The sequence below is a fragment of the Theobroma cacao genome, chromosome 10, assembly GCF_053813885.1.
Source record: "Theobroma cacao isolate CCN51 chromosome 10, ASM5381388v1, whole genome shotgun sequence".
Classification (NCBI taxonomy): Eukaryota; Viridiplantae; Streptophyta; class Magnoliopsida; order Malvales; family Malvaceae; genus Theobroma; species Theobroma cacao.
The window spans coordinates 28,086,725-28,157,661 of NC_142648.1; the positions used below are offsets into that span (position 1 = coordinate 28,086,725).

At 34.4% G+C, this 70,937-nt stretch overlaps 6 protein-coding genes, 1 long non-coding RNA gene and 1 pseudogene across 18 annotated transcripts in view; 4 read left to right on the forward strand and 4 right to left on the reverse strand.

The window, feature by feature from the left end:
- The first annotated feature begins 19,994 nt into the window (after positions 1–19,994).
- Positions 19,995–27,481, forward strand: LOC18587423 (uncharacterized; annotated as a pseudogene). The gene is made up of 5 exons (XR_016028798.1): positions 19,995–20,815; positions 20,892–21,050; positions 21,186–21,239; positions 25,236–25,694; positions 25,824–27,481. The product of XR_016028798.1 is annotated as an uncharacterized LOC18587423 (transcript).
- A 492-nt stretch (positions 27,482–27,973) lies between these two features.
- Positions 27,974–30,897, reverse strand: LOC18587425 (uncharacterized). 6 transcript variants are annotated; one of them, XR_016023099.1, is made up of 3 exons: positions 30,437–30,897; positions 29,977–30,063; positions 27,974–29,718 (listed from the first exon to the last, which is right to left on the reverse strand). It is a non-coding gene; the product is annotated as an uncharacterized LOC18587425 (long non-coding RNA). The 6 variants fall into 6 exon arrangements; XR_001929900.2 differs by having other exon boundaries at positions 29,977–30,289; XR_016023098.1 differs by having other exon boundaries at positions 29,977–30,303.
- Positions 30,898–31,952: 1,055 nt separating this feature from the next.
- LOC18587426 (uncharacterized) lies at positions 31,953–36,386 on the forward strand. The gene is made up of 9 exons (XM_007011190.3): positions 31,953–32,163; positions 32,387–32,517; positions 32,611–32,668; positions 32,786–32,920; positions 32,992–33,594; positions 33,671–33,814; positions 33,883–34,011; positions 35,153–35,194; positions 35,701–36,386. The coding sequence occupies exons 1-9, from the start codon at positions 32,110–32,112 to the stop codon at positions 36,322–36,324; spliced, it is 1,920 nt and encodes a 639-aa protein (XP_007011252.3). The 5' UTR covers positions 31,953–32,109; the 3' UTR covers positions 36,325–36,386.
- Positions 36,387–36,839: 453 nt separating this feature from the next.
- On the forward strand, positions 36,840–40,145 carry LSF2 (dual specificity protein phosphatase (DsPTP1) family protein). Of its 2 annotated transcripts, XM_007011191.3 has the most exons (5): positions 36,840–37,209; positions 38,464–38,669; positions 38,942–39,112; positions 39,213–39,424; positions 39,863–40,145. In XM_007011191.3, the coding sequence occupies exons 1-4, from the start codon at positions 36,927–36,929 to the stop codon at positions 39,414–39,416; spliced, it is 864 nt and encodes a 287-aa protein (XP_007011253.3). In that variant the 5' UTR covers positions 36,840–36,926; the 3' UTR covers positions 39,417–39,424; positions 39,863–40,145. The 2 variants fall into 2 exon arrangements, with proteins under 2 accessions (XP_007011253.3, XP_007011254.3); XM_007011192.3 differs by lacking the exon at positions 39,863–40,145 and having other exon boundaries at positions 36,841–37,209; positions 39,213–39,752.
- Positions 40,146–40,361: 216 nt separating this feature from the next.
- Positions 40,362–46,749, reverse strand: LOC18587428 (TLC ATP/ADP transporter). Of its 5 annotated transcripts, XM_007011193.3 has the most exons (13): positions 46,532–46,748; positions 46,274–46,438; positions 45,017–45,115; positions 44,779–44,901; positions 44,616–44,684; positions 44,445–44,541; positions 44,246–44,348; positions 43,450–43,663; positions 42,661–42,774; positions 42,350–42,481; positions 42,031–42,111; positions 41,509–41,625; positions 40,362–41,066 (listed from the first exon to the last, which is right to left on the reverse strand). In XM_007011193.3, the coding sequence occupies exons 1-13, from the start codon at positions 46,646–46,648 to the stop codon at positions 40,980–40,982; spliced, it is 1,518 nt and encodes a 505-aa protein (XP_007011255.2). In that variant the 5' UTR covers positions 46,649–46,748; the 3' UTR covers positions 40,362–40,979. The 5 variants fall into 5 exon arrangements, with proteins under 5 accessions (XP_007011255.2, XP_017984842.1, XP_088658585.1 ...); XM_018129353.2 differs by lacking the exon at positions 42,661–42,774 and having other exon boundaries at positions 46,532–46,749; XM_088802459.1 differs by lacking the exon at positions 46,532–46,748 and having other exon boundaries at positions 44,779–44,894; positions 46,274–46,413.
- Positions 46,750–58,854: 12,105 nt separating this feature from the next.
- Positions 58,855–63,333, forward strand: LOC18587430 (uncharacterized). Its single transcript, XM_007011195.3, has 5 exons — positions 58,855–59,261; positions 60,369–61,302; positions 61,758–61,853; positions 62,114–62,250; positions 63,124–63,333. Exons 1-5 carry the CDS (start codon positions 58,975–58,977, stop codon positions 63,299–63,301), a joined length of 1,632 nt encoding a protein of 543 aa, XP_007011257.2. The 5' UTR covers positions 58,855–58,974; the 3' UTR covers positions 63,302–63,333.
- A 468-nt stretch (positions 63,334–63,801) lies between these two features.
- On the reverse strand, positions 63,802–66,531 carry LOC18587432 (Tetratricopeptide repeat (TPR)-like superfamily protein). Its single transcript, XM_088802696.1, has 2 exons — positions 66,104–66,531; positions 63,802–65,947 (listed from the first exon to the last, which is right to left on the reverse strand). Exons 1-2 carry the CDS (start codon positions 66,391–66,393, stop codon positions 63,844–63,846), a joined length of 2,394 nt encoding a protein of 797 aa, XP_088658822.1. The 5' UTR covers positions 66,394–66,531; the 3' UTR covers positions 63,802–63,843.
- Positions 66,532–67,020: 489 nt separating this feature from the next.
- The window catches only part of LOC18587431 (P-loop containing nucleoside triphosphate hydrolases superfamily protein), a 5,885-nt gene continuing 1,968 nt past the window's right edge, over positions 67,021–70,937 (reverse strand). Inside the window, exons 5-10 of the mRNA XM_007011197.3 lie at positions 70,900–70,937; positions 70,464–70,807; positions 70,308–70,381; positions 69,362–69,666; positions 68,618–68,864; positions 67,021–67,531 (exon numbers count right to left, since the gene is read on the reverse strand). The exon at positions 70,900–70,937 is cut by the window's right edge and continues 71 nt beyond it. Of these exons, the coding sequence (XP_007011259.3) occupies positions 67,277–67,531; positions 68,618–68,864; positions 69,362–69,666; positions 70,308–70,381; positions 70,464–70,807; positions 70,900–70,937 (1,263 nt within the window). The 3' untranslated portion in view covers positions 67,021–67,276. The remainder of the gene's footprint in view (positions 67,532–68,617; positions 68,865–69,361; positions 69,667–70,307; positions 70,382–70,463; positions 70,808–70,899) is intronic.

Consider the following 70,937-nt stretch of genomic DNA (forward strand, 5'->3'; position numbering starts at 1 on the left):
AAAGAGCACGGCAGAGCAGAAAAAAAAATAGAAAAAAAAGGAAAGAGGGAGCACGACGACAAGAGAGAAAAAAGAGAGGGAAGAAATAAAAGAAAGAAAAAGAAAAAGAATGAGAGAGGGAGCATGGCGACAAGGGAGAAGAAAGAAGAGAAAGAAAAATAAGGAGAATGAGAGAAAGAGCATGACGACAAGGGGGAAGAAAGAAGAAAAAGAAAAAGAAGAAAAAAAAGAAAAAAAAAGAAAAAAAGGAGCAGCGGCACAAAAGAAAAAAGAAGAAGAAGAAGAAAAACGAAAAAGAAGAGAGAATAGCTAAGTACACGCGCAAAATAATAGCGAAGTAGCGTCCCACTATTGTGAGGTAAGTGGGTGCTAGATTTTAAAATTATTTCCTTATAATATATTATATAGGTGACATTTGATAGTTGACGAAATTGTGGATAGCATAAGTTGGTAGAATGCCTTAGGTTATTTGTGCTTGTGATAAGGATTTTATATCTATTTTTTTAAAATATATAAATATATATATCTACATGTTTTTAAATATGGAGAAAAAACCTTTGACTGGCTTTCACTTCAAAAATCGTACCTTGCAAATTTGTGTGATGTTTGGGCCAATGGCCTTTGTGTTAGTTCATAAAACTTGATAAATTATTTATTTCATGTGACAAGCTGATTTGGTAAATATACCATGCATGCTTTGAGATAAAATAAGCACAACATTGATTTATGATTATATTGTTTACAAACTATTATGATTTACAAATGCTTCAAATTGCAATGATTTTTTATATTTGATTTTAAAAGGGGACCTGAAGCCCCGATTCATATGGTGGCGTGGGCAGTTCCCACGAGTAGGCAAAGGGGGACCCGAAGGCCCGATTTATATTTGGTGACGTGGGTAGTTTCCACGAGTAGGCAAAGGGGGACTTGAAGCCCTGGTTTATATTTGGTGACGTGGGTAGTTCCCATGAGTAGGTAAAGGGGGACTTGAAGCCCCGATTTATATGGTGGCGTGGACAGTTCCCATGAGTAGGTGATGATGTTTGAGATAGTAAGCCTAAGGGATATATTAAACCTACCCGAGTATGATGGTCATTTGTAGATTTTTTATTTCACTATGCATGGCATTAATACTTGAAATTTTTTATTTATTTAATGGCAAGCAAATTTACCTATTCATTGGTGATCAATTAATTCGCCTTTTTATATTTGAGAATTTTCATTTCTCACTTGTCATTGATTTTAATGATGATTGGATGTCGATGTTGAAAGATTTTTTTTGTATCCTACATACAACTGTTTTCATACATATTTATTTGGGGATTATTATTTTTAAGAATTGCAAGGTATAAAACAAAATCTCTCATTTTTATGGAATGTATTTTCTACTCTTACTCTTGAGTTTATAAACATTCCACCTTTATGTTGTTTCCCCTCTTCGCCTACTCACGGGGTCGATGATTATCACTGAGTCTATGAGACTTACACCCCTCTTATTTTCCTTTTTTGCAGATAGAGATCAGTCCAATGTGTAACCATCAATGCATACGGACCACCGCAGAGTAGGTGAAGGCATCTCTTAGCCTCGCTCTTAGTCGCTTCGCTATTTAGTGTTATGTTAAAACGAAATTTACTAGGTGTTGAAAAATGTTGTCAACTCATAAACGTGAATTATTATTATTTTGAATGGAGTAGATAGTAGTTTAATTTTTATATATTCACTTACACACGTGATTATATGTATTTAATGAATCTAGCGAAAGTTTTAAATGAGGCTTGTTCGGGACTTAGCGAAAATTCTTTGAAAGTCTCGGACGCCGATAGCGACCAAGGAGGGGGTCGTTACAGACAAGGCATGCAAGTTTAGTGTACGTGCAACGAAGTTACCTGAAGGAAGAGAATATTGGCAAGTTCGGATGTTCCACAAAGTACACACATGTACTGTCTATGGTTTGCAAGGGCGATTTGTAACCGCGAGTGCGAAGATAATTGGTGAACTTATGTCACACAAGCTTCAAGCTAATGGAGTAGCATTGAGATCTAAAGACATAATTGATGAGATAAGGGTTCAGTGGGGATTGGAATGCCTATATGGTAAGGCTTGGCAAGCGAAAAAGTATGCGGAGAGGCTTGTTTTCGGTCCCTCGGAGGAGTCATTTCAACTACTACCCTCATATTTTTATATGTTGGAACAAAAAAATCTTGACACAGTCACTATAATGGCTACTGGTGAGGTAAAAAGATTCAAATATTGTTTCTAGGCATACGGGGCTTGTATTCAGGGGTTTAGAGATGTAATGTGTCCTACGGTTGCAATTGATGCAACACATCTAAAAGGCAAGTTCAAAAGTGTTCTGTTTGTCGCTGTATGCAAAGATGCGAATGAGTGCATATATCCAGTTGCATTTGGAATCGGCCATGTTGAGGAAGAAGACTCAAGGACGTGGTTTCTTAGGAAGCTGCATGATGCGGTTGGTTGTCCTGAAAACACTATGTTCATTTCTGATCAGCATCTCGACATTAAGAAAATAATTCAAAATGTATACCCAGAAGCACACCACAGTTTATGTGGGTACCACTAAAAGAAAAACTTTAAAAACAAGTTCAAGCGCGACGATGTTTCTATGATTTTCACCCTCGCTCGAGATTACTATAAGGCTTTCCATTTCAACAAACATATGAACCAGCTCAAGTAGATTCACACGGAAGCCCACGCTGACCTCATGAGAATAGGCCCTAAGAGATAGGCATGTGTCTGTTCACCGGTAAGGCGATACCAAATGATGACATCCAACATTGCGGAATGTGTTAACTCATGCTTAAAGCATGCAAGACAAATGCCAATCATTGTTTTGATTGAGTTCATCAGAGACATGTTCCAACGTTGGTTCCATGACCAGTACGAGGAGGCCGTCAAGGTGACCACGCCCCTCAGCCTTTGAGTTGCCAGGCAGTTGAGCAAATGGTTCAATGATGGACATCGCTTTGTGGTTAAACCTATCAATTGAGTGGAGTTTGAAGTTAAAGATGGGAAGATGGACGAACTTGTAAATCTGTTCACGAAGACGTGTTCATGTTATGAGTTCTAAACAAATTTACTGCCATGCAGCCATGCCATTGCAGCAATAAGGTCAGAATATCTTTATTTCTTATTTGAACCCTAATTGACATAGTATTTACATTGTGCTTGAACATTGAGTTCATTGTATTTTTCAGTAAATGCAAACGTGAAGCCATTGAATTCTGCGCTGACTACTACAAGACAACCATTTTAGTGGAGGGTTATACGGGGTCCATTCATCTGGTAAGGCATCCTAGCTAGTGGGACATCCCCCTTCATGTGAAACAAATTGTCGTCTTGCCATCACCTTGGCTAGCCCAAGTGGGAAGACCTAGGAGGAAAAGGATTCCATCGGCCGGTGAAGGCAGTCGAGCACGAAGATGTTCGCAATGCAAGAGGTACGGCCATAACAGACAGAATTGCCCATCACCATTTGCAGTTCCATCCACAAATCTGGCACCATCTCTAAGTCAATCAGCGCCTCCACAAGTGCGCCGACCAAAAGCATGTTCAAGTTACAGACAAACCGGTCACACCCGCAACAACTGTCCAATACGAAGGACAATGTCTGAAAGCATAGGGCATCTTATGGATGAAGATAGCTTGTCGGCCTAACTAAATGTGTAACCCATGTGCAATACCTTTGTCACAATTTGCTCTTGCAGTATCTTACATTCATTCATATTTGGATTTTGTGTTTGTTAGTTTCCTCTCGTAAATGAGTCTTTATTTTTTTTTATTAATTTTGTATATATATTATTTGATTATTCATTTCATTTTGTCCATAGTTTTGAACACTGAATAGATTTGCGAAGTCCCTATACTGTTACCCCATTTCTTACATTTTATTATGACTTGTATTAAACAATTAATAATTTAATTTAATTACTTTCTATTTCATTTGATTTAACTTTTTATGTTCTTACAATCAAATCTCTTAAGAGATATAAAATTAATTCATCTAACTTTAGTAGCTTTCTAAATCCTCATATTCAATTTGTTTTTGTAATTTTTTAATTACAACGTTTATTTTATCTTATTAATACCTCCATATAAAACTTTAAGCCAATCACTTAACAAAATAATAATAATAATAATAATAATAATATTGTACCAAGGAGTTTACTTCAAAGTATGCAAGTCTAGAAAGAGAAAATTTTGAACTAATTAAAAACATATGATATGAAATTTAAGATTACAACACAAAACTTGACCAAACAAATTTAAAAAATTTATGGATCATCTAATCAAATTTCATCTATGATTCATCATAATTAATTTTTATTAAATTAAAACATTTTAAAAATAAAATTAAAATATGAGGAAAATTCTTGAAAAATATATTATGCTAAGCTGACACGCTGAGTGCATGCAAATTTCTGTGGTGACACGTTGACTTCTTGCATTATTGTGGGGTGACACGGCACACCCCATCTTGTGGTGACACGCTAAATGGAAACAGATAGTTGGCGTGACACATTGACTTCTTACTGATTTCTGTGATAACAGGCTGACTTCTTGCAGTATTGTGGGGTGACACGGCACGCCCCATCTTATGGTGAAACGCTGAGTGGAAGTAGATAGTTGGCGTGACACGTTGAGTGCATGCAGATTTCTATGGTGACACGCTGACTTCTTGCTGTATTGTGGGGTGACATGGCATGCCCCAATTGTGGTGACAAGCTGAGTGGAAGCAGATAGTTGGCGTGACACGCTGATTTCTTGCTAATTTCTGTGATGACAGGCTGACTTCTTGCAGTATTGTGGGGTGACACGGCACGCCCCATCTTATGGTAACACACTGAGTGCATGTAGATTTCTGTGGTGACATGTTGACTTCTTGCTGTATTATGGGGTGACACGGCACGCCCCAATTATGGTGACACGCTGAGTGAAAGTAAATAGTTGACGTGACACGTTGACTTTTTACTAATTTCTGTGATGACACGCTGAGTTCTTGCAGTATTGTGGGGTGACACAGCACTCCCCATTTTGTGGTGACATGCTAAGTGGAAGCAGATAGTTGGCGTGACATGCTAAGTGCATGCAGATTTCTGTGGTGACACACTGACTTCTTGTTGTATTGTGGGGTGACACGACACACTCCAATTGTGGTGACACGTTGAGTGGAACCAGATACTTGGCATGACACGCTGACTTGTTCCAGTTTTCAATGGTGACACGCCATGCCCCAATTGTGTGCACGCCAAGTGGTTGCAATATTAATTTAAAGGCACTGTGTTTGAATTGAGAAAGAAAAAGTAATGTATAAAATGTACAAATATTAAAATTAATCAAATTAATTGTATATACAAAAAATGTACAGACAAGGGTCGATATGTTCAGGGTTCGCTCTCACAACTATTGAAAAAAATTTCTAGAGAGTATTGGCGATGCATATTTGCAATTCTGCTTAACTCTGATCGATTTCGATTGTAAAATATCGTCAATATACCCTATCATGAACATACCACAACTGACACTATCATCCTGCCGATGCACCTTAGCTTTTGTCAAATGAAATTTCAATGGCATCGACGTCAAATCCCGTGTTTTTCGTCGTGTTTTGTTGAAATAACCGACTTGGTGGTAGATGATTGGCATAATTATCGTAAGGGGTGTCATTTAAGCCACTCGCACTCCGTTATCCTTAGCATCCGAAGTTCTTGCGAGGTCCACCACCTTGATCATCCACCTCACCAAGTCGATCTTCGCTGCCACCTAATGCCCACCCACATTGCAAGGCACAAGGATGAAATCAACATCTTCCCATTTTTTCCCGTATGTCGACTTTTCACCCTCCACGTACGCCCGTAACTCATCTGAAATTTCCATAGTCGATCGGGCATCTTCAGTTGGAAATGAGGTGTGTAGCATATGGATGGTGTCCTGTGAAGCATGTATACATTAGCTTACACTTAATGCAATCAAAAACTTAGTATTTTCAGAATTGAAAAATTTTCAAATAAACTTACGAAGAATGTCGTGTCAACCACGCATGCACGGGTAGTGTACAACTTCGACTTTGGCCTTGTCATCTGCTTACAAAGTACGTTGAGGCATGCGTCTATATGTTCACTAGTCATTTCTTCTTTGAGATCCTCTAATGTTATGAAAAAGTCATCCCATTGATCCCCTAAGATCCCGACATTACGCCTGCATATGTAATAGAATGAGTTTAAAAAGCCTTGGTGGATTAATGTTTCATTAAAAAACAATATTTGCAATGTTATTTCTAAGCTTACCTCGAGTATTTTTCTTTCTTGAAAGCTTCGTACGCTTCAACCGTTGTGCTCTTTACATCCCAACGGCTCACTAAGGGGTTGACGTATGGGCTTACCTTGTATTTGCTAATCATTTTCACCCGTGTCCACTCAGTTAGGTTTGAAATTTTTACTGCACGATGATGGACATCAGATGACTCTAGTGATGACAACCGTGAGTCGCTGGCTTCAGGAGTGCTATGAGGAAAATGGTCCCCTCCTACTGTTGCCTCCACTAATGCAGCGGCCTAAGGAAGATTTTCTCCTTCAGCCATGACTGAGTGAAGGTCTCTTTCCCCTCCCTCAGATGCATCGATAATCGAATCGACCTCAGGAACAGGGTCTCCCTCAACACTAGCAACGTCATCGTGAATGTGCACTCCAGGTTCATCATGGTGCCCATCATCAGCATCATCGTGCTCCTCAACAGCATCGTGAGATGAAGGATCGCCCTATAGAATAAGATAAATGGGAAAATCCATTAGCTCATATAATACCACAAACCATAAACCAAGAACAAAAAATAGAACTACACCTATTAAACATAAACGACCAATATATGAGCGAAGATAGAATAACGTACCTGTGATTTCAGGCCATCTAAAATTCGAGCAACAACACGGTCTTTAAACGTTAGCATTGCCAGAGTTAATGACTGAATTGAAGCCTTCAGCTCTGACATGTCTTTTTTATACCGGTGCATGATCTGTCGCAACTGATGCTTCGTGACTACTCCGTCATTGACCCTTGTCAAATGGGTCAACTACAATAACATATATTACTCTGTTATTCAATAATCATATATGGAATTGTTGAACATTACCCATTAGAACTTTAATATCCTTACCGGTGGCTCGTTACCACTTTGCGATTGAGCAAGACTGATTGGTGGTTAAGGAGTTGTGGTCGCCTCCCTCAACTACAATAATAGAAATTAATGTGTTACTCGATAAACATATGTGAAAATATTGAACACACACTGTTAGAACTGATCTTACCGACTGGTCATTAGCACTAATCGTATGAGAAGGACCTCTTAGTGGTTGAGGAGCTATCGTCGCATGGTCCAACTGTAAACAAAAATATGTTATTCGATAATCACATATGGAATTGTTGAACACAAACCGTTATAATCGTCCTTACCGGCTCCTCGTTAGCATTGTGAGTCTAAGGAGGACCTATCTGCGGTTGTGGAGCTATCGTCGCATAGTCCAACCGCAAATATAGATATGTTATTCGATAATCACATATGGAATTGTTGAACACAAACCTTTATAACCGTCTTTACAGGCTCTTCAATGGCATTGCCATGGTTGTCACCTTCCTCCATCAACTCAGGGACCGACAACTCATCGACAATAGTAGCAACTGAGCGCCTCTGCTTCATGAAACCAGTGGCTCTTTGTACTTCAAGTTTCCCTTCTTTTCCCTTGCACCTAAACCCTAGTTCGCCTGATCCTCCATGTGCCCTATTGGCACATATTGGTGGCCCTTAAATAATGGGACATCAATGTCCACAAAATAATCTCGGTTAGCCTCATCCGAGGTGGGCTCCAAGGTCTCCACTGCCCATAACTGCAAAATAGGGATTGTGATTAAATTTTAGGAAAAATTATTATACAAATTCACATCAGAAATTAGTAGTTGTTCACTCATCTGCTAAGATGACTCCAACATCTCAACTGCTTTGTAGAAGTTTTTTAGCTTCTGGTTGCATTGCCATCTGCACATGTGTGGGTAGACGTCCTTCTGAGTAAAGGGACCAACTATATTTCACAAGGCCGAAATTGCCTCCATTGCCCAGAACTGCAAGTCAAATGTAATCATTATCAGACCGTAAATGATAAACGATTCCAACCATAAATTATTATGTCAAAAGGGAAATGAAAAATGTTACGTGACAGTACCTGTATCACCCACGTGAATCCGTAAATGTTGTACCGTAAACGATTCTTCTGCACATTCGAGGAAGGCACTTCGAACCCCTTTAAAAGGTAGTCCAAGGTCAACTTCCAAATGTAGTGACCCCATAAGAAGACATTCCAAGCATCGATGTCTTCCACCAACGACAAGAGCCAAGGCGTCACCCATCTACGGTAGTCTTGACCAAAAAAAATGTTATTCGCGATCAAGATGAGTGTCATCTTGGTCGCGTCTCCCAGTCGCTCAAAGTTGCCTTCGGGAAACTTATCAAGCAAGGCCTGCAGCTTAACATTCTGCTGCCCGTTCCAGTATCACGCATGAATTTCGTCCGCAACAACCTCTCATGGTCGTGTGAACACATCCGACATTAGACCAAACTTCAGTCTGATGATAAGGCAGAACTCCTACTTTGATATGTGGGCCTTGCTTTTTCGAATGGCAAACCATAGCTCATGCTCCATTGAATTTGTCATAGTGATCCAATGAATCATGATGTTATGCAGGAGGCTAGGGAAGAAGTAGCCTTGCGGATATACGTCCAGCGACATTCTGAAGCATGTACGCTTCACTGCATCGTACTCCCCTTTCTCTTGAAGGGTCTTGTTGATGTAATGCAGTTGTGACCTCTTACAGTGGGTGTTAGTAGTGACATTGAACGCCCACTTCTCCCTCGGCACAATAAGCAAACTATCAAGATCCTCATACTACCTAAACTGCATCTGCAAAACATGGCACACATGTACAAGTGAGTTAACCTATAATGTGGTAACACGCCATGCATATAACGTATAATGTGGTAACACGCCATGCATATAACGTAAAATGTTGTAACACGCCACGCATATAATGTAAAATGTGGTAACACGCCATGCATATAACGTAAAATGTCGTAACACGCCATACGTATCAAGTCAAATGTTGTAACACGACAACGCTGACATGTCAATCACTATAATTACTATGTCCTTACATGAACTGGCCTAAAATACCCGTGGCGTGTGACACGTCAATCAGTGTAATTACTGACCCATTACACGAACTGCCCTAAAATAACCAATGTCATGACACGTTAAAAACTCCAAAAAGCAGTTTACCCACTACACGCCATATCTATTGTAGTTCAAAACTTTGGTACGACCATAAAACCGGGAAGAAAACAGTTTAAACATAACAATTGAAAAATATTGAAAAAACAAGAACACATCACACAAACCTAGCAAAAAACCATGATCAGAAGAAAGTTTTAGAAGTTTTATTTTCAAACTGACTGACCTCTTCACTGATAACCGACATTGTTGTTGTGGTGTCGTCAAGCTTGCAAAGAAGAAAGTTGAACACTCTGGTATCTTTGGGAATGAGGAATGAGGAATGAACCTTCTCACACAGACGTTTATGATTTCTGAAAAATATTTAATTACTGCTATAGCTGGCCAAGCTCAAGCTGGTCAAGCTCTTTCTACTGTTCCTCCAGCTACTCCTTCAATACCACCACCCCCACCTCTTGTCCCACCACCAGTGCTGGATGTTTCTGATTCTAAAAAGCTTAAAGAGGCTAGGCAACATAGTTGTGTTTCTTTTATGGGTGAGTCGGACGCAATCGTGGCTAAAAAGGTAGTGTGAATGGCTTTTAGAGCTGAGAAGCTTGCGAATGAAAATAGGAGTTTGCGAACTGAGTTAGCAAAAAGGAGAAATTTGAGTGTATCTTTTAATCAACCACCAAAAAAGGGCAAAGACTCTTTTGTTTCAGGAAGTTCACGTAGATGCAGAAATTGTGGGAATTATCATGTTAGGCTGTGTAGGGGGCCTGTACGATGTTTTCATTGTGATCAACTGGGTCACATTAAGAGAGATTGCCCACAGTTAGGACGGGCTACGGTAGCTACTCCATCTCCACCAGCTCATACAGATATGCAGAGGAGAGATTCCTCTAGATTGCAACCGAGACAAGGATGATTTTGACATACCACCAAGAGTAGATTAAATATGTTGAAATTAGTGCTCTAATAAAGTACATATGATAGAAAGCTAGTTTCTAAGTTGTAGTTTTCATGATCATGAAATATATAAAGATTATCAATATATGGACATACATTTGGAGTTGTAATTTACAAGTTTGAAGTATTTAAGATATGATTAAATGGAATTAGCATTAGTTAAGGTACGTAAATATTTTAATTAATTTCTATGGAGTATGAGTGATAGTAGAATGGAAGAACATAGTGCAATGATACTATATGGTGAAATCACTATACAATATGGAAAGGGTATTTTCGAGTGGGATTTATTGACTGATGATAAGTGATGAGCAATTTGAGATACATGTAGCTATGAATAAATTTGAAGATTTTTGCTTAAGCAAATTCGTACTAAATGTTATGGTAAAGATATATGAATGTTAGTGGCAAAATAAATACGTTAAATTAATGTTTTGATTGCGCACTTGTGATAGAAAGTTAGTCTTGCTAATTGTGGTATAGACTCAGAGGGAAGCCACATGATTATGAATAATTGAGGTAGTAACTTTAAAGGTAGAAGAGTTACTGGGATAAAGTAAATTCAAATAGTTGCAACGCTACAGTACTGATTATCAAACGTTGTCACGTTAAAAACCCCTTATGATTAGAAAGCATGAGCAGACTATGAGCGGCATAAAGATCGGACTCGCAAGTTGAAATATGATTTTTGGTTTTGATGTTAAGCTTTGTTGTTGGAGTCTTAAGTGCATTGGGAGGTATTAAGATAAAGATGATGAGTGAAAGTGCAGAGTTTCTTTATTGCCTTATATATATTGGCATGTAAGATAAAGAAAAGTTAGAAAGTTTTTGAGATGGCTACATAAAAATAAATTAACATGCGGAGTGTTAAGATGAATAATATGATGACTTAAGTCAAATCTTAGGAAATAAAGAAGACAAGAGATTAAGTCTTGTTAAAGACTAAAGAGGAAGCAAGCGAAAGGTTAGATGAATGTATGAGATACTGATAAGAGATGTCAATACCAAGTGAGAAAAATGTAAATAAAGATTTCAATAATGATATAGCATATGAGTTTATATAGAATATTGTTATGAGAATATACTAATCTTGTATTGACCTTGTTGAAAGGAAAGGATTAGTAACAACACAAGTAAACTAGGTGACATGCTAGAAACCCTTGGAGATAAATTAAAGCATGAGTAGTTGGGCATGCCTTTATGGAAATGATATACTTGGTGTATAAAAGAGTAAATAAGTGATTAAGTGTTTTAAGAATGTTTAAACGCCATTGAGAAAGAATTATAAGTTATACATGATGAGCATAAGATGCGTGACTTTGAAACTTGTTAAGGAGCCTAATGGCTAAGTCACAAGTTAAGTAATCGTATGTTGTGAGACATAAGTTTAAGATAGATATTCCCAAGGAAATATTCAAGAAGAGTTTTGCTACGGATTTCGTGAAAGTAAGCACTAAGTTATGTGGTTATAAAAAAGAAGCTATAAGTTGAGAATGATATTAGTATTAATATTGAAAAGTACTTGAGGAGAACATAGTTTCAAGTTTTACAACTTCAAGTACAATTTGTAAATTGGTTAAGGAATAATGATGTTATATTCATATGAAAGAGTGGAATAAATGATGATAGAAGTTAACCTTGATAATGAAGTCAGATAATGAAACTTTCTTAATATATTATGGGAATTGGAATTCGAAAATACTTAAGGCATACATGATTCAAATGAATCTGAGTTTTAACTAACAAATCAATATCGGAATGCAATAAGGATACAATATATGTAGGAGACATGAAGGATAATCGAGGAATAAAGATGACTTTTAGAAATTATGGTCTTGCATAAGATGCAATGATCAAGTCAAGATAAATCTTTGAGATATCAATGGGATTATAAAACATACACGCATAATAGATTATAATTCAATGGAGATGACATTGTGATGCAATGATATACAGTACAAGGAAACTTAAGCATATAATTAGAAATGATAAGAAGAGAATATAAGTATATAAATGATGAAGAACTATGCACAGGCATGATGAGAATTTGTATGAATTATGAAGATTATTCTATTGAATCTTGATTATGGATAGGAATGAACAAAGAGAAATTAGTCTGAAGGCATTTGAAAATAGAGACCCGTATACATAATGAGGAATATAGACATTTGAATGTACATGTATACGTATGTGTGGAGTAGTGATGTACCCAACTAAAATGAATAATGGTTTTAGTGGTTCGAGATTTGAACTCAATATATTTGATGAGTTGTATAGATAATGTAACGATTAAGAATCTTATCAGAAGACGATTTATGGTGACCTAAGGAATTTTGGAGAAATAGTTAAGGGAATATAATCTACAGTACGATTAAGCCATATGAGATGGATTAATAGGATTAAGAAGATTGAAAGTTCCTAAATGCAAGGTAAATATGAAGTATGTGGAAATAATTAAAGCCATTAATTTTCCCTAACATTGAGGATATGTACAGGAATGAGTATGGCATGTTAATGATATTGTAAACTACACAATAGTGTATGAGGATGGGATGAATGAATGAAAGTTGAGAAATTTAATATGGAATGAAGTAATAAGATAGTGATTGGTATACCTAAATAAGTATAAAATGCGACCAAAATCGGTATGATTGGGATGGAGTTATGGTTCAAATTTAATAAGGGTGATAAAGGTATACTTGGTGACTCGATATAAGAAATCATGATTGTGAAAGGTACTGCTGATCTGGCTTCAAAGAATAATAATTGCCATAAATAAAGCATTTAATTGAACTAAAGGTGAACGAGGTAAATAAATTGAATATCCCTATAGAACGAAAAAGGAATAGGATCATAGAAGGAGATTGATAATGCAACATCGACGTGAATTCGAGGACAAATTCTATTTAAGTGGGGGAGATTGAAATGCCCTATACTTTGATATGGTGATAAATAAAGTTGGTCGGAAGCGAATTAAGACATAATAAGGAACTTTGGGAACCAAAGAGACAAGACAAAATTTCTAGAATAAAATAATATTTTATTAATAAAATAATATTAAAATATTAATATTTAGTCGGATGTCGAAATCAGTCATGAAGAAGGATCATATGGTTGATCCAAGTAGAAGAGAAGATGTCAAGCCTGACTCTATAAAATACTTGTCATGACATACATGTGATGGATAGCATGTTTGCATGCTAGAAGAGTCCCAAAAAATTTACAAAAGTCAGTATTGTACTTAGAGGTACAACAAAGTTGATTTAAACCTCGAACTAGATCAAATAGAGAATTTAAGATGAAATTAAGAATATTAAAGTCCCAGAATGGTTTAATATGGTGATTTGGAGTTCGAGGATCAATTTGGAGTCAAATTGGAATTTTCACTATCTAGGGGTAAAATGGTCATTTGCCACTTGGGGACAAAATGGAAATTTTTAGAACATATTTTTGGCCCCATTTGACTTATTGGAGTATGATTTGAGGTTAAGAAGTGAAAAAAAATCATTCTTGGTATTTTTCAGAGCATAGGGGTAAAATGGTAATTTTGCCACCCTAAGGGCAAAACAGTAATTTCTCACCACCAGGATATTTGTCCAGCACATGGTCTTCCCTTATCCTCATTTTTACCATTGACTAATTGTGTGGTGGAGATAAAAAGGATTAAAATTTTTAAAGTTTTAAAAATGGACCAATGGAAACATGCCACGTGTCAAGTATGAATATTTTATTATTGTCCATTAAAATCAGCCCATATTTATTCCATTTTCTCTTCATGTGGCCGGCCATGGTAAGACAAAGAGAGGAAAGGAAAAACAAGAAACCTAGGTGGGAAAATTAAAGGAAAATTGGTGGATTTCAAGGAATCAAGCAATCAAAGGTAAATTTTCTTGATTTTGACTTGTGATCTACCTTTTCCATGCATTTCTCCTTATTTTTCATGGTTAAATTTCATGTTTTCATGGTGAATTCATGGCTGCCCAAATGGATATGGAGAGAGAATGCAGTTAGATTGATTTGATTTTAAGTTATGTTAGTGTTTTTAGTTAGTTTAGCATATTTAGAAACAAAACAACAAGAAAAGAATTCATTTTCCCCCATTACCATTATTGGCCGAATTTTCTAGGGAGGATATTGTAGTTGAAATTGATGATATTTCATGATATTTGGGCGATCTTTGATGTTTGGTGAGGCTAGAAATTAAATGGGAAATTTTGGTGTAAAAATCTGAATTTTTACCTAATGTGTAGACATGTGTGATTATTGACCCGGGACTGATAAATTGAATTATATTCACAGTCATTGATGTATTTTAAGTATAATTGGAGTGTAGAAAGTGAAAGAAATCGATTTGGAGTTAAATTGGAGGTTTTAGCCAATTACACCGAGAATAGTGTGAATTAGGTCGAATACCGTATTTAAACGACTATTCGAACATTTTTGCATTCCATATCATGCATTAGTAGTTTAAATTAGTTTAATTTCAATTTAGTACTAATGTGGTGAATTTCTCGATTTTGTACTGTGTCAAGGTGGTGAGTCCTCCAATAAAAGCAAGAGAATTATACCCGAGGACCAATAGTCTGAGTATTTCGAAAATCCCCACTCTAGACATTGTGAGTAACATTACCATCATTTTAATTATCTAAAGTATGTTTTAATTGGTTTTGATGAAATTTTATGAAAATGAGTTTAAATGGTAAATCTTGAGTTTTACAAACAAAATGTGTCTACATGAAAAGATTTTATAAATTGTTTTAAAATTGAATGATGATTTTGAAAATAGAGTAATTTGAGACCACTAATATGTTGTAAATTTAAAATTAAATTGATGGCTTATGTTATTGTGTTGACATGTCTAGTTGGGCTGTGTGTTATGAATTGTATGAATTGCTTTATTTTACCCTTGCAGGCTGGGTAGTAATATATTAACCCTGTCATGCTGTCAAAATTTTATTGTATGGTGGATTTGACCTGCTGCAGTGGGTTAGGTTCTGTGGACTAGCCTATTAGAGGGGCACGAAATCCTATTATATTTTTACCTCGGTTGGAGAGGCGAGTAGGGTAACTCCCGATGTATAACTTTTAGAGTTCACTTCACGCCAAACCACTACGTGAAGGGGAACTTGGCCAACGCCAAGGAACGACTATGTTTTCAAAATAAAAATATGACTTTCTAATAGTCTTGACGGACTCAGTTGGGATAGCCCTCAGCCAAGGTATCCCAGATAACTGAGTATGATAATAATTTTTTGCATGAGCCAAGCTTTTTAAGAAATTCATAAGCCATACCGATTATTCGACTTAAATAAATTGATTTCATTTTGTTGAAATAAGTTGAAAGATGATAAATTACGGTTTAATGAAATGTTTTAATAGTCTCCTTTTACTCGCCTTTAGATATTTTAAATGATATTTGTTTACTTACTGGAATTTTATAATCTCACCACCCTCCTTTCCACCCATTACAGGCTCAGAATAGATTTTAGATAACTGATATCGGCGAGGACTACAGTTGGACTTGCCACATTCAAAAACTGTAGGTTCATTTTTTTTATACTTTTAGTCATTTGTGAGCCCACGTGTCACTATAAATTAAATTCTATATTTTGGTTATCTGTATTACTGTATGTAGGAATTTATTTTGCTTTTACGCTATAAAAATTATTTATGCAGTGTTCTTAAAATGTTGTTTTATGAGAAAATTGAATATTTTATTCAATATTTTTATTTTATTCTAACAGTCATAATTCCATTTTAAACGAATGTTTTAGACATCCAAAATTATTTTTGAATATGAAATATGTGTTTTCCACTTACATACTATATTTTTAACTGATTTTGAGATTTTTGGAATAAATGACCAAAATACCCCTGTGAGACAGAAATTATTATTTTATTTGTTTAAGTTGGAAACAATTACCCATAGGGGAAATGAGAAGCTGATATTAAAGCCTTGCGGGGTTTAGGTTGACATTCCGGGTAATAAATGTCGATCGGGACGTCGCGACTGTTGTCACGGGCTTGATGGGAGTTCCAAGTCTTGACAAATCAGTTTCCTCGTTATTTGCCCCTTTTTTTTTCCTTTTTCAAACCATGTTGTGTCACCCATCAATTGTCATGCCGTGTCACACACTCTAAACCTTGCCGTGTCACGGATCTCCATGGAGTCTGACAAACTCTGAACACTGACGTGTCACAGATTCCCTCCATGGCGTGTCACAAACTCTAAACGCTGGCGTGTCGTAGATTACCTCCATGGCGTGTCACGAACTATGAACACTAGCGTGTCACAGATTCCCTCCATGGCGTGTCAAGAACTCTGAAGACTAGCGTGTCACAGATTCCCTCCATGGCGTGTCGCCAACTCTGAATGCTGACGTGTCACAACCGTGTCACACATTCTCACCATGGCATGTCACAAACTCTAAACCCTACCATGTCACAGCCGTGTCACACATTCCCAACATGCAGTTTCACAAACTCTAAACCATGCCCTGCCACAATTGTCTCACATATGGCCTGTTGTAGAAAGACCATTTTGTGCTTTGGATTCACATCTTTCTCCTTTCGATTCACCACCATATCAGGGAATTCTGGTTTCATATCATTTTCCAAGCTTTCAATTCATTACGATTGGTTCCTCGTTCAGTTTAATATCACTCTTCTCCTATTATCTGAATATCATGTCCAAAATCTCTAAAAAACTATCTCACACAACATTATTTTGTTTTGCACCAGCTTTGGAAAAAAAAATGTTTTGCACAAAATTAGATGTTCGTAAATTCTTTGCATATTTATTTTTCCATTTTCGGCCTGTTTAAGAGTTCACCTAAACGAAGATGGCTCATTAAGGGCATTTTTGTCCCAAAATCTCTTCTTGTGGCTAAAAACAGTTAAAATTATCTAGAAGCTTATTTACAAAAACATGTTATTTTTAAGGGCTAAAACAAAATTTCCCCATATGTTAATATTGTAAATGCATCTGTTCATTGAAAAAGAACATATTGAAAGAAAATGTGGAAATGAAAACTTGCCAATAAGGCACACAAGCAGACAGACCCTTTATGGTAATAGGTAAAACACCTCTATGAGGATTTAAGGAACAACTAGGAAAAAACGAACCCTAAAATTTATAGGACTATGGAACATGAGAAACTATATTGACTTGCATGCCCAGTGGTTTTAGCCTTGTTAGTTAAAATTTTATTACACAAATATACATATCGAATAGATAGTATATAAGCAAGCAAATAATTGACCTAAAATTTCACTAAGTACTAAAATTAGAACAATTTAGTTTTATTTAAATAATTAAAATCTAAATTCTAATTAAACTAAAAATTACTTAACTAAAACTAATTTAATTAAAAATTAAAGCAATAAGATTATTAGGTAAACAACAAATCGAACAAGCCTAGGGTTACAATATCCCTCACACTTTATCTAAATCTTACCTTTCTTCCTTAACTTATTTCAATGAGTCGAATCGCTAATCTGGAGTCATTAATTATTTATAAGGGTATCTCGACTCATCTTATAAAAATATCTATTTTAACCAAAACATTATATCTCTATGTGAATTGAAATTAAAACAAACTCATTAAGTTCAGGCTCTAATTTGGCTACATATGGCTTATAGATATATTCTTATCCTCTAAGCAAATCAATTAATATGATTATATGTTATCCCAATTTTAGTCTACATTAAACTCCCTTTCCCTAGTTTGTTTAGGTTCCTAAATCAATTTAATTGGTGAATAGGCAATTAAAAGTATTAAGAAGAAATTGGAATAAACAATTCAAATCTCATTAAAGATAAGAAAGAAAGAGATTAAAAGCTTAAATTACATGTGAGTTCAATTGCACTCCTAGAAAAACAAATTTAGCTCATAATATCTAATAAAAACTTTATCCAAAGAAATTTAGCTATTAATCCAAATCAAAGGAAATAAGAAAAACACAAAAGTAAAGAGAGAAAACTAATAATTGGAGCTTTGTGATTTTGATTCTTCCTCCAATTCTCTTATTTTCTTGCTTTGATGTTGGCTTCAAATCTCCAGAATAGTTGCTTGCTACCTGCCCCCCAAAATCTTTTAAAAAATTCCCTTAAATAGGCTCTAAATAACGTAATTCCTAAAATCTCATTAATTTTTTATTTTTAGAAAATCACCCAACTCTGCGGCATTACTTCTTCAGCGTTGCAGAGCTGAGCTCTCGGGAAAATGCATGGTGAGCTTCCTTTCACCAGCACTACAGCCTTGTTTTCCCAGTGCTATAGCACTCTATCAAATTTGAACGAGATTTTCACCTTGATCTGCTCCTAATTGGGGAAACTAATAAACATGAAACTTTTAGCCCTATCTCTCAAATTTCCAATGAATTAAGAATCACATCAATTAGACTTATAGATTGAAAGATATGCTCTAAATACCATAACATGTTTAGTCCATGAATATTGCTGCAGTGCTTCTATTTAGACAAATATTTTGACCACAATCCAATCAGAACTCGGAAAAGTGGTAAACCTAAAAGTTGTAGCCCTTCTTCTTAACGTTCTAGTGGTCTAAGAAACATTTCATTTTAAGTTCTGTAGAGAGAGATATGGTCAAAATACCACAATATATATGAATGAAACTATCACCATACTTGCACGAATTTTCAATAAGAAAGGCAAGTGTCTTTCTCTTCTCTCATCGAGGGAAAGTTACATATTTTTTTCCCAAATTGTCCATCTCACTCGACCATTTTAACCTCTCAACCCTTCTCTTTTGTTTCTTGCCTTCTTCTCCTTTTTCTTTCCTTGTGTTCTTCTCCTTCTTCTCCCCTTGCCTTCTTCTCTTTCTTCTCATTGTCCGCAAGAAAGGTAGGTCGTCCCCAACACATTTGGATCAAATTTCACCACCAAATTTGAAAATTGGAAAGATTAGAACTTAAGGTTTTATGAAACCTTAATTCAAATTTTAAAGAAATTTGAAAGTGTTTTGAGAAAAATTTATTCTTTTGATACCTAAAATTGAGAGAAAAACATTTAAATGATTTAGAATCGAGAAAATTTACTAAAGAATTGAGAGGATTTAAAAGTGAAAGATGTCTAGTGTCACGGTTCTAAGAGAAAGAAAGCGTCAAGAATGCTTAAAATTGAATGTCTATTGATAGATGAGAACATTTAAAGATAAATTACGTTCAAACTTTTGACAGTGGCTATTTATCTATCGATAGATAATATGATCTATCGATAAAATTTTCTATCTATCAATAAATTTGTCTTTGAATAATATTTTTTATTTTTTATTTTTATAAGTTTAAGGTGAAAATAAATATTTAGTAATTTTACATATTTTAATATTTAAATAATTAATATTAAAGTATTATATTATTTTTAATAAATATTATTTATTATTTTAATTATTTAAAGTTAAAAAATTAAATTTTATATTTAAAATTATAAATTTATTTAACCTATATAATTTATATGCATAAAAATAATTTTATCAATTTACATTATACTTTTAATAAAATGCTTACAAATCAAACACTATAATCTTCTCAATAATCACATTCTCTGCAATCATCATTTAGTTTTACTATATCAAATGTCATAAAATTATATTCTCAATAATCACATTTCTAATAATTATATACTCAATCCTAAACGCAAAAAATGTAAGACATTGGGCCTTAATCGGTTGCCAAGTAAGCCAATTGACCAAAACGAGTAATCTGGAAAATACGGCTGCAATATTACAAACACCGGTGCAAGGGCAGAGGGTTTAAGTTTCTGTTCCTTGGAGGAGGAAAAGAGCAAAGGATGAGTAAAGGAGTCAAAAGGGGTTAAGGGTTGCCAACCGGTGCTTGTCCTTTTGAGACTTAGGTTTAAGGGTAACAGATTTTTCCCATTTCTTTCTTTTTGACATTTCTCTGGGTTTTCACAAGTAGAGAAGAAGAGAGAGATGGAAGGGAAGATGGAGCTAGAAAGTGAAGACAGGCTAAGCAACTTACCAGTGGAACGAAAGCAGAAGATGGAGATAGAAAGTGCGGACAGGCTAAGCAACTTACCAGAGGCAGTTCTACTAGATATCATATCATTTTTAAACACAAAAGATGCCGTTAGAACTTCTATTTTATCTACAAATTGGACAAGTGTTTGGAAAGATCTGAAATCGATGCATCTTCAGGGCTTTACCATAAAAAAAGAAAATTTTGATCCCAAAATTTTTACAAGCTGCCCTCGTCTTCAAAGTTTGAAGCTGAATGATATTTTGCTTGAGGATGGGATTGTGATGTTCAGAATAGCTTCTATTACATTGAAAAGTTTAGAGTTGTCTTTTGTAAGGAGCGAATCAAGAGGGTGTCAAGTTATAATTGATGCTCCGAACTTAACCAGTTTTAGCTACGAGGGTTATCCTTCTTTGACGTTCGATATACTTAAGCATTCTCTTGAGGAAGTATATTTTGATCTGAATTGGAACCCAAATGTCGATAATAAGAACTTGGATTATCAATGTTTGATGATCATGCTTGATGGGATTCGTCAGACAAAATCTCTCACACTATCCCTCTCCACCATTAAGGTAAATTTACATTTATCTTGTTCTTGAAAGGTTTTCTTTTCCTGTCTCTTTCTAACTTTTTTTTTTATTGTGTCAGATTCTTTCCGAATTTCATGCATTGCTACAGGAAAGTGAAATACCATATACTGATTTAAAGATTCTAAACCTGAGAATTGAGGGGGAATGTGAGAATTTTGACATACCTCGTAACGTCCTGTACCACTTTTGCAAGAGCTCAACTTCATTGGAGATATGCTGATGTTGAAAGGTAAATAATAGCATCAAAATGTGAATTTTACATTTATTTTACTTGTCTTTTTTTTTATCAGTTAAACCCTTTTTGAAATAAATTGTGAAAATATATTTTTCTCATGAGTTTTCCTTTTTCTAGGGATATACATTGCGGAGTAGCAGGAAGAAATGGCAGTTTTTCAACATTGCTTTGGTATTGATTCTGGATGTAACCTTGGATTGAATGTAATCATTATGAAAACATGGTTGATGAGATCAAAACAACATTTAAGATTGTAATCATAAGTAGACAAGTACTATAGTATGTTTCTGAATTTGTAAGGGTCCTTTTTGGTTTTGTTTGAACTTTTTGTAGCTCTGGATGGGGAAGGTGGAGGCTTTGTGCTTTCATGTGCACCGTCAGTTACTGCTCTGCTGCGATTTTATTTCTATTGAATGAAAATTCCAGTACAATAACATGTTCATATGCTGTTTACTATAGTTTTACCATTCTAGTACATTTCAATTCAAGTTTGATTATCATGTCTATTTCAATTCATCAACATTCAGCTGGATAAAGTTAGAAACCAGCTGATCCAATTTGAACTGCTACTCACAACAGCACCATTTGTTGTTGCGATATTTGGGGTGGTAAGCAGGAAGATTTGGCATGAACTTGGCAATACCGTTGTTTGATGACCCAGGTGCATTTATTTGGGTCCTCATAGTACTAGGATATGTGGGATCATCATATTTTGTGCAGTCGACTTATGCCCCCTATAAAGGCAATAAAAAAAAAAAAGCAGTTTTTCCATGGTTGTTGTTATTAATTATGTACCCTGTATATGGATGAAAGAAATCCAAAAAGATGGCTTTCTTTTTTAGAGCCAATTCTTTAATTGCAGTTGCACAGGTTGAACTTCAAAAATCTCTTCAACTCTAGGAAATGGGGGAATGACACTTGCAAGAGATAATCCCCCAACAGGTGTATTGATGGTAAGAATAACGATTCTCATCTGCATTTATTAGTTTAGGTTGTCCAGCTTCAAGTAATGTAACTGGTTTTTTAATTTGTAAGGATGGCCTTCAATTTTTATTGACTTAACAAGAAGGAAACACTGTGTTTGTGAATGAGAAACTCTGAAGGCAGTTCCCTAAAATGGCCACCTTAGCGATGAGATCTGCCTTTATTTATTTATTTCTCTCTGTTTCTCTCCTTTTTGGCTAGAATGTTGATATGCTCCATGTTGCTCATTAAAATAAATAATTTTTATATTGTAACTTGTGTTATCTAACAAATCTTTTACTATAATCTACAGATGGGTGCAAAGCTGACAACAACTACTGGTCTATCAGGAATCGGAGCCATTATGCTTACATGTTTTGCAAGAAATAGAACAGTTGGAGTTTGTCTTGGATCAGGGGGAGAAGCTTGATTATATACTCAGTTCCATGAATCAGGGGCTTGTAAGTTTTTATATTGGTTGTTGATGCTTAAAATCTGGCTAATTGATATGATTACTTTATTTTTTCTTTCTTTCTGCTCAGGTGTCTTGGCTGAAAGACATTCAAAGCTCTAGATTTTGTTGTTATACCTAGGAAGGTATGGAGTGCTTTTTCCGGTTCTTTTAAAAATTTAAATTTCTGTCACTTGTTCTATCTTAATGTCTGCATTGTCTGATAATGGTTGGGGAAGTTCTCTGAAAATGAAAGGCACGGATGGGCAGACACTGGAAACCATGAAAGTTGAAACTGCCCTTTTGAGTTGCCTGCTGTTTGCATGGGACCCTAAGTGGCTCCCTGCTCATTGCTAGGACTAGGAGCTAGTATGGCAACTACGTCCAAGCCAAGTACTCTCTCTCCTGTCCTTAGCAGAGAGACTCTTTTTCCCATTAACCAAAAAACAAAAAAGAAAGAAAAGATCAAATATGAAATGTTATTGAATTTAAAAAAAATATATATTAAATCGATATACCCATCGTATATCATGTATCAAAATTTTATTTGTATCAAACAACAAAAATGGCAGGTTTTTCCGTACTAGTTTTCTCATTAAATCTAAACCCCTCATTCACTTCGAAATATCCATGTTCCATTCACTCTCTGAAACTCCCAAAGTTACCTTCAAAGCCACTTGTCATTGCTACTTGCTGTACAGCAACTCCTTCACCAACTCCATCTCCTTCACTCCCTCAAGATTCTGACCAAAACCCACCTCAGACTTCCCCTGACGGGAACCGGGATCGTCGGAAAGTATCAATTTATGTTTCTGATTTTGTATAAGGGTCCTTTTTGGTTTTGTTTGAACTTTTTGTAGCTCTGGATGGGGAAGGTGGAGGTTTTGTGCTTTCATGTGCACCGTGAGTTACTGCTCTGCTGCGATTTTATTTCTATTGAATGAAAATTCCAGTACAATAATATGTTCATATGCTGTTTACTACATTGGTTTTTGCTGTCACTGAACAAATACCTCCTCTGATTGTAGCAGTCTCTGACATAACTGATAAAAGTCCTCAATTTGTTTATTAGCTGTGGGAATTGTATTTCCCTATGCATATTTGATCTGGTTGCATGAATCGCTTCACAAGCTGCAACTTTATTAATTCTTTATACTTTAAAAGTGTATTCTACTTGGTTGCAAACTGTAACTTAATATAAAGCTTGATGTGATTCCTCGATTTCTGTTTGCTTTTCTCTGTAACAATTCCCTTAAAGTCAGTCCATTAAATTCTTAAAAGAGCTTATATTTGTCACAAGATTAATTGAATATGCATACATTTGTAGATACTATATATGTTTTTCTTTCAGCAGAAACTTTGGTAGTTTGCAATTTCTGAAACTAGTGCTAGGTTGTGACTTGTGTGCTTATATATTTGAAGCCATGATGTTGATCTATTTTTATGTCTGTAATCTCCCCCTTTTCATGTGCTTCGAATGAAGACCGCACTGTCGTAGAGCCTTTACTTCATCCAGAAGGGGCTAAACCTGGCGAGTGCGTTTCATTTTCAGGGTAAGCATGTCGTGAGTTACGTAGAAATTAAAATATTTATTGTATAATCATTCAATAGCCTTGCTTTTGTGTGAGTTACCTGAAAGAACATGAAAGTTATTTATTACCCATTAATAGTCATTTTTGCTCAAGGTTGCTTAATTTTTTGTCAGTCCTTTTTCAGCTATTGCTCAGGTTATCAGGTCTGTGTTAGGTCTAATTAAGGACCACCAATTCAGGCACACATTATAACATAAGGAGCAAATGGTTGATATATTCTTGAAAGAATTAGCAGGCTAATAGTTGAACTAGGTAAAGTGTTTAAAGTTGCTTGGTGAGGGTTCTCTAATGAAGGAAGACTGGTGAAATTTGGAGAAAATATGGTGACAAGCTGGATGCTAGTGTAAGTGGATTGTGATGCAACTGCACAAGGGGGTACAGAATAGAGAAAGAAGGAAAGAAAGGGAAAACTTAGGAAAAAAGGGTGGAAAAAAAAGAATAGAATGTTATAGAGAAAAGAACAACAAAGCAAGAAGATGGATTAGTCCTAATTGTAAGGAAAACCCATTGATAACCACTAGTCCTAGATTAAACCCTATTGTATTTCTAGGCTTAAACTAATGCACCTAAAATGGATAACCCCTCTTATAAATTAAGGCCTATAGCACATCTAGGGCTAGAATAAATGTGCCTAAAGTCCTTAGCATGGTGCACCATCAAGTTGCTCATGTTAGAAGCTTTCTGATGTCATTGTTCTGCTTGATATTTTGATTGCTAATATCATTGGACAACTAGTTTCAGCTGGCCTGGAATTTACAACTGGCTTCACACCTAGCATTTTTAGGCTATTGTTGTGGCTAACCTTGTCATTTGCCTGCAGCATTTTTTTTTTTTTAACTGCATTTAAAGCACCTTAAGATGGTGGAGTCTCATTTGTATATTATCAAAGTTTTAAGTAATTCAAAAATGTTTCTTCTGACATATTTCTCTTGGCTGGAAAATTAGTAGGTGTGTCCTGGGAATTGAAAGAACCAGAAACTTGTGGCTGTTCAAATATATATATATATAGCTTTCTAAGTCTCATTTAACTTCAATTGTCAGGAAATTGAGGCTGATTTGGTTTATATGTTCCTAAAAAAAATTAAAATGAGCAACAATTATTTGAATTATATGAAATTGATCAATTTTAATTTAATACTAATTTCATAAAAATTGTTGAAGTGGATTTGTGAGTTAGTAAATACTTCAGAAGAACAGTTTTTGCAAGTAAACAAGGTTTATCATCTGACACTGTTGGATTGAAAATTGCTGCAACTTAGAAGCTCATTGGGAGCAGCTATCAACTGGTGTTATCAAATAAACTGTTGAGTTTAGCAATGATTTTAGTGAGATGTCGATGTAAGCTTTTAACTCTTGCTAGGGGTGCTAATTTAGTTCACTCATATTTTAGAGACTTGCAGATGGCTCTATTCCCATTGGTGCTTGTATCTTGCACCTTCCCCATTTCCCGGTTACTCATATATTGGCTCTGAGATAGGTTTCTGTTGTTTGAGATGAGGTTGTCTCCTGGTATTGTCACTTGTATCTCACATGCAAAAAATTGTTATTCTTTCATTTAGGATGAATGGAAAGCCAGAAGATGTCCTAAATCCAGGGAGGCAGTTGGAGAAAACAACACTGGTATGTTTTCCATGTTCCGGTTTGTGGATTCTTTTTACTTGATTGTTTGGGTTCTTGCTGATGCACTTTCATGGGTTGTGAAAATGGCTAATCATTTTAACTATCATTATCTCTATTCCTGTCCTTCAGTATTGCGCTTTTCTGAATTTGGGGATTCGATCTATGGGTCTCGTTTCTGTTATCACTGTCAGTTTTTTATTTAGCCTGCTGTATCTTGCTTCAGGTTTTAAGTTTTTGGAATATCCGCACTTCCTAATCTTTAACTAGTTTTTTTCTCAACGTGTTCCTTTCAGTAGTTTGTTTTTTTTATATGATTCTTTTTGCATGTGTATTAAACAATTGAAAAATTAAATAAAATATAAAATTTTACTTTGGTTGCCATTAGATAAGGTTCATATTAATATCAGATGTAATTCAAATTAGATTGGATTAGTGGTAATCTCAAGGCTAATTGCACTCGATTAGATGGGGTGTCGAACTAAAATGTTAATAAACAAAAAAGGGTATGGTTAAAAATATCCAATTAAGTCTAGCATTTAGCATATTTTCCCTATTAAGGATAGTAGCTTTTGTTTAGTGCTGGGATATTGTTTACAACCCAGCTTTAGCCAGTCAAATAAGATTCCCCATAGAACAAAAAATTAAAGCTTCATAATGAAGAGAAATAATGTCACAAAGGTGTGGCATGCATCAGAATTCTGGTTGTGCCCTTGATTGTGTGCGTAGACCAGAATTCAAAGGAATGGGGGCAGGCAATTTGAAGTGGGAAATGAAAGATAGCAAGCTACCACCACACACCTGTCCTTTGTTGCTGGATTAGTGGGGTTCCTAAGCAACAATCAAGAATGTCATTAACTTGTATAATACAAAGAATTTGCACTTTCACAAAGGGGAAAATATCCCTAATGTCGTGTACAAATTAGAACTTCCTAACACGTACCGATGTACGTTGACAGAATGATTCCTCCATCAAAAAAAATAAAAATAAAACTTCGATACGCGATCGGGTTTAACTTTGAGAACATTATGATGGATTAATATTCTGTTTGCTACATACCCAATTCTTTTTCTTGTGAGAAAAAGTTGATAAAGGAAAGAGGAAGAGAGGGGTTTGGTGACAGAACATATTCTTGACTCTGATTTGTTGATCTGACAATGATCAAACAACACAACACTGTTATTGTCATCTAAAAGGCTAATTTTGTACCTTTGTGAAGAGCATCATTTTGGAGCTCATATGTGTCATAAGGTAACAAAAATGGGATGTTTGTTTTGGACCAAGACACATGTCGAGGTCCCATTTGACGATGACCTTTCCAAGTTGGGCATTTTTATCCATTAATCACTGATTAAACAAAAGGTGATAAGCCTGCAGTCATCTCTTGATCCACCCATTGTCCCAAATCCTGGAAAAGGAGATTTCCCAATCCTCAAAATTGAGTTTGGATGAAGAGATTGAGGAATGTTAGTATGATAATGAATTTGATTGATTTGCCAACCTTCAACTGGATTGCAATGCACAAATCTGTAAGCTGATTATGGCATTTGATTGTTCCATTTTCGTAAGACACCTGTGGAAGTTTAAGTTGTTTATTTTGTGCTGCTAATCAGGGAATGGGCCCACAAAAGCTGGAGGGAGGATTCAATGCATATTTCTATAATCGGTACATATTTGTCTAGTTCAGTAGTAGATGAAAGTAAAAAATATGTATTTTCAGTATATATTTAATTAAATATTTTTATATATTTAAATTACATGACTTGTTAAATATTTATACAAGTCATGTAACTCAAACTAATGATGTTTTAGTCTATATAGTATTAGTACACACTTGAGCATTTGTTTCATTTATTGGTATATAATTTTTTATCTGAAGAGTAAAATTCGAACTCTTTCTCTCTCAATTATAAAAAAAGTTCAATGTCTATATAGCATTAGTACTCAAGACTTTCTATCACTGATAAATCTGTTTTTGAATTGAAATATGTTAAAAAAGTTCAAAAGAAATTAGTCGAAATAATTAAATACGAGATATTAAAATTTTCTCTTTATTATATCTTAACTTATAATTATTACAATATGTTTTCAGTATATATTTAATTAAACATTTTTATATATTTTGTAATTTAATAAATACGTGCAACTTTATATGAAAACTTGGTGTAAGGAAGGAAAGTAACATTAGTTATTTATTTATTTGGCGGAGAGAGATTTGAAGTTGCCGTGAAAGATTGTTATAACAATCTACAATTAAAACAAGGAATGAAGAGAAACCAAATAAGAAAAAAAGTTGAATGTGCTTCATTTCTATTCCAAGTTCTAACAGCGATTCCCAGTATTGTATTTACCCTTTAAAAAGCAGCAGAGCTTGTGTTTACAATTGAAAGGGGTGTCTTCCTAGTCCTCATCACAAGAGATGTTGTGCTTTGTTCCATTTGTAAGCAGCTTCTCAAATCTTGAGATTCATGCTCTGGTTTTCCTCTGGTAATACATAATCAATGTACTCCTCATACCTCCCAAGCCAAAAACATAATTCAGTATTTAGTACCCCAGGGGAAATACAAATATACTACTATTGTAAATAATTCCAAGTCATGAAAGTCATCTTAATGTTATTAACAAGCTTTTATAATCTTTCAAAAAAAAAAAAAAACAAGCTTTTATAGCAAGTGGGCAGATCATTTGACAAGTGATTTATACAGGTACTTCTCAATGACCTCAGCTGAACAAGATGAATGCTTTCATGCAAAAGGCTAATTACAAATTACCTCATTCTTGTTTTTCGGTGATTCCTTCCCAGATGACTTCAAAATGTTTAAGGACAAGGTCTTGATATCATTCCCCGCCTCCTCACTTCAAAATTTAGCAGCAGGAACAAACATATATTGCCAGAAAAATTGCCACATAATCAACAAACCAGATAAATAAAGTATAGCTCACGAGATTGCAAATGTAAGCAAAATTTTGCATAGCTATTTCCAAATTCGAATACATAAAACCAGTCCTTCCTTTACACCAATAAAAGCCCATTAAATAAGGATACAAGAAAATGCTAGGTGGCAAAAAAGCCCATTAACAACTTCCCAAACAGAGCAGCACTCAACAACCATAGCTAACATAATAAACAATAACTAAATTGAAGTAAAACCCATTACATAAAAACAAGTAAAACATAATAAAAACTTCAATTTTTGGTCAAAAGACTTGTGTATCAATCACAAAAATCAATTAAGAGGAGTTGTTAAAACAAGGAATGAACAGAAACCAAATAACAAGAAGTTGAAAGTGCATCATTTCTATTCCAACTGTGATTTCAATTTTCAATGCTTGTGCGCATCATCTTCAATGTATTGAGCTCTAAGTCTTTGCTAAGGGATATAAATGGCAAGCCAGGATCAACATGTTCTGCAATGCCCACAAAAAAAGTTGCGCTGAACTGCATTAGAGAAGGCAAGATTCAGGCAGTTGCCTCAGACTGCAAAATAAGCTAAATAGTTCTCCATAGTTGATATTAAACAGAATTAGACACGTTATATGACCCTATGTAACAATTGTTTATTGTGGAAAATCATGTTTATGCGATAAAATTTAACAGAAAGGAAAAATCAATCACATCTTTGAGTGCAACAATCATCAACATAATAAAACAACTTGAAAGGCCTGCATAGGTACAGCATGAAGGCAATAGTCTGCCCCGAGCAAAGCAGTTCTGGCATCAGCAGTTGCAATCACATTTTCTGTTAGCTTGTGTTCAGGAAAGTATGTTCTGAGAACAGTGAAGATAGATAATGTTCTGAGGTCAATTAAACTCCATGAGTACCATCATCATATAATTGTAAAGCGGGACATAATTCAAAGAATGTAAAAAATAAAAGAAACACCCCACCAATTACAATGGTTCTCATTAATGGATTGGCAAACTGCAGGATCTCGTACAAGCATGCTAACTTCCATTTGAGTCTTTTTATTGGCAACATGTGCAGCCATTGCAGTGCCAAATGATCCTCCTCCTAACACCACCACCTTCAAACCAAATTAAAGAAATGTAAATTACCAAATTATGACACAGCCTAGTTGGACTTGGAGTGGTTTGTGCTATAAATAAAGTTTAAATTGAAAGGAGAAATCAAATTTACAACAAAATTTTAAAAAAATAATAATAATAAAGAAAAACAGAATCTTCTTCCTTCAACTCTATCAAAACAAACCCAAAATTCCTAAAGACAAAATGAGAGAGCCAACAAAAGTCCTAACAAAGAAAAAAGCAAACAGAAAGCAAACCTTTTTAGTCCGTTCAAGAACATCAGTTTTGGCCTTGGACCGCCAAAAACGGGACCATCTAACAAGCTTCTCCCAAGCGGGCCGGACCTGCAAGTAACATAAAATTTGCGTGCAAAAACAAAACCCTAGAGATACAAAAAGTTCAAACAAAAGCAAAAAGAATCCTATACAAAATCAGAAACATACTATAGTACTTGTCTACTCATGATTACAATCTTAAGTTTTCGTAATCATTACATTCAATCCCAAAAAGGTTACATCCAGAATTAATACCAATGCAAAGTTGGAAAACTGTCATTATTTTCCTGCTTCTCTGCAATATATATCCTAAGAAATCAATGAAACGGAAAAACTCATGAAAAAAATGACTTTTCACGATTTATTTCAAAAAGGGTTTAACAGATAAAAAAAAAGACAACTAAAATAAGTGTAAAATTCACATATTTATGCTATTATTTACCTTTCAACACAAACATATTTCGAATGAAGTTGAACGGTAGACGACAGGCTAAGCAACTTACCGAAGGTACTTCCACGACACATTGCAGTTCAAACCTAAAAAGCTAGACAAATGTTTGGAAATCTCTAGAATCCTTGCATCTTCGTGGGTTTACCATGAGGAATTCTTGATGTGTTTCTTGATGTGTCATAGAAACCTTTGGTAAGTTACTTAGCCTGTCCATCTTGTGCTTTCCTTCCATCTCCATCATCTTCTTCTTTACTTGTAAAAACCCTGAGAAATGTCAAAAACAAGAAATGGGAAAATCTGTTATCCTTAACCCTAAGTCTTAAAAGACAACAACCGCTTATATAGCCGGCCGGCACCTCTTAACCCTCTTTCTCTCCTTTTCTGATCCTTTGCCCTTCCACTCCTCCTCCAAACAGAAACCTAAACCCTTATTCTTTCGCACCCGTGTCCTGATTTTGTAGCCGGTTACTCAAGGGCCAAACGGTGTCGTTTGGCCCCCTCAGGTTGGGCCGCTTGGGCCCCTCAGGCATAATCATCCCAATCCCCAATTAAGCCCCAATGCCTTACTTTTATATATTTTATCATTATTTTTCTCACGAGGAACTCATGAGCCTTGTTATTGTATAAAACAAAAAATTTAGTATAAAAAATTATTGTTTATAATTCAATTCGAATAATAAATATTTAATTTAAATTTTATATGAATATGTGATGAGTAATAGATTTATTATCTAAATTCTACTCGAACTCATCACAAGATATTTTAATTTTACTTAATCGGATCAAATAATGTTAAATATTTAATTATAAGATATCCATTGAAATTTTTTATTTGTGACATAATATTCAAAAAAAATCTCTAAATTATTTAAAAAAATGTAAATAAATTTTTATATTGTTGTTACATTCAATTAAATTTTTATATTTATATTTTAAATCAAATAATTTTTTTTATTTTAAATTAAATAATTTCTTATTATTAATCATTGATTTAATTAACATATTATTTATTATTTTATATTACATAATACTGACATGATATATTAATATATTATAATTAATAATAATATAATATATTAATATATAATAATAAATGATAACGTAATAAATTAATTTAATATAATAATATAATTATATGATATTTTTCATCTTTCACATTAACATCGTGTTAATGTTGTGTAAATAAAAAATAACAAATAATATATTAATTAATAATAATTAATTATAAAATATTTATTTAAATAAAAATATTTTAAATTATAAAATTTAAATATTAATGTATCTTGTACGCTTGAAAAATAATATAATTTTCTCATTATGTGTGGATAATATTAATTTTAAAAAATAATCAAATTTTCTCATTATGTATGGATAATAATTTTATTAATATATTTTTTAAATTTTTTAACCGTACAACCATTAACTTTTCTACTCAATTAATTAATTTTCAAAAGGAATACTCATTAATATGTCTTTTATCATTGAAAAGAATTATTTTCAATTGAAATGGATATTTAAAAAGCATTTTAATTAAATATCCAAATTGGATTATTATCCAAAACAAACACCCTTGTTGGAGATTTTAATCTCCCAAGAAACTAATGAAACTTAAAGAAACTGCTAGAAGGAGGAGAAAGTAGAGCTGGACAGGGAGAGAAGGATCCATGAGTCTAACTGACCGAGAAGCCGTTGATTGTTCTGCCATCCCAGCATTTCAGGTTGGGTTTCGGCATTTTTCTCTTTAATTTCATAGGTTTTAGGTGAATAATTGAAGGATTATTAGTTCTAGCTGGAAAAGCATTTAAATCTTGATTTGGGTTTTTAATTTTACATATGGGTTTTCATTTATATTGGTGAAAATAGCAAGTACATATAGTTTTGTTTGGTTTTTTTTTTTTCCCCTTTTAGGGGTTTATTTCTTACATTTTCTTTTGAATACAGGGTCCTAATGAAGGAGATGAAACAATCATGAGTATAAATGATGAAGAGAATGTTGTGTCAGAGGGGCAGAGGAAAAAGAAGAAAAAGAAGCAAGTTTCTACTCGTCCTGCGTGTTCATGGGTTTATTTTAGGTAGAATTTGGTGTTTTTCAATGCAGGGTTTCCTAAACGTATTTGTTTTCAGGTTGTTGCTAGTGTACTAACATGTAAATTCGAATATTTTAGCCGGGAGTTTATCAAGGAATATAGTGCTTCTCATCCTGAATCCTCAGGCCTTAAAGCTGTGAGTATTCTGGTTCACCTTTAATCAGTTGACAATGCCTCTGTTACTATATGATGAATTGCAACAACAACAAGTAGATATAATAGTTCTTTTTCGGTTTTCATTTTTTACTGCTAGGCCACAAAGGCTGCATCAGATGCTTGGAAGTTAATGAGCACTGAGGAGAAAGAAAAATATACTCGACGGGCTCGTGAAGTGTGGGATAGCTACTTGAGTACAGCTCCAGCCCGCATCCCTAAGCCCAGGAAGCAGGTAGCATTTACTTTTGGTGCTTGCAATTCAACTTACTGTTCATCCAACAAATTTATGATTATGCAATGCAGACTAAATTAGTTACGAGATGCTCTCCTGGCCGCTTATTCAATGTGCTACAGCGGCTCACGCCCGAGCAAAAGGCTGCAGTGAAGAGCATGGGATTTGGTAGTCTACTTGGTTTGAGATGTCGCACTCTACGTCGCAGTTTGTGCCTTTGGTTGTTGGAGAGGTTTAACACTGTGCGACGCAGCTTGGAGATATGTGGGGAGCGCATTCCTTTATCCCCAAGAGATGTAGAGCATGTGATGGGACTAGCAGCTTGTGGGAAGGATGTGGTGAACTCAGGGCCTGATGACTTGATTGCAGACTTACGTCAAAGTTATAACGCTACTAATCGTGGGATTTCAGTGCGACTTCTAGAGGAATGGTTGGCAGCTCCAGAAGCAGGAGAGGATTTTAAGAGATCATTTATCCTTTATGCACTGGGTACACTTTTATCTCCAACAGCAAGGCTGGATGTTAGCCCATCATTCCTCCACTTTTTAATTAATATGGATGTTGTGCACCAGTATAATTGGGGAAAGTTCTTGCTTGACCGGCTAGTTCGGGAGGTATCACGTTTTCGTCAAGGAAAGCAGCGTGCAGTTGGTGGATGCCTTCTTTTTCTCCAGGTTGACATAGAAATGCTCTGGCTTTTCTTTTATAGTTTTAATCCAAAATTATCACTAAATTAGTATTGCTTCTCAGCTGTTTTATTATGAGAGCATCTCTATTGAGGGAGCTGGTTCTTCTGCACCTATGGTCGTTCCTTGCCTATCTTCATGGGGGGAGGAAGAGATCACTGAAAGAGAAAAGCGAGAAAGAGAACTTGGTGGTTATGGTTGTGGAGAGGTACAATTACATTCTTTGTGCATCAGACATGCAATTTCTATGAACTTATCAAGTTTTCTGCTCTGCAGGTTACTAGCAAGGATAGTTTTCTTGGTATGGAATTGCTAGAATATAGAGTCCAAGTGGAAGGCCTGTCAGGAGGCAAAATGAGCAGCAGCATTGAGCTTAATCCCATCTTTGAGCAGGAGGGGACCCAGGTAGTATATGATGAGTATTAATGTACCAATAAATTTCATAAAATTTTTTAAAACCTTTCCCTGAGTTTTGTTGAAAAGTATCCTTTGCAGATAATTAGGATCCGATATGAGTTTATTGTACTTGGATAACATTGTAAATCATACATTGAAAAAAATATGGTGATAGATATAAAATGTTTAGAAATTTAAGCACAAACTTGTTGATTTTGATCTATAAGTTTATTTAATTATCAAGGGGTTTCTTGGTAGTATTTTGTTGTTGGATAAATGACTTATATTTATTAGGCTGAAATGTTCTGCCAAAGATTATGCATGGTAAACTGTATCATAAGCCCTTTGCTTTACATTATATGTTGTTTTAAATTGGTGGGATTCTTTATTATGACTTTATGACGTTATGTATGTGTTGTAACTTTTATGGTCATATAAGCATTATTTATCTGTTTTTAGCATGAAAAGTTCTTAGGTTTAAGTCTTGGAAATATGTTCAAATAGATGAGTTATTTCAAGGATTCTTTAGTCTTGATTAGTTTTAAGACTTTTGGTGAAATCATGATTCATGCTGTTTTAAAACTAAATTTATTGTCTTCCTATTTTATTGTGTTGAAGGAATTTTTCTATAGTTCCTATTCAAGTTGCTAGGCCTGCTTGGACAACTCATTTTCAAGTGAATGCTCAACCAGAAACGAGAATTAACTAATAGATATTTTCCTTGGGATTTCCTTGACATGTTTTGGCAGTGAAATGTATTTTTGAATCCACAATGATCTCTGTTTCTGACTGGTTACGAACATCATAAGTCTCAAGAATCTAATGTGATGGGGAATTTTTGAAGCAAGTGTCCAAAGATGTTACTATTAAATTACAAATTCTCCTGTTTGTGAGCCTCTGAAAGCTAAAGCATGGACCTTTCTCAAGCTTGGCTTAGGGTGAGATGAGCTTTGTAATGAAATCTTGGATAGTTTGCCTGCATCTATGAGCTTGAAGACCTGCCTTAGCTAAGACAGTTAACATAAAGCAATTCTTAGCATAAGTAAACACTTGAATTAATAGATGACTTAAATGTGATGATTAACTTGTGTTTAGATGAAAGGGATTATTCTCGACTCACAAATCTTCTTTCTGCTTGTTGATTTTGTAGGCTGACGAAGAACAAATGAACAGTGATTTTAGTATGGAGGAGGTAATAGTTCTTTCCATAATGCTGCTTCACTTTGGTGATTCCTAGATTTCTTAGCCGATTGTTCACTTTAACCTGTACTGCATTTTGTCATTTGTTCATCATTGCTTTTGCTGTCCCATGGTTGTCCCAAAGATATTCTGCTACCAAAATTTATAAGACTCTAAAGATGACATGCCATCTATTATATAATTTCATATAGCATTCAAATGTGATAAAAAAGTTCCCTTCTTCCTGTATCTCTCCCGCTGTCTCCTCAAAATGGTGAAACTGATTTAGTATGCGTAAACATGGAGGATATGATATAAGTGGAAGAATCAGTTCAAGTTTTAATCTGCCCAAAAAAGTTGGACATGCTTCAAATGTTAAATTTAAATCTACAAGACAATAAACTTTTCTTTTAATCAACAGAAACCACCTCTCAAGTGGAAGTTATGGGCTGTCCAGTTTCATAAAATTATGACTGTTTGACGTGTTATTACTTAATTCCTGTTGGCATGTTTCTACAGGCAAATGTGACAAATTTCCCAAAGAGTAAGAGTATGATGTGTGGGGACATGGAGGTGATTGTTGAACCGGGTAGAACACCATGCCGGAACAAAGAATACGGGTGCAGTGAAACAGTGGATTACACGAGGAATGATGATCATGAAGAAAACTGCGTTTTCACGCCATGTGCATGCCCGCTTCCAAATTGCAATTTCATTGGCTCATCTGAACAACTGTCACTACACTTCAGTAGCAAACATTGGGATTCCGGAAGGCGTTTTAGGTACAAGATCCCATTGCCTGTCACTTTGGGGATGAACGAGCAGTTCCTCGTTCTCCAAGCCGAGGAGGATGGCATTCTCTTCATCCTCTACAAGGGTGTTGAAAGCATTGGGAATATGATCATGATAACTTGTATTGCCCCAAGCTCATCTAAGGAAAAATTTTTGTATGATGTTGTATCAGGAAAAGGAATTAGATCTCTCAGACTGAAGTCATTGACAGAGAATTTTCCAGGACGAGTAGAAGGTTTTCCTCCCATGGATTTCCTCCTAATCCCTTTTCGATTCCTTGGTCCCTCTGGGGAGCTCAATTTAGAAGTCTGTATATGGAACTCTACACAACTTGCTTCAAATTGCCCTTGATTTCTTGCTTGTTAAAGTGCATAGTATATAATTCATCAATCAATTAAATTAAATTGATTAAATTCTGTCAATTTTAGTTAATTTTTTCGGTTATTTTGATGAAATTTTGTTATTTAAAATTTATAATTAAATCGATTGAGAAATTAATCATTAACATTATTATTATTTAATAAATATACTTTTTATTCAAATTAAAATAATCAATCAAATTGATCGAGATAAATCGATTTTGATTTTTATATAATCGTGTTTAATTGGGCAAAACATGTCTTGTACTAACTTATTTAACTGATCCTGTTTAACCCTTTTATCAGAATTTCCTTACAATGATTGAAACCACATAAAATTATAACATGGTGAGACCAACAGTGACCCTACATGCATGGCAGATTCTAGATTCGACCAAGAAAATCTTGGCATCTAGTTTTTCAGGTTTGCATCAAATTTTTGCAGTTTGGTCCCGCAAAAAAGGGACGTAAGTGAGTTCTAGACAGATTAGAAGGAAAGGGCAGTACAGTCAAGTAGACCTCTAAAACTAAAAAATCTGGCAACCCGAAATCTAAGCAACAGGAACACAAGTACAACCAGGTGCAAGAAAAATTATGAGTGGCATAAACAGCACCAGTTGCTTCTCTTCAGTGTTCCAAAACCTACATGAAACTGAACTTTTGTCTGCAAAGAAGAAATCTAGGTTCAGTTTCATGCTCCCCAGGGACCAGTTTAATGGTGGTTGTACTGGGATTTTCTGCAAGGTTTCTGAAAGTGGAATTGGTGGCAACCCCACAAAGAGCAAAGTGTCTGTCAGGTCCAAGAACAGGATGGAAGAGTATAACACAGCCATGAAGAGGATGATGAGAAATCCATATGAGTATCATCATGATCTTGGTTAGCTTGTTTTCTATTTCCCCCATTCCTCACATTTCCATTTGCATTCAATAGTTTGGTTAATCAATTTGGTACCAGATTTTGGTTTCTGTAAGTTCTTTTTTTCTGTTCTTTTCCTTTTTCTGTAAGAACCCTGTGCTAATCTATTACTGTAATGTCCATTGTTGTGAGGACCTTAAAATATTGCAGCTACTTTATGGGAGAAAGGAGGATGAAATATTTTAATTAGAGAAATATGGATCTAGATTCATTACGTATACTTTTCTGACTTGGGATTGTGTTGTATCATGTGACTTTGTAACTTTTTAAGTAAATTATACTGTTTACAAGTAAAGGGTATTGATTAAAATATTTAATTGAAGCATGGAACTTTATCTTCTTTCTGGGATGACATGTGATCCATCTTCTGTGCATTAACTTTTACTTTGTCTCCCTCTTAGATAGGATAATCACACCCTTTCCAGCCCAACCTTTAATAAAATGACTTCAAAATTTTCTTGTTTAAGTTTGCTTTGTGCCAACCAAACTCTGAATCCCCAATCCATGGTGTTGTTTGCCTTGCTATCAGTATCGAATACTGCAGCACAAGCTCCGTGATGTCTTAGAACAGTAAGGACTCGCAACCATGGATTAGAGACTTCTTGACTTAGAGCCCTGGAAAAGTAAAAATTCTGGGGATAGACATCAGGAATTTGGTATATAAGACTACCTATTAAAAACTGCACTGCAAGTGACAAGACATTGTTTAGACAAGTATGCTGAAACTGCACAGGTTTGTGCCAATCCATTCTTTTGCAACTTCTGTCTAAAGAGACTCCCAACTTGTTTGCTTTACCGGAGAATTGCAAGTTTGATACTCCCTTTGTCTCCATAAACTTGTCTTATGTTGACTTTTTTGTTGGTCAAAAATTTATTTACTTTGACAGATCAGCTTGGATCTCTATGAGATAAATCTTCCAAGTGAATCTATCTGGTATTTTTGGAACTGGTTCTGCATTTGGCATACATTTTGTATTCCTAATAGTCCACCTCTACACTTCCTCACCTCATCGAGAATAGGACCTCCTCTTGTTCCACAATATTAAACATGAGGCACTGAAAGTGGGTTTGCTGTATGGCTACCCTCAGTGTTAGTGTTCATGATCGCAAGTACTTCCATTACAATCTCCTTATAAGGGAAAGAAAAATAAAAGATGTGTTAAGTCATATAGCTCAATTATTCTGAGAATCTGATTATTCATGTCCTGTTTTCAGGCATGAACTACACACTGATAACTGACAATTTGATTGTGGGCTCTCAGCCCCAGAAACCTGAAGATATTGATCATCTGAAACAAGAAGAGAAGGTGGCCTATATTTTGAACTTGCAGCAGGACAAGGACATTGAGTATTGGGGGATTGACTTGCAGTCCATAATAAAAAGATGTCGACAACTGGGAATTCGTCATATGAGAAGGCCTGTAAGGAAAACTTTCTCCACTTGGATTTATAAATTATTTGTTCAGGGATAACTCCACAATCAAATTTGAAGGACTTTTAGGAAAAGGCGGGCCAGTTTATTCAGAATAAACAATTAATCTTTTGATGCTAGTTGAAAAAGATGTTATAAAGAAAATGACAGTTCCTCGTTGTGTATCAGTGAAGAATAAATGCATGGATTGCATAATTACTTGAAAGGAAGTTTGATGCTTTTGAATGCCTGACTTAACATATTTATCTTATGCATTGGTAGGCAAGAGACTTTGATCCAGATTCCTTGAGGAATGAATTACCTAGAGCTGTTTCCTCATTGGAATGGGCCATTTCTGAGGGAAAAGGAAAAGTATATGTGCATTGCACAGCTGGGTTAGGAAGAGCTCCTGCAGTGGCTATTGCCTACATGTTCTGGTTTTGCAACATTAATGTGAGTCCTTAACTTTTCTATATCGCATAATTGTCTTAGCTTAGTTACATATTTCAGTGCGTATAAAGTTTCATTGCTCAATATTAGTTAAAATTGTCAGCTAAATACAGCGTATGATGCACTGACTTCAAAGAGACCTTGTGGACCCAATAAAATAGCAATACGTGGGGCCACCTATGATCTGGCTAAAAATGATCCATGGAAGGAGCCTTTTGAAAGTCTTCCTGAACATGCCTTCGAGGGAATAGCAGATTGGGAGAGGAAGTTGATTCAAGACGGTGTTCGTTCCCTCCGCGGAACATGATTATCTCAGTAAGTATTTGTTGTATTAAAGCCAATTTGAAAGTGCAGGGCAACTAAATTCCAAAATATTGGGGGCATTGCTTGTGGGATATTGAAGCAGATCTCTCCAAGGACTACTTTCCTGACTGATCAGTAAATTACTAGGTCAATGCATCCATAATTTGGTTTTTCTGTGTCATCATTTACAGAAGAGAACAATTTTCATAGTAACTATTTGTCATAATTTGGTTGCTAATTGCTAGGCCTATTAGCCGTAGTAATTCAACCAGCTGATGAGCCATAAATAAAAAACCATAGAAAGGAAACAAGAACACATGATGTTTTTCCATATTCAAAAGCATGATTTATATGATCCTGACCAAGCTATGTAAGCCGAAGTTTAGGTTTGAAACTTGAATGACCACTCTGGCGACTCAGTTTACCAATAAATATCGTACTTACTTACAGGCAACGCATGCTGAACAGATTGGAGACAAAGTAATGTACCAATGAGGAGCGAAATGTTTAGAAGTAGGTAGCTTGCAAACAGGGCACCTTGAAGGATAAACTTAAACTTATAGCTGTGCTCAAGTCTCTGGTATATGTATCTATGGTCATTCCAAGAGAAAATAACTACATTTTAATTTGCGGTTGAGCTTAGCCAGAATAAGTTAGTAATATGCTTGCTACATTGCCACAGAGTCTAATTATGATGAATAATAGTAAATATGCAATTTGAGCATCTGCAAAATCTGGAGTACTATACCAGACAACATCAAACAAAATTCTTTGCAACTTGAGTTGAAAGACTAATACAGCATTATCTGAGCAAAATTCTGGTGTAAATCTGGCCTATCAGAATGGAAGTAAGCCTGGTTGCTGTGCTTTCAGGCAGGAAACTGTTATACCATCAATTTTTTGCATTACATTGAAACTGAATTGCTGGTTTCAGAATTCACACTTTGGGTATTACAAGATAAGATTCAGCCAACTGGCTCTCAACAATTGTATTTCGAATGCCAAAAACTGGTACAACTGTACAATATATGTAGACATCTGTAGGTAAATTCTAGGCAACTCCAATGCCAACTATAAGTTCTACAAATCTTTCTTTTCCTTGATGAAAAAAGTGTAACTAGTGTTGTTGGAACCTTATCCTACAAGCTGGTAACTTTTGGGCAACACTATTTTACTAAAACTGGTAAAGAAGGTTATCAGTTAACAAAGGAAAAGCAAATTAACATGTAGTTGTCGATTAGCTGCACGGTGCACAAAAAGGGCAACCTCTTACTGCAAATGAAGATGCCAAACAGTCTGAAACTTGTAAGCCAACTATGGACCAGCTGACACCGCTATTACACCTGTTTAAACTGTATGAGATAACCTTTCCAACCTTAACAAAGAAGAACAACAAGAAACTCCATACAAGTCGGACTATATTGCACTGCTCTTCAACTAATGCCATCATCAAAGCAGTTCGTAGAACATGTTACTTCTCACAAACATGTTGATAAATGAGAAGGATTTTGACCTGTGCATCTTCAACTCCCAAAGAAATGTGAAATGAATCATCTTTCAGAAATTTTCAAGATGAGGACCCAATCTGCAGCTTTGCTAACTGCGTTTGACGGTGTCCTAAGTAAAATGCTGTCACTATCCAAAGTAAACAGACCTGGAGAGAAAAGAAAAATGATAAACAACCTCCATTGCCCTTGGTTAAGGACACAAACAGTGAAGGTAAATACATATATAAATACAAAGACATGGATAGACCACCTTATGTAGTGATTAAAAATTCTTATACACTATCTTTTTAACTCTGCTTATTAATAAAATCTCTATAAAATCATATATCTTTCTTTGGAGAAAATCCAATCAAAATTTATTAAACACCTAATTTAAGAGGCATAAAAACAATTTTATAGTTCAAACATAGTACTTAAAACTTCAACATTCAATTTTTCAGTATTGGATTTTTTTAGTTTATCAAGACAACAGCTAAGTGGAAAAATAGCATCATGGAATAAGGAAACAATAGGTGTTCAAGGAATTAGGAGTCTTCTTGCATAGACAATTATGCTAGCACAAGTAGATAAAAGATTGTCAAGACGTACAGGAAGTGCATATAGAGACACTGTTGATATCCTCCCATTGAGAATGCTGAAAAGTAGTTTGTATATTCCTGCTGCTGTAGCATCCCCAAGTCGCTGGACAATTACATCGATGCATATCTGCATTAGGTTTTCAGAGCAACCACGATTAGTTTTTTTTTCTTTTTTTAGAATTTCACAGACTAATTAATTAAGTACATGTCATGCAAGAGGACATTCCTTTTCCTTTTTTCTGATAGAATGTAATAAAGAGATTCTAGGAAGTATTGAATACATATTTTGGAATGACATCTATCTAGCCACATTTTGGAAATAAGCACTGTTCGCACATAGCCTAAAAGACTACTTAAGGTGCTTCATCTCAACTTGAGAGGTTTACTATACTAAAACGAAGTCCAGTTAAATACTAAAGACAAGATTCGCACATACTGCATGCCTGAAATATCTTGTATCAATTAAAGCTTCCTAATCACTTCAAAAGAAAAGAAGGGAAAACATAAAAACACATCAATGAAATTTACATACCTTAGCTTTGTACTTCTCATCCTCAGAAACAACGGTAAATAGGAGTTCTCTTCCAGGCTTGGTCACAACATAATTGACCACCTGAAAAGTAACAAAACGTCAAAGAGTGATATGTACTTTACATTACTACTGTAAAATACAAATGACTTAATTTTACTCTTCCTAACCTATCCAAATTTGCCTTGGCAAATATAAACCTATAGAGTGCAATCCAAAGTAAAGCATAATGATAACAGTAGCAAAATAGATTCCACGTGATTAAATAAAAAGGGCAAAACAGTATAGAGGAACAGAAATGAGACAGTCAATGGCAGCAAACCTTTCTTAGGGTCTCAGAAAGGGCAACCACTTTCCAAGTTGGCCATATAGCAACTGCAACCAGATTTGAGAAAGCAACAAATGGAGTGCAACATAGAGCTATAGTAACCCCAGCAACAGTAAGAATGCGCCCCTGTTGAAAAATAATATTGGTAAAAGTTAGGATATTAAATAAATGAAAATGCCGCAGCCATCAATGACGTGGACCCCACAAGACCATAGATGTTAAAAAAAAAAGCTTATCTTCCTTATTGTGACGTGTAAATATTAGATCAAAACAAACTGCAGAAACTCATCTGAAGCATAGCATACTGTTAAAGTAAGTTGTCCAGTGAGAATAAAAACAGCAATAAAGCTATTTATCTGGGCAAACAATCTTCTTCTGCCAACTGAGCTTGCAACTGTCATGGCAATTACATTTACTTTCTGCAATGAGTAGGGAGGGGTGAGGTAAAAGTGATGAGAAAATATACAGCAAGCACTTATTATAAAGCACATCACACTAAACAAGAAAGGCCCTTACATAATAAATTAAACACTATGGGCATAGTATTGTACACTTTGAAGCAAGTACATAAGGAAAAAAAAATGCTTCCTAAAATTTCAGAACCAGTGGAACAAAATTTTCTCCAGTCTGAAGCCCTAACCTAGTTACGTTTAGCAAAAAACAAGGAAACATAGTCAACACAGTCAAAAAGCATATAAGTACTTTACACTTTTATATATTAATGTAGGAGGAAATGATGCATTTTCTATTTAAAGTCTACTTTATACTCTTATTAAAGTCCCTGACCAACAGAAATATGGCATAATCTCTAGAAAAGCTCATAAATCACATTCTACTTTACATTTTATTTCCTTAAGCCAATCCTAGATCCATCAATGGTCTATAAAATCAAGTTCCATGCGGATTTTAAATTGTTTGCTCAAACAAAAAGTCTATCTCCAGTGTACAAACTCTTAAACACTGCATACTTTTGCCCGAACATACATAAAATAAAAACAGTGTCTCAGAATATACATAGCAATGTTTAGTAGCAGTATTTAGCATGCAAAGTAGGTAAACTCAACCTACATGTATGACTTAAACAATAGTTTTACCTGAAAATAGAAGAAAGAGGAGACAACTGCACTCAACCAGAGGAACAATGACACATGCAACAAATATGTTGATGACAATATGAGCCGCAGGCCGTCTAAGATGGCCCAAAGCTGAGGCTCCACCAGAGAGGTAGTTAGTTTAGGAGAAGAAACTTTGACAGCAGATGCAGTCTGCTCATCATCAGCATCTTTTTGTTGATCCAAGTCAGCTTTTCTAAAAGAAAATGCAATTAAGTTAGAAAATAGGAGGTTCAATCCTCAAAATTCATGTATGCAGGTTCATGATAAACTTGCAAAGGAAAGTAGAAGCCCTTTTCTAAAAAATTTTCCTACAGTTACATACAGTGGCAGTTAATCTCTAAGGGTGCAAGTCATGATAAGGTAAGATGAATGAAATTTAGTCACTTTATATTGGTGTAGTGATTCTTCATTTAATATTGAACAATCAACATGGCATCCACGAATCATACACCTACTACCCCCATTAAATTGTATTACTCGACATAGTAAGCTAAGACATTATTTGATAAGCCATCTCTCATCACATGCTTGATGTGAATAAGTAAGATAGGCAGAATTCCAACAATTGTTCAATACAGGTAATAAATTTCATAGTTCACAAATGTCAAGGTCTTTCTAACTCCCATCCTAATCATACAACAAATTCCAACTCCCATGAATTCCCCCCTTCCCCCCACACACCCCCCCCCCCCCAAAAAAAAAAAATCTAATAAGATGCACTATTGCAGTCTTTCACATATTAACTGCAGAAACAAACATATTGAGTTTAGCTAACCTGATAGGAGATAACTCTTCAGGGAGATGCGCTATATCCTTGCTGATCCCTTTCGATGACTGTGCCGCTAGTTCCATCAAAATGGCAGCAAATAGGAGTAGAACTGCGAATTAACAGAACAAAGAAAAAGAAAAGAAAAACTACTAAAAGACCAAATATTGACAACCCTACATGCAGATAATCAAATGGGGATACATACATGACCCCAGCCAGGCCATTCCCGTGGCAAACAAAGACCCAAAAAGCTGGCCAAGCGTTGCACCAGCACCAATGAAACCAAACAATCTTGAACCTGACTGAACCCAAAACAGAATTTGAGGGCACACAGGAAATCATAATCTTCATAGAGAAGTGGTGAAAGCATCAATACCTCATTATCCATGACATCAATTACTCTAGCCCAAGTTGAAGAGATGGTAATAAGGTTAAGCAGGGAAACCTTCCAATAAAAAAGGAGAAAAATCCCATTATTAAAAATGAAAAATAGTAGATAACAGTTTGTAGCCAAAACTAATCACAAATAGATTTCATACCCAAAGGAACAATCCAATTCTCACTGAAACATAAAACCAACCATGGTTTCCCCAACCTATGGAATCAACAGGGCTGGCTTGATCAATTTTGACTTTTAGTTCAGTGGAAAAGGCAACTGAATCCTACAAATGATTTGCACCACACATCACTACAAAATGATATAAAGAATCAATTTTCTGATCACAAACAAGGATCATACATGAGAAGGAACACCACCTCATGGGCCTTTTCATTTACCTTTGACTGGGATCGCATTGACTCCGTTGACGAAGTATGCCATAGAATGAAGAATACAACAAGTGATACACTAAAAAACCTGTGTATCAAAACCAAAGCCTGAAATTTCAAGAAGCACGAATTATAGAATCATATGTAACAAAACATGAAGAACATTACTGGTCACAAATAGTTATGGACCTCAAAGAATTTTTCGTGATTTTAAAAGGATAAAATGACAAAGTGAAACACACAGTCATGCACAGATCACTGGAACTACAGATCTCAAACTTAATTATTTACAAATTATAGATAGATTTTAATGAAAATTGAAACATTGACTTAATAAAACAAGCCACAAACAACGCCAATAAAGCACAATGTTGCATCGCTTTGTTGGCATGTTCTTTAAAAGTAGTTTTTGACTAAAACCACATGAAAAAGAGATACAGCTTAACATGATAAAATTGCATAAACAAGCATATACAAAATGTGGATAAGAAAATCATTTCCACTACTTTTTGGTTCAATGCTGAAGGCTGTGCATCAACACACAGAAGAACATGGTTTCTAACAATGATCACATGTATGGTATTCTCTTATCCATTTATGTGAGAGGGGGAAGAGAGTTGCCTTCCACTCTTTAACCCAACATATAGATATATAAAAATAAATAAACAAAGTCTTGCAAATGCTACTTTATCAACGAAAACAAAAAGAAACGGTGCTAAACGTTCCATTTCATCCCTCCCAAGATCCCACCTCTGGAACCCTAACCAGCTCATTTACTCTTTACATGCAGTATGATTCCAAACAGAATGGCCACATTATCAACTACAATAACAAAAGAGCTAAACTTTGCAATCCATCCATCAAAGAACTCCACTCGACTGGAACAATAGCCAGGTCATAACTCATAGCTCTTTACATAATCTAAGCAAAGATTAACCGCAATTAGAGCATACTGGTTTAAAGTAAAATTCAGCATTTTGTTGTTTATGAAAGTGAGAATTTTAACTTTTAGTTCTTCAATACTATCATTCGCTTTTATATTCAATCGCACTTTTTACCTTTCACACTCAGAAACAAAAAGCAAGTAGCAAAATCAACAACTAAATATAATTTCTACATTATAAACAACAAAAGAGATAAACTTTACAATCCATCTCTAAACTTTCTATATCTAAAGACTGCCCATTTTCAACTTTTCACTAAAATTCCAAAATCCAAGAACAAAAACAATAAAAAAAATGAATTACGAAGTAAATTGATATATACCTTGACTTTGGAAAGATTAGGCAAAGAGAAGATGAGAGTTGAAACAGGAGCAGCTATCAAAGTCAAAAGTAATGACCCAACAAACAATCCAGGCAAATTAGCTAATCCCAAGGAAATTGCCCCTTCATCCCTCAATGGCAGCACCACGAAATAAGCACACAAAACCTGAAAGAAGAAATAAAAATAAAAAAGGCCCAGATTAATAATATGATTTTTTTATTAAAATTGAATCCATAATTCTATGTAATTATGACTTACAAAGAAGAAACAAGAAGAAGAGTGGAGCAGAGCAGGGATCTCATGAGGGTGCGCTGTAACAAATATGGAGATGAATGCATCTAAACGCCTCCTACCTATTAATTCTATCATTTTCATTTGTTTTATCTTTCTGGGTTTTCCTGGATTAATCAGTTGAAAACGAAGAACTGGATCAGAGAACTATGAAACATCATTTCAATGTCAACGGCGAGAAAAACAGGGGAGCTCAAAGCAGAGGAATTTCCAAAGATTTTTAGTGTATTGCATGAAAGCCCCTTTAGTTTATATGATATTGTGTTTGCCTCAATATAATTTACTATTAGCAAATAGGCCTCAGAAATTTCACAATCTTTCAAACAAAACTAATAAATAAAATTTGGTTTAAAAAAAAAAACCTAATAAGGCAAAGGTGAAAGGATTGGATCTTAACCTTTAAAAAAATTTCATTTGGATTGTCAAATTATTTTGTTAAAATTTAATATTTATATTTCAAATTAAATGACACGTCATGTAAACATTTTATTAATATATTTTGTGCACTTTTTTCAATTATTAATGAAATAATATAACAAAAAAATCAAAAAAATGAAATTACCTAAACAAATTTAAAAATTTAAATAAAATAATTCAAAAATTAAAAATTAAAATGGGACCAAAATAACAAGTCAACAATGATGAATGAAATTTATCTATAAGGTCAGACCAAACCTTAATGCCAAACCCAAACTCACTTTAAAATTACATTTGCTTTTTAGAAAAAAAAATACAATTTTTAATTACTTGAAAATGTCAAACATGAAATCTCTAACATATGTTGCAATATAAAATTTAGGGTAAATAACTCCTTAACTTTTAATCATAATTTTATACATATCCATTAATTTTTAAAATAGATAGTTTACCTCAGAAGAATATTTTTCGTTAAACACATAAGTCCAACCATTAGTCCATTGTCAATATTTCTGTTAATTTAATGACGTTACAATATTGAAAACATAATTTTATCCTTCATCAATTTTAAAAATTACCACATTATATAAATTATAATTTGTTATAAAATAAATTTAAAAAGAACAAATAAAGATAACTTAAAAGAATAATTAAAGAGAATAAAGAAAGTGTTTAAGAGGAGAAAAGAGATATTTATTGAATTGTATCTTTACAAATGAAGTGAAGGGATCTATTTATAGGCTAACAACCTCTTGAATCATAATCCTAATCTAATTCTATCTAAGAGTTCAAATCATACTACATTTCTTGTATTTTGCCTTTTAAGCTGTTTGACTTGGTCTGTACTTCTTGAGTCACAATATAATGGATATTCACATATTTATTTATAACACTCTCCCTTGAACATCCATTGTATTAAGAATATGCCTCGTTAAAACCTTACTAGGAAAAAACTCATGGGAAAAATCTGAGTGAAGGAAAAAGAGTACATAATTCTTTTATAAAATACACTTTTGAAATACTGCCTCATTAAAAACCTTATCAAGAAAAACCCAATGGGAAAATGTAGACACACAAATTAAAAAATAAAAGAAATATAAATAAGTATAAATAAAATAAAATTTTTTAAACAAAAAAAAAATAAAAAAAAAAAAAAATCGGGATGGCTGGGCGTACGCCCAGCCATCCCGTCGCCGTCCCATCCCCCACCCACTACGCGGGATGGGGGGTTCTGGCCACCAACTCCAGGGGTGCCAGAAACCCCTCGCCGGGTTGTCCAAAAAATTGGACAACCCGGCTCTTTAAAACCCTGCACAAAAAAGAAACAAACAACAACAGTTAGCCACAAGGAGAAAAAGAAAAGAAAACAACAACAAAAAAAAGAAAGAGGGGTGAGATCTGAGAAGAGAAAGCGAGAGAGAGAAAAAGAAGGAACCGCCGGCAGAGAGAAGAGCTTGACGCCGGCAACGGAAGGCGAAGTGATTCGCCGGCTAGGAGAGAGAAATTCGAGAGGAGAGGGGAGGACGCCGGCGCCGGAAGAGAGAAGAAAAAATTTTTAGAGAGAGAAGGGAGGGTGCCGCCGCTAGAGAGAGAAAGTGAGAGTTGAAAGTGAGGAGAGAAAGAGAGAAAAGGGGGTTAAATACCTAGGTTTAGGGGGGCAAAACGGCGTCGTTTCGGAGAGGCAAGCAGAAGCTGAAAGGACCCGGCCAAACGGCGTCGTTTTGAGCGGCTTCGCAGGCATCAAAACGGTGCGTTTTGAATCTCACCTTGCGGGCTTCCAGAAGCAGGCCTGGCATAGTGGATTTGGGCTCCCACGGACCGTCGGGTTGGGCCGATTGCAGCCCAACAAGTTATAACTTTTTTACTTGGGTCTAGCCCATTTTAATTTAAATGCATTTATCATTTTTTAGGAACAAATATTTATATTTAATATTAAAAAATAAAAATAAAATAAAATAAATAATAATAATAATAATTCAATATACATATATATATTATATTATATTTTTAGATAAAAAAATGAAAAAATAAAAAAAAATAAAAATAAAAAAATATATAAAATAAAATAAAATAAAATAAAATAAAAAAATAATGATAATAAAATGAAAAATAAATAAATAAATGTAATAAATAATATAATAAATATTTGAGTATTACCACCAAAAAGGGGCAAAGAGTTGCCTCTTTCGGGTGGATGTTTTTCGGGTACGAAGTTCGAGGCGGATTTTCACCGAAGCGTCGGGATAAATCCGAACTCTAAACTCCAAAACCCATTAAGTCAAATAGTCATTATTAGAAAATATTATATGTAGAAAGATTTCGTTAATTTAAATAAATATTACTAAATAAAATTAATCCAATCGTTTAAAAATTAATTAATTATTTATTAGATAAGCTTTGTAATCAATTAAAAAATTGACCAACAACAAACATGGATTTTAAATAACCAAAAAATAAAGTATATATAAAAATAATAAATAATAAATAAATAACCAAATTTTTTAAACAATCAATAAACACGTGCATATAGATACCATCATTTTATACTGTCATCGCACGCCACCCTTATTTTGCAAATGGCGCGAGAATCCCGATGATGGGATTTCCCCGAGGAGCTCGTAGAGACGAGTTCTTCCGGGGATATCTCTAGGTGAGGAGAATTTCGAGACTTCACCAAAGCGTTGGGATAGTCTTCGAATAATTTTCCAATAAAAGATTACCGACTCCATCATTTAAAATAAACAAGTCACGACATCATTCTACGCTTGCATCATATGCATACGTAAGACCAAGTGAAAAACTCAGTCTGACAATTCAATAAAAATTTAATTAATAAAATAGGGATTAAACTAAGAAAAGGCTATATTAAGATAACTTAAGATTAAATGGTACCGTTCGTAGAACGGGCGTCACGGAGGTGCTAACCCTTCTCCGTGCGTAACCGCACTCCCGAACCCATCTTTAAAAAACGTGGACCAGTTCTCGTTCTTTCGACGGACCTAAAATTAATTTAGGACTTCGTCGATTAAGAACCGGGTTAATAGGTGACCAATCACACCTAGATAAAAAAGATTGGTGGTGACTCCCACACCTTGCGATTTTAATTTTCGCCCCGCGTCTGGCGGACGGGTTCCCGGACCCGCACGTCACGACAGAAAAACCTTGATGAAAAAAAAGAGTACAGTGCCTATTTTACTCCCCTTGATGACTGCATTACAGAGATATTTAAAACGGCACATCTCAATCTTTTGTACCAACTTTTCAAATGTTGCAATCGGAAGGGCTTTAGTAAACAAATCTACTAGATTGTCACTTGAACGAATTTGTTGAACACTAATATCACCCTTTTCTTGAAAGTCATGAGTGAAGAAGAATTTTGGTGAAATATGTTTTGTTCAATCGCCTTTAATGTATCCTTCCTTTAACTGTGCTATGCGAGCAGTATTATCTTCATATAACATTGTTGAAATTTTCTTCTTGATTGACAAACCACACATTTCTTGAATATATTGAGTTACAGATCTTAACCAGACACATTCATGACTTGCTCATAAGTTGCTAAAATTTATATATAGCTAGAAAAAGTAGCAACTATAGTTTACTTTATAAAATGCCATAAAATAGCCATACCTCCATATGTGAACAAATAACTTGTCTGGGATCGAGCTTTTTATGTAGATCTGATAAATATTATGCATCTGCATAACCAATTAAATCTGATTTTGATGCATTTGAAAAATATAAGCCCATATCCATTGTTCCTCGAAGATATCGAAGTATATGTTTTATTTCATTCCAATGTCTTCGAGTTGGAGAAGAACTATATCTTGCTAATAAATCACAATAAATGAAATATCAGGTCGTGCGTTGCTAGCAAGATACATTAATGCTCCAATTGCACTAAGATATGGTACTTCAGGACCAAGAAGTTCTTCATTATCCTCACGAGGTTGAAAATGGTCATTTTTCACATCTAATGATCTTACAACCATTGGCGAACTCAATGGATGTGTTTTGTCCATATAAAATTGTTTTAGCACTTTCACTATATAATTAGATTGATGGACAAAAATTCTATTTGTTAAGTGTTCAATCTGAAGACCCAAACAAAACTTTATTTTTTCAAGATCTTTCATCTCAAATTCTTTATTTAAGTAATCTACGATTTTTGATAACTCTTTAGATCATCAACATAAATAGCAATTATCACAAATTCAAATATGAATCTTTTTATAAAAACACATGGGCATATTGGATCATTTTTATAGCCTTCTTTCGACAAATATTCACTAAGGGGATTATACCACATGCGTCTGGATTGTTTTAATTAGTATAAAGATTTATTTAATTTGATCGAATAAATCTCTCGGGATTTCAAATTTTGTGTTTCAAGCAACTTAAATCCTTTAGGGATTTTCATATAGATATTATTATCAAGTGAGCCGTATAAATAGGTTGTAGCTACACTCATTAGACGCATTTTCATTTTCTCATTTATTACCAGACTAGTTAATATAGAATTGTAATTGTGTCCACCACAGAGAATATCTATTTTCATATTTAATACCAGATCTTTGGGTAAAACATTATGCGATAAGCCGTGCTTTATATCTCATAATCTCATTTTTCTCATTTCGTATTCGCACAAATACTCATTTATATCTCATTAGTTTTACATCATTTGATGTAGGGACTACAGGTCTAAAAACTTCATATTTTTCAATTAAATTCAATTCCACTTTGATTGTGTCTTTTCACATTGATCAATCATTTATATGTCTACATTCTCCAATAAATATAAGTTCAAGATCCTCGTTTTTTTTTCATAATATTGAGCTCTATACAAAATATCGTCGACGTTTATTTACCGGTTCCATTTTTTCCCATCATGACATAATTTATTGAGATATCTTTATTTTCACTTATTTTAGGTACCTAAATTTCTTCTGAAATTTTTCTCAATTATGTCAGGGGTCTCTTCCAGAGTTTCTACTTCCTCTTTCTAACCATCTTAAATATTTGCTCCTTTTCTTTTTCAAGGATTTTATCTTTGAAACCAATTGATTTCCACGCTTCTGGCGTGCCTTGTCCCATAGGGACATCAGTGCTAATAGGAGCATTTGCAGCTGGTATATAAGATTTAGTTATTCCCTTTAGGTCAGTAAATATGTTTGGCAACTGATTTACTATATTTTGCAAAATAATTATCTTTTGAGCTTCAAGTTCATATTGCTTTGTGCGAGGATCAAAACTAGATAATGATAATTCACTTTAAGAAATTTTCTTTTTCAGCTACTTATTTTCTCCCCCTAATGTTGAAAAAATTGTTTCATCAAAATAACAATTAACAAATTTTGTCATGAATAAATCTCCTATCAATAATTCTATATATTTAATTACAAATGGAGATTTGTATCCAATATATATTCCTAACCTCCTTTGAGGACCCATCTTTGTGCGTTGTGTTGGAGCAATTGAAACATATACCGCACATCTAAAAAGTTCTTAGATGGAAAATATTTGGTTCCTGACCATAAATCAATTGTATAAAGAGAATTTATAATAACTCGTTTGGCCTGATGCATACAAATGTTGTTGCATCCAAAATGGCATGCCCCCAAGTCAACATTGAGAGTTTGAATTTCATAATTAATGGCCTTACAATCAGTTGAAAGTGTCTAATAAATAATTCTATTAGACCATTTTGTGTATAAGCATAAGCAACAGGTTGTTCAATAGTTATTCCAACTATTATGCAATATTAAAGGCTTGAGATGTAAATCCATCAGTATTATCAAGATAAAAAATCTTGATTACATAATTAGGAAAATGTGCTTGCAAATGAATAGTTGCAAATGTCAATTTGCAAGCTGATAATAAACACACATGTGACCATTTAGTCGATGTATCGATTAAAATTGTAAAATATCTAAATAGTCCACATGGTGGATATATGAATTCACATATAACCTTGAACATTATTCAAAAACGTAGAAAATTGAATCCTAACTTTAGCTGGTGATAACGTTATAATTTATTTACCTTCAGAGCAAGCGGCACATAAAATTCATTAGATTGAAAAATTTTCTAGTTTTTCAATGAATGATCATATAAATTTTTCATCATTTTTTTTTGCATCATTATTGATCCGAGATGGTCGAACTGGTCATACCAAATATTAAAATTATTAGTAAACTTTTAGTTTACTATGAGTTTTAATTATTCTAATATTTGTATAGTTTAATTCTAAGAACAAAGCGAGTAATTTTTTTTTAACACACATTTTCTACTTGAGATAATAGATGTAATATAGAGGTATTAAATGTCTCTTTCATTCGTTGTCTCAATATGACATATATTCAAACAAATATCTTTAACACTTAATAAACGTCTTTGAAACTTAATAGAAAATGATACATCCTCAAGTTAGTAAAATATTAGCTCCTCTAGAGCCTTCAATTAATCTTGTACTGCAAGATATTGAATTGACATTGATTTTTTTTTTGTCAAGTAGGGAAAAAAATTTATTGTCTTTAAATATAGTGTGTGTTATAGCAATATCTGCTAGACATATATTTACATCATAGATCTTAGATCCAACAATATGAATATCCATAAATATATATAATAAGAAACTTACAAGTTAACATAAAAGAATATTAAATATAGAATTAAAACATATAATAAAAACATATCATTTAAACATAATAAAGCATCTTCATAATATAGTTATACTAATTATACCAATTACTATTAAGTTCATTCTCAGATATTTCTATTACCAATCGAATGATCAATTCTTTTTTCAGGACAAGAAAATCAATAATAGATATTTTTTTACCAATCATGTAATCAATTCCTTCTTCAGGGTGGATAAATATCTTGATGTGCTATATCAACTTGGCCATGATTAAAATCATCACAAGATATTTTAATTTTTAGTGATACTTGATAAAATTTAAGATGTACAACAAGTACGTGACCAGTGATCTTTCATGCCACATCAATGACAATATGTTTTCTATATTCCTTCTTTTTTTTTCTTTCAATTTTTGTATTTTAATTATTCATCCACTTCTGATGGGTTGAAAGTATCCATCCACTTTTAATGGGTATTCATCCACTTCTGGTGGTAAAATTATCCTTAAATTCTAATAGTAAAATTATCCAATTCTTCCATATCCATGATCATAATTATTAAATGATGTGGCATTCACTTTAGGAAATAGATAAATTCATGACCATGACCATAATTATTAAATGATGTCGCATTCACTTCAGAGAATGGACAAATTTATAATAATTTTTTTTATTAGTAACTCATTTGTCACATTCACTTCAGGGAATGGACATTATGATTTTTCATTAATAGCTATATAATAGCAAATTCAATTTCCGATCAAAGGACAAAATATAATACATACTATATGATAGTAAAATTCATATTAAAGTTGATTTTTAGAAAATAAAAATATTAAAGAGATATCAAGTCACTTACTTGATTTATTACAACCAAAACAATTAAAAATCAACCATTGAAATTCTTTCAAAGCTTGGAGATGATGAAAACAAAATAATAGCAACACTTACCTGATTTGTTAAAACTATAAATCAAAACCGAGTTGTTGAAATCCTTTTGGAGCTTGAAGATGATGAAACAAAATAATTCCAAAACTTGAGAGATTAGAGAATCGTGCTGATAACGTGTTATGAAATAAATTTTAAAAAAACAAATAAAGATAACTTGAAAGAATAATTAAATAGAAGAAAGAAAGTGTTTAAGGAGAGAAAAGAGATCTTTATTGAATTGTACCTTTACAAATGAAGTGAAAGAGTCTATTTATAGGCTGACAACCTCTTGAATCATAATTCTAATTTATATCTATCTAAGAGTTCAAATCATATTACATTTCTTGTATCTTGCCTTTTAGGCTGTTTGACTTGGTCTGCACTTATTGAGTCACAATATAATGGACATTCACATATTTATTCATAATATAATTTTTATTTTTAATTTTTTTTATTAAAAAAACCATCCCCTAATGCTTTATGGGATCATCCACGAGCACCGATCGAGTGCTCCTCAACTTGGTGCTCTAGGGAGCATTGTTTTTGTGCTCCTTGGGTAGCACCATTCGCATATCCCCCAGGGAGCACAGATCTAATGCTCCTTGGGAAGTATCGATCTTGGAAGCACCAGATCTGGTGCTCTTTGAGAAATTCGGTCAGATCTGAGCCAGATCTGGCCACAAGATGGCCAGCCAAGGTATAAAACATTGTCAACTAATCTTAAAAAATTAAAAAAAAAGAAGAAGATATTTTAGATATTTCAATCTAAATATTAGCACCATTTAGTTATTTGGGACTAGATGTTCATTTTACAAACTAATGGATACGCATATAATTATGATTAAAAGTTATGAGTAATAGAGTACTTTATCATAAAATTTAAATTAATCTTATCATTCGTGTCAGGCACTATACAAGTAGCTCCACTAGATGTAAAGTATCTCTAAATAACTTTTTTTCGACAATAGTTGCGGAGCATTCGCATCTTTTTCAAATATTGAAAATGTTTGTAAAATATCAACGACATGTGTGTGACTCAACGAAGACAGACTATTCATTGTTATCGTTTTCACAACTCGAATAGCATTGCTATCTATGGTACCAAACTCCAATGCTTTATAATCCTCAATATACACAAATAGCAAATTCCCAATTAGACAAATTTAACCTCTTTTTGTTATCCAACTAAGTATTTTTCTCCACCATTATGAAAATCATATCAACGCCAACATCTGCAACATTAATATAACAACGATTCTATGGAGTTTGATGACACTTTTGCGGTTGAGGAGTTGGAGGATGTCAGCTCTGTTGTTTAATTTTCTACTTATACAAGTATACGTATCGAACAGATAATATAATGGCAAGTAAAGTGTCGATTCTATAAAAAATTGATATAAAATTTTATTAAATATTAAAATTATAACAATTTAATTTTATCCAAACAATCGAAATCAATTAATTAAACTAAAAATTAAATAAAACTAAATCACAAATAAACTAAACTAAAAATCACAAGAATAATAAATAAAGAAAAATCAATCTAAATAAGTTTAGGATTACAATACGCTTCACACTTTATTTAAATCTTACCTCTCTCTTAACTTATTTCAATGTATTGAATTGCTAACTTACAGTCCTTAATTATTTATAAAGTTTTTTCGAAACTCTTATAAAAATATCTATTTTAATCAAAACACTGTATTCTTATGTGAATTTTAATCAAAACTTCGTAGAGGAGGAATTTCTTTTTGGGTTTTTAGTGTATTGCATGAAAGCTCCTTTAGTTTATATGATTTGCTTTTGCCTCAATATAATTTATACTATTAGCAAATAGGCCAAAACCAATTTTCACATTCTTTCAAACAGAATTAATTAGATATATCGGAAGTTGCCTCCCAAAATCCAAATTTGGTTAAAGAAAGAAAAAATCCAAAAACCTATTAAGGCAAAAAGTGAGAGACTTGGATCCTTAACCTTTTAAAAATGAAATTATTTCGTTAAAATTAACCTGTGACACATGTAAATATTTCATTAACATTTTTTTATATTTTTTCTTAATTATTACAAAATAATATAACAAAAAAATCAAAATAAAATGAGTTAAAAATGTAAAGGATTTACGTAAAATAATTCAAAAATTAAAAATTACAATGAAACCAAAATATGTTAAGTCGGGCATCCAGAAGAACCAAACTTCCTTTTCAAGTAATTATACAATTCATTCATTTATTCTTGGTTGATAGGCAAATGGGACATTTTCTTTATACAAAACAGAACACTTTATCTTTTTTTTTTTTTTGACACTTTTTAACACATTACAATGGGAAACAGAGGAATTCTGTTTTTGGATTTTTAGTGTATTGCATGAGAGCCTCTTTAGTTTATATGATTTTGTTTTTGGTCAAAAGTACTTAAATAGTCTCTTTGTTCATTCGTTCTCGTAAAATTAGTCTTACTCAAAATCTAATCAATTTAGTCTTTTAATTTTGAAAATTGTAATAATTTAATATCTTCCTCTTAAGTCGTCAAAATTTGTCATTAGAGGTGATGATGTTAGTGTTGACGTGATAGTGTTAGGTGGCATTGGTATAATGACATGGTAGTGCTACATGACACTAAGATGTGGCAGGTCGAGAAAAAAATTTCAAAAAATATATAAGTCACGTTATAAGAATTAAATTAAATAAAAATGTACAATTTATGAATTAAATTGAATAAAATCGAAATATTTATGAACTAAATTGAATTTAAAAAATATTTGAAAAATAAAAATATTTTAGGTAGATGATATATATATTTATTTATTAATAAACCAAATGTTTGACCTATTAAAGAAATAAATATAACTATTTTTTTATTTGATTATTTGATTCATAATAAGTGCATTAATTTATTACAAAAGTTAAGTTTGATTTCCTTTCAATAAAAAAATTTTAATATTTTATAGAGTTATTTTTATGAATATCATGACTAAAATCATTATCACCTAAATTTTTTTATTAAATTCGATATTATTTTTAATGAGATTGTTTCATAATCCGATTTAATTGTCTTTTTCTAATATATGCATTAAAAAAAATCAAAGTAAGTCAGCCTTGAGAGAAATCTCTTCCTCCTTTCACTCTTCCGCTCTTGGACAAACACTTGGCAAGTAAATACTGCAGCTCGCAACACAATAAAAATGGCGAGTATCGAGACCAATCAAGTTGCCATGACCCTCTAAAATGACAGACAAGCCATCAACTAGGAGAGCACACGATGAGGTATCCAAGTGTTGGAGCAGAGGAAAATTTGCAGCAAGCAAGGATGCTTCTGTCTCTTCCAAAAACCCAAATAACTTCATTTTAGGGATGCGTTTGCAGTGAGTAGCAAGATATTCCAGCATCACAGGACTACAAACCACTCTCCTCAAGTCCCTCCAATGAAGTGCAGTGTGTTTGGCTTATACAAACAGATGGTAACGAAGGCAAGCTGCCCATCAAAGGGGTTTACAGGCAAAGAAATAATCACCTTAGAGCAATGTAGATGTAGTAGTTTAGAGGCAAAGAATATAGATTGGTTTCCGGGAGAATGAGCTTGGCGATGCTGGTATTGTTATCCAACAGCAGCTGCTTCACACAATAGAGAAGCATGCATGCTGTGGTGAAACTTGTCATGCTTATCAAATGCAGTGGAAAATTGTAAGAGTTTATGACTTTATATATGTACTTATAATTTCTGGTCGTTTTCTTTGATAGGGCCAAGAGTTTGGGGTTTTCATGTATTTTAGTTCAATGTAATTTACTATTAACAAATAGGCCTCAGCAATTTTCACATGCTTTCAAACAAAGTTGGCTCCCAAAATCCAAATTTGATTTAAAACAAAAAAAAAAAAACCCAAAATCTATTAAGGCAAAAAGGAATAGACTTGGATCTTTAACCCTTCAAAAAATGATTTTATTTTACTTTGTTTATTAAATTATTTCCTTAAAATTAAATCGTAACATATCATGTAAACATTTCAGTAACATATTTTGTATAATTTTTTTAATTATTAATGGAATAATTTATTAAAAAATAAAATAAAATTGCTTAAAGAAGTGAAAGATTTACTTTTAGAAGAATTCAAACATTGAAAGCTAAGGTAAAACCAAAATAATCACAAGTTAAGAGTCATGGATGAAATTTGTCCAAAGGGCTCACAATCTTTCACATGAAATCAAAAATATTAATAAAATCAAACTCAGCTTAGAAGAATGTCAAACATGAACATGTGCTGCACTATAAAATTGGAGTCAATCTTGTTATTTTGTTCACACTCACTAATACAAATAAGTCATATTTTATTACACTTCTCCCACAAAAAGAAAGCCATTTCTTTATAAAACAGAACACTGAACAGAGCTCAAGACAGAGGAAAAAGAGAGAGAGAGAGAGAGAGGATGGGCAACAACCGAGAATACATTTGCTTTTCGAAAGATCTGATTGGAAATGGGTGTTTTCAGAAACTGACATTTGTAGTAATAATATATTGGAGCTGCTTTTTGATAAGCCAAGTGGGTGGTTCCATCCATGAATATCAAAATGAAAGCTTTATCCGCCGTTCCAATTCTTTCTTCTTCCATGGTGGAAGTGAAGGCCTTTATGCTTCGAAGCTCCACATTGATCCTGACAGAAAGGGTTCTTCTTCTTCTGAAGAAAACCACTCCAATGGCAAGTCTTTTATCAGGTCATCATTGCTTTTCTTTCCCTTTTCTGTTCTTTTTTTTTTTCCATCAATGAAAGTTTTTTCCCTTCTTTGATCTGTTTCATTTTCTGGGGAATTTTTTTAAATCTGTTTTCCTTTCCAAGTTTCATCTTTTCTTCACTTGTTTGATTGGAAAATGATTCATTGTAGGGTTATCTTTAGTTTGATGATTCTCAGTCTAATACTTTGTAATCTGATTTTCAACAATGCTAACAATGTCATCAATTTTTGTGGGCTTTTATTTTGTTTTTCTTTGTGATTATTTTTGGGTTCGTTTTAACTAATGGGCACTGCTTTTTTCATGATTAGATTTGTTTTTTTTTTGGTGGATAAAAATTATCATTAGTTATGTAGTGGGGTGATGTAAACCGACAATGTGCTAGCTTTCATGCACTGTTTGGGTTAGAAAACCCACCTCATAAACTGTTGCATGTTTTTGTCATGAGCTTCATCATTTGTTTTCTAATGATTTTGTTCATGTTGGGTTTGAAAACTGTGGATCTTTGGTAGGGGACCATTATCACTTTCCTCTGTTTTCTTTTGTGACTGTGACAGGAGAAAGGAAATGTACTTCTGTTATGTTTTACTGAATGAGTGTCAGCAAGAATTTTACAGTGTCAAAATTATCTCATGCCTTACTGAGATTCACAGTGTGCATTTGGAAAATGTTTCATTTGGTGATATCTGTGTAGGTTAGGCATGAGCATCAACGTTGCAATTATTGAAAAATTGGGCCAAAACTGTCTCTACTATAATTATAGGACATTGTTATATTTGATGCTTACAGACTTTCAGTCTAGGTGTCGATTGATTGGGAAATCAAATTTTCCTTTGTTGTTCAGGAGTACTTCAGCACTATTATCTTCTATTGAAACTTACAAATTTTTTACTGTTTGATGTTTGTGTAAATGAGTCCATCTATCATATGCTCAAGACACTATGTTGGTGAATTTGGATATTTAGGCACACCATCATTTCATTCCAGTCTCTATGGCAGAGTGTCAAAATAACCAATATATTCATTTCTCAGATACAAATTAAAACCATTCTGCAACTTCTATTGTATCTTTGATTCCATATCATTTTCAGGTTTGAGTCGATCATCTTTCGAAGAACAAAAGAGTCTGCTGAAAAGAAGAATGAGATGCAGCAAAAAACGGGATTGGTTGAAGCTATAATAGTTGATGTAAAAGACAGGGAGAAAATTGGAGGTTCTTATTTGCATTCTTCTGCAATATGCTGCACTCCAGATCTTTCTAAGGACAGATCCTGCAAGTTAGGGGAGGTGATCATCCACCAAGATCCAAATAACCCTAATAGTCCACAACGAATACAAACCTTTTTTGAAGGAAAAAATGAAGAGGCTAGTATGGTGCTTCAAACCGTTGAGATCAATCGTACTGGAATGTACTATTTGTATTTCATGTTTTGTGATCCAGAACTCACAGGCATGCTGATCAGTGGAAGAACTGTCTGGAGAAATCCAGAAGGTTATCTTCCAGGAAAGATGGCACCACTAATGACATATTTTGGATTAATGTCTCTCGCATACCTTGTTCTAGGTGTTGTCTGGTTTTTGTGGTTTGTTCAATACTGGAAAGATATAATCCAACTGCACTATCACATTACAGCGGTGGTTGGTCTGGGAATGTGTGAAATGGCTTTATGGTACTTTGAATTTGCCAATTTTAATGCAACTGGAAGCAGACCAATGGGAATCACACTTTGGGCAGTTACCTTTAGTGCTATAAAGAAGACTGTCTCCCGTCTTCTTCTTTTAGTGGTTTCCATGGGCTATGGTGTTGTGCGGCCAACCCTAGGAGGTATAACCTTCAAAGTTCTCCTTCTTGGTCTTACATACTTTGTCTTTTCAGAAGTGCTTGGGCTGGTTGAAAATCTAGGGAATATCGATGACTTAACTGGAAAAGCAAGGATATTTCTTGTTCTACCCGTTTCTCTGTTGGATGCGTGCTTCATAGTTTGGATCTTTTCTGCATTGTCCCAAACTCTAGAAAAGCTTCAGGTAGCGCCATGCTTATCTTTTCCGTGTTATCAACTTGTAGACCTTAGCCTGGACTGCCCCTTTTGGCTCTATGAAAGTGAATAATTATATGTCTTGTGGTTATTAGTTATACACTGTATCTGAGCATATTTCACATCTTTCTCAGACATGGCACCTGAATCTTGGTTGCACAGTGCTATAAACTGTAGACTTAATTTACTAAAGCCTTCTCAGCTGCACTATAATCATTTTTCTATAGAATTTGATGTGCCTTCCCATAGTTTGAATCCATTCTGCGTCTTGATACTGGTTAATTTAGTTGTTGCTTGTTTTAAGCAGTAGTTGAAAACCCAGTAGACATAGGAATGATTAAGCAGCTTGCATTTCTGAATCCAGTACATTTTGTTTTCCATTTGATTGATTTAACATTTAATGATTCTCCCCCACCCCCCTCCCTCCTTTTTTTTTAACCACAGATTAGAAGGAGCATGGCCAAGTTTGCTCTCTACCGGAAGTTTACCAATTCACTGGCAATATCAGTGCTGCTCTCCATTGCTTGGATTGGTTATGAGGTTGTTTAATACATTTCTCCTTCGCTATATAAGTTTTCTTGATTGTTTTATGTCTTCTATCCTCCATCCAAACACGAGGCCTACCGATTCGAAGGAAGCTAGTACTTGTTGGACTATATAAATCTGAAATTCCCCAATTCTCGGCTTCTTTTAACAGTCATCTGTATATGCTCTGAACATTCAAATGAATATCAGAATATATTCTCATTATTGTAGGAGTCGTAGGCATTCAATCAAGCTTCTGATACGTGTTGTTTCAGTTGTATTTTAATGCAGCCGACCCATTAAGTGAACTGTGGCAAAGAGCCTGGGTAATCCCAGCTTTCTGGAATCTGCTTGCATTTGTACTTTTGATAGTGATATGCATTCTATGGGCTCCATCAAACAATCCAACTAGGTAATCCCTGGAACTTGTCACTTAGTGCTACTTGCTTAACTTCACTTAGGTGATATTTTTGTTGGCAATGAGAAATTTAAATGCACTTCTTTTGATAAAAAGAATTGTTACCTTTCAAAAAAAGGAAAAATGATAAGACGAATTGTTTACATGTATTGTTTAAGAGGACAAATGAGCTAGAGATCTGATAAATGAATTGTGGATGCTTTTATCATATTTATATGAAACAATGCTTGTCACATTTGGTGGCAGATATTATTTTCATCTTGAAACATGTCTTTTTTTTTAAAATAAAAAAAAACTAGTTATTATTCACAATGGCATAGATCTTGGTTGTCTCTTTGAAGTGTGAACATCTCTGTGTTAGGTGCATGCCGAAGGGACAAGTATTAGCTTTAATGAGTAATTACATGTACAAGTCTGGAAAAAATGGGAGGTCTTTAGAATTGTGAAGTTTGAACCACTCTCGGGGTTGCTTAATTGCTTTATTAACCTTAAGCAGTTTTGTGCTTTCCTGGGCCAATTACGTGGAATCTGGGATTTAAGTGAGCTAGTCGGGTTTACTTAAAAAGGTTTAGGGTAATGTCTTAGAAATCTCTTGAGCCCCTGTTTGCGTCTAGAATATCAGCATCATAGGCTCTAGTACTCTACAAGGTTAGGTTTCACAGACTCTACTCTATACTTGCGGCTTGGCTCTGCTACTTGACATATTGGCCTTTAGTACATTACATTTTTTAATTCTTTTGAGAAAATAAGAACTTTACTGAATATGGATATTTAAGGACTTCAGAACAATTTCTTGTAGCATATATTATTTACTTTCCTTTCTAACCACCTTTAATCAAGATAGTTGATTTGTTATGTGGTGTGCAGATATGCATATTCTGAGGAAACAGGGGATGACCTTGAAGAGGAGGGTATCTCACTCACTGGCACGAGTGTTATATTGGCAGGAGAATCAGCAACCAAGCCGGAAAGGAAGGAAAGGAAGGTGTCAACTGCAGATTTATTTGGGCTTGTGGAAGAGCTTGAGGAGGATAAAAGAGAATAGTGAGCACTTCTTCTTCTTCCTATGTCCCAAAATGAACTTAAAGATCATCTAGCATGCATATACACAATTTGCCCCCACACTTCTTCATATATGATTACTCTCATACTTTTTTGTTCACGGAAGAAGGCTGTAAGGGGGATGAATAAAGGTTGTTATTGGGATTAAGAGCAAAGTCACCCCCCTATTCCAATATACTCAGAAAAGATACATTGCACATTGTTTAGGCACTTAAGGCTTTTACAACTGGGTAGAGCCTTTGTGAATCATTTGTGGAAACAGGATTCATACTGGACATTCTTTGATCAATGTAACTTTAGTTTAATCTCCTGATGAGGTTTAAACTCCATGGAATGGATTGAATTTGGCTCAATTTGGTATTGTCCCCATCATTTTCGCAAAATTGTTATAATAAAATAAGTGGAGAGTCTCTTGTACTCTGTTTTGATCGTAAAAGATATTGAAATTCAGATCATACACACGTATTCTGTTGTCTACTGATCTTCAAAATAACTAGGTTGCTATTGATGCAATAAGATTAAAAGTTAAAGAAATGCGTCAATTTCGTAATCACCTTCTTTCTTTTCCATATTCCTGCCAAGGCTGTGTAATATCTCATAGACCTCCATTGTTCTCAGCGATGATGAATCTCCTGAGAAGAAAACATCAACCTTATTCCTCAGTTCAATCCAACTACATCCGGGGTTTTTCTTCAATCCCCTTTCTTTCATTGTTGCTCGTATGTTTGCAGCCTTGTCCTGTAATCCAGCTTCTCCGTACAAATGTAACAGTTGAACATAATTGCTGCCCCTGCTTGGTTCCACTTTCAGCAAGTTATGAGCTGCCAGTTCACCAAGCTCCACATTAGAATAGGCTCGGCAGGCACACAGTAAACTCAACCAAACACTCCTGTTAGGTTCCATAGGCATGGTTTTTACAAAATTATAAGCATCCTCCAAGCGTCCGGCGCGGCCCAGGAGATCAACAATGTTTACATAATGCTCCATTTTAGGTTCAATCCCATGCTCCACAGTCATGGACTGAAATATATATTGGCCTTCATCAACCAAACCAGCATGATTGCAAGATGAAATCAGGGAAAGAAAAGTAACGTCATCAGGTGTTATTCCACAGTTCTTCATCTCATCAAATAATGACAATGCTCGAAGGCAATCTCCATGAGATCCATAACCAGCGAGCATGCAATTCCATGAAACCACATCTTTCTGAGACATGTTCTGAAATATATACTCCGCATATTTTAAGAATCCGCACTTAATATACATATCGATCAATGCATTCTCCAGCTGAATATCAGATTGAACCTCTAGTCTAATAAGATATCCATGGATTATCTTTCCGTTAAGTAAAGCTGCTATGGATGAAACTGCAGCAAGAACAGTTGTAATGGACACAGAATCTGGATAAAAACCATGCTGAACTATTGTAGAAAAAAGCTTTATCGACTGGTCAGGTAGGCTGTTTCGGCAATAGCATGACATGATGGTATTCCAAGCAACAAGATTTTTATGTGGCATATGGAAGAACAAATTTTCAGCCATATCTGGGAAACCAAATTTTGAATACATATCAACAAGGGAAGTAGCCACAAAAACATCTGCCTCCAAACCACTTTTAACAACATAACCATGGATCATGCACCCCAAATCTACATTCTCTAGTCCTGTACAAGCGCTAATGACACTTGACATAATATCAGAATCTGGCCTTACTCCATTTGCATCCATTCCTCTAAAATAATCTAAAGCTTCTCTGAATTTCCTATTTTGACAAAAACCTGATATCATGGATCCCCAAGCAACCACGTCCTTTTCCCTCATTGCGCCAAGAACTGAATTACCATCATAAACACTCCCACACTTGCAGTACATGGTCACTAGCGCACTCTGTACAGAAGCACTACTCTCTATAGGTCTTTTGACTAATTCTGCATGAACTGACCTCCCAACATTATATATTCCAATCATACTGCTACATGATAAAACGTTAGACATCGTAAAAGAATCAGGGGTTATTCCATTATATCTCATCTTGTTGTAAACTTCAAAAGCAGCATAAGAATATCCATTACAAGCGAAAGTTGATATCATAGCATTCCATACTTCAATTCCTTTATCCAATACCTGATAGAAAACCTTTTCTGCATCTTCAACAAATTGGCATTTTCCATACATGGTCAAAAGTGACGTATAAACAAAATGGTTATTTTCAAATCCCAATTTGATCAAATCACAATGAACTTGCCTCCCAAAACCCACAACATCACCATACCCACATGCACTCAAGGTACTAGTAAACGACTCCGATACAAGCTTGACATTCTCACATTTCACTAGAGAATACAACTTTAAGCTCCACTCCCACAATCCATTCTCAAAAAACCCACCAATCATCACATTCCAGACCACCACATTGCTCTTATCTTCCAAATAATCAAATACACACCAAGCCTCCATTATTCGACTACAACTCAAATAGGTATCAATCAATGCAGTTTCCAAAAATGGGTCACTCTTAAACACGTTCCTAACAATGTAACCATGAATTTGCTTTCCTTCTTTGTACCCCAAAACGCCGAGAAGAATAGAGAGTGAGTAAGCATCAGGAAGTACCCCAAACGCCTGCATCCTGTAAAAATGAGCCAAACCCTTGTTTATTAGACCAAACTTAACAAACCCATCGAGCAAAGAATTCCAAAAGGTGACATCTTCAACAAAAACTTCTCTTTCAACCATTTTTTCAAACACATTAACTGCATAAGAAAATAACCCACATTTTACATACATATTTATAAGTGAAGTAGTGATAAAAGGGTCAAACTGGAGACCCAATTGGATGATTGTGGAATGGAGGGTTTTGCCATAGGTAAGGTCAGAGACGAAAGTGGAAGCTTTAAGAAGAGAGGGGAAAGTGAATTTTGTTGCTGTAAGTGGGGAAACAGAGTACAGCTGCAAGGCTTTAGTGTATTGGCCTTGTTGAATAAAGGCTTTGATGCTGGAGTTAAGCAAGGCTGGGGAAAGATGGGAGCTTTCATAATTAGAAAGTTGGCGTGACAGGCGTAGAGTTGGACGCATTTCTGCATCGTTGCAGCTCTCTGCATGAGAAACAAACAACAGAATGCTAGCTTAGAAACTACTTAAACTACCCAAAGTCCCCATAGGTGAAGAACCACAATTATATTTGCATTTTCTTCATTTTTTATTTAATAGGATTAATATACATTTTATTATTGATTTTTATTTTTTTAATACCATCTAGGAATAGAAATCAAAGGCTAAAACAATAAAAAAAAACCCTGTAATCCAACTTTTATTTTTATTGTACCCGATTAATTTTTTTTATCCAATTGAACTCTTATTTTTTTATTTTATTCAATTGAGATTATTACTTTTATTCGTATTTAATTAAGCTTTTATCTTTGTATTTTACTTAATTGAATGATTATTTTGTTTATAACATTATCATTACTTGTATATGTAAAGTCTGACGAGATGTATTGATATTGAAATTCTTATTGTGACTAGCGACATGACACGTCATATCATAAGAAATAAGACGTCATGTACCCTGGCCTTGTTCCCTCCCTGACAAGGGGAAACATTGCTGCAAGCAAATGAAGACTGAAGAACTAGGGATTGATGTGAAGTCACCTTGCCCTGAGACTATGGTGGCAGATAAGTCGACTCAGTTCAAGGACCAAATTCCCTTGAAAAACTTCCTTGTAAATGATCATCCTATTATTTTGAATAAGATCTATAAATGATGATGCTATGTGAAGGAATTACATGACTGTTAAAAGAATAATAATACAAGCCCTTCATTAGTTTCATACAAGGTGGTGAAGGTGAGAGCTAGGAATATGCTCTAATTATGACAGCTTGTATATCCACCATTTGTTACATAACTTACTACCTTTACCACCTGCCTCTAACCAATTTCACAATCAGTTTTCCCATGTTAAATTCCTGTTTTACTGGCAACTTTCCTCTTTTTGTGAAGTCCCATCTGCCTCTGATCCCTCTTCCTCTTTTTTGACTGATTTTGGAATGATTTTCCAACCAAGGATGGCTGCTCTTTCAATGCAAAACTTTTCGCAACATGCCCCAAGTGAAGTTTCTTCACCATGAAAATTCTTTTAAGGTCTCCACGATGGGCTGTGTATGCGCGGACCCAAGAGCAAAATGCATTCTTCGCTAGTTTCTTGATCTTTGGCTGCGAAACAGTACCGGGGAAAACTTTATTATGGAGCACACAAAAGTAAAGCTAAGAATTATTTTTAAAAAATAATTATTGTTGCATCTGCCAAACATATGGAACTTGAGAAGAAGAAAACAGAAAGAATATCCTGAAATTAAGACAGGCAATGATTTATCTCAAGAAATAACTCACACCTCATTCATTGAAGCTCACTACAAAAAAACAAAGTATCTCTGATCAAACAAGGCTCTATTTCACAGGCTTGACCAACACACCAGAAAATTATGTCAAGAGCATTCAATATTTGGGAAAAACTAGCTTGAACTTAACCAGATGAATAAAAAAGACTACAAGAATCACCTAATTAGGCTTATACTGTCATGACAGCCTTGTTGAGTTAATGGCATGTCTATCCCCACACGAAATTATAAAGTCATCTGTCCTGAAATCTAGCATGATATGCTATGAATAAAAGTGCATATTGATTTCTGAATAGATATAACTGCTAGATTCAAGCACTCTTTTTAAATGATTGTCCACTACGTAGGATGCTGTTACTCTCGATGGACCATCTTTCAGAAAAGTGTGTTCCAATCGAGAAGTTATTTCCCAATTAGGAATCCAAAGTCAAGGCATCTTTCATTCACAGCAAACCATTTGAAGCTCAACGCCATAGTTTAGGTAAATCAACTTGACATGCACTTTCTTTTTTTCAGACAAGTACAGTGTTTGACCAGATACTTTTGTTTTCAAAAAACTGCAGTACATCCCTCTCACAGTGTCAGTAAGAGCATAACTAATTAATTAAAGATTACTTCATTTCCTTTCTTTTCCTATAATAAATCAAAGACAAAACTTTAACACAGCTTAAAATGGCAAATGAGCAATATCAAACAATTATTTATACCAGAGACAGTCAAAATAGGCACAAATGAGATGAGAAGTGTGGATCTAAAAACCTTTTTTTCAAAATCAAACAATTTCGAAGGTAGTGAGGAAGACAAAGTCAATAACTCTAGAGAAGAAGCCATGGAAAAAAGATGCACAAAAAGAGTTCAGAAAATATAAGGGCTAAATAAGATCAATATGAAGAAGTCATACCTCAGACAAAATATATGATTCAAGCTCCTTCTGAAGTGATACCACCCAGGGATGTGATTCTAATAAAACAAACTTCTTGACACGGTGTGTTTGACCATGCAATGGGAAAGAATCTAATATTTTGAGGAGTGGATACTCTGTCAGTGACACACCATGTTTCTCAAGGTCTTGCAAGTAATCCACTTCTATTGGCTGTAGAAAAAGTAAGGATTCTCCTCTTTCACCCAGCCGAGCAGTCCTACCTACTCTGTATCAAAGATTAAAGGTAGCATCAAACTCTAATGGACTATATACATTAGTTCAACAAGAATTTGGACATAAGGGCTGGGACATCTATCTGCTAATTTAGACATGCTTAACAAGCTAGATACAAAGCAATGAATTGCATATGCTGAAGTAAACCATCCATTATAGAACATAATTAGATTGTTAACCAAAAATACATAGCACAGAAAGTTTTTTATGTCAAAAAGCGACATTCACAAATGAGCACTTAGAAATCTGTTCAACCAGAAGCATCCAGGGCGAGAATCTAATTATAATGCTCTTTTCCTGAAGAAATGTGCATAAATGAGCACTTAGAATCCGTTCAAATAGTAAGCAAAGATTTGTGGATAGGCAATGATGCATCAGAAAGTAAGATACCAGTCAACATTCATTAGAATACACCAAAACAGTTGTGAAGTAAATATTGTTGCTAACTGAACAGATAAATATTTCCAAGCGAAGTAAGTTTGTAAATACCTATGTACATATTCAGTGGCCTCCCCTGGAGAATCATACTGTATGATACATCTAACTTTCGGAAAATCCAAGCCCCTAGCAGCAACATCTGTAGACACAAGAAGAGCTGACTTTTCTGTTTTAAAGGCACTAAAGGTGGTTCGTCTATCTTCCTGCTTCATATTCCCATGTAACCGAAAAGTTTTGCATTTCAGAAACTTCTGCTTAAGTTCTGCTTCAAATTGCGAGTAGGGTGACCACTGGAATTCACTCAACAGTGAATAGTGTAAATCTACTGCATCGCATGTTGAAAAGAATACCACAATCTGTAAAATGATCATTTGAGTCAAGAAGTTGAACAGTATATAATAGTACATATTGTTACAAAAGCCAACTTTCAGTAAACAAGCTAGGAGACAACAGAGGCAATGAACCAATCCTTTACACTTGAACAAGGTAAACTCACAGAAAGATATTTAAACAGTATAGGCAGTTAAGCACCCAAAGTTACACTTTGTATTTGCAATTATTCTGGAAAATACAGATTAAAGGAGGCAAAAAAATATTGCTATGTCTGGTACAGCTATCAGAAAGAATCTCTTGATGCAAAATTGTACATATAATTAATAGTAATACACAAAAAAGTACAAAGACAAAACACGAGGATGCTTGAACAATGGGAATCGTTTTACATCATGTCAGGCCTCATACTAGCAAATTAGAATGCAATAAGTATCACAAATAGTAACCTTATCATCTGATTCAACAAAGTATTTCTCAGGAAATTGAAGGGCAAAGAACCTTCGAGGCTCCAGTGATTGTAACAACAATTTAAATGAAAAAAAAATCGACACAAAATTTGATGTGTGAAAACTGATATCTTCTGCTTCCAATTTGAAGTGGTGAAAAACATCCTAAAGATGTCCAGGAAATATCAAGAAATTCCAAGATTACAGTATAGCCTTACCTTTTGGGAAGTTTCTCTCTCAAAGAGATGCTTTAGAATGGAAAGAAGGACGGCAAGCCGGGAACCGCAAGGTACTGCGTACAGTTTTAATTAAGGTAGTTACATCAAGCTCTGAAAGGTCACCAAACGAGAGAGAGAGAGAGAGTAACTGTATACCTTTAACATATCTCTGAACCAATTGAGCTGGAAGCTTATAGTCTCCACTTGAAGAACTTACTAACTTGCTTGAATTATCAAGTTCTTCATCCTCATCAGATCCCAAAGATCTAGTTTGATCAAGTGATGGATTTTGCATCTTTGTGTTGTCAAGACCAATCATAACAGGATTTTCTAAACTAATTTTGGCAAGATGATTTACTTTTTCATTTAATGTAGCTGATAATAGCAAATTCTGTCTTTGAAATTCAGAGGATTTTCCCTTATGAGCAGATTCATTTGCCTTAGAACCCAAAAGATCCAATATCTCTTCGATATCTTTTCCAAATCCTAATTCCAGAATTCTGTCAAGATATGCATGCAGATTCAGTGGAGGTTTAAAAGAAACAGAAAGAGATAGATCAACTCATAATGAAACTTTAGATAGTACATACACCTGTCTGCTTCATCAAAGATTATCCAACGCAAACTTGT

Coding starts and splice junctions, on each gene's coding strand:
- LOC18587426 (XM_007011190.3), top strand. CDS start 32,110: ATGAGTCTAACTGACCGAGAAGCCGTTGATTGTTCTGCCATCCCAGCA. Junction 32,518..32,610: donor TGTTCATGGGTTTATTTTAG/GTAGAATTTGGT, acceptor CGAATATTTTAG/CCGGGAGTTTATCAAGGAAT. Junction 32,921..32,991: donor TCCCTAAGCCCAGGAAGCAG/GTAGCATTTACT, acceptor TATGCAATGCAG/ACTAAATTAGTTACGAGATG.
- LSF2 (XM_007011191.3), top strand. CDS start 36,927: ATGAGTGGCATAAACAGCACCAGTTGCTTCTCTTCAGTGTTCCAAAAC. Junction 37,210..38,463: donor TGAGTATCATCATGATCTTG/GTTAGCTTGTTT, acceptor TCCTGTTTTCAG/GCATGAACTACACACTGATA. Junction 39,113..39,212: donor TCTGGTTTTGCAACATTAAT/GTGAGTCCTTAA, acceptor TAAAATTGTCAG/CTAAATACAGCGTATGATGC.
- LOC18587428 (XM_007011193.3), bottom strand. CDS start 46,648: ATGAAAATGATAGAATTAATAGGTAGGAGGCGTTTAGATGCATTCATC. Junction 42,112..42,349: donor TTTCTGAGACCCTAAGAAAG/GTTTGCTGCCAT, acceptor GTTACTTTTCAG/GTGGTCAATTATGTTGTGAC. Junction 41,067..41,508: donor TGTCTCTATATGCACTTCCT/GTACGTCTTGAC, acceptor TTTTCTCTCCAG/GTCTGTTTACTTTGGATAGT.
- LOC18587430 (XM_007011195.3), top strand. CDS start 58,975: ATGGGCAACAACCGAGAATACATTTGCTTTTCGAAAGATCTGATTGGA. Junction 59,262..60,368: donor AATGGCAAGTCTTTTATCAG/GTCATCATTGCT, acceptor TATCATTTTCAG/GTTTGAGTCGATCATCTTTC. Junction 62,251..63,123: donor CCATCAAACAATCCAACTAG/GTAATCCCTGGA, acceptor TGTGGTGTGCAG/ATATGCATATTCTGAGGAAA.
- LOC18587432 (XM_088802696.1), bottom strand. CDS start 66,393: ATGCGTCCAACTCTACGCCTGTCACGCCAACTTTCTAATTATGAAAGC. Junction 65,948..66,103: donor ACTACTTCACTTATAAATAT/GTATGTAAAATG, acceptor TCATTTTTACAG/GATGCAGGCGTTTGGGGTAC.